The 72,089-nt window shown below is 33.8% G+C and overlaps 2 protein-coding genes across 2 annotated transcripts; one reads left to right on the top strand and one right to left on the bottom strand.

Moving 5' to 3' along the window:
- The first annotated feature begins 23,184 nt into the window (after positions 1 to 23,184).
- Positions 23,185 to 44,733, top strand: LOC132734071 (kinetochore protein NDC80 homolog). Its single transcript, XM_060720782.1, has 17 exons — positions 23,185 to 23,233; positions 28,392 to 28,494; positions 29,071 to 29,248; positions 29,846 to 29,954; positions 30,997 to 31,083; positions 32,015 to 32,200; positions 32,972 to 33,061; positions 35,021 to 35,114; positions 35,603 to 35,694; positions 36,595 to 36,739; positions 37,789 to 37,994; positions 38,504 to 38,653; positions 39,395 to 39,484; positions 40,120 to 40,212; positions 41,301 to 41,431; positions 43,617 to 43,719; positions 44,328 to 44,733. The coding sequence occupies exons 2-17, from the start codon at positions 28,395 to 28,397 to the stop codon at positions 44,409 to 44,411; spliced, it is 1,938 nt and encodes a 645-aa protein (XP_060576765.1). The 5' UTR covers positions 23,185 to 23,233; positions 28,392 to 28,394; the 3' UTR covers positions 44,412 to 44,733.
- Positions 44,734 to 54,873: 10,140 nt separating this feature from the next.
- Positions 54,874 to 58,048, bottom strand: LOC132734070 (uncharacterized). The gene is made up of 3 exons (XM_060720781.1): positions 58,022 to 58,048; positions 57,339 to 57,440; positions 54,874 to 55,248 (listed from the first exon to the last, which is right to left on the bottom strand). Exons 1-3 carry the CDS (start codon positions 58,046 to 58,048, stop codon positions 54,874 to 54,876), a joined length of 504 nt encoding a protein of 167 aa, XP_060576764.1.
- Positions 58,049 to 72,089: the final 14,041 nt, after the last annotated feature.

The following is a 72,089-nucleotide window of genomic DNA, read 5'->3' as shown; positions in this document are numbered from 1 at the left end:
AAGAGGGCCATGATCGCTCACCTGACCCATCAAACTCATCCAAACAATTACCTAGACAAGCATTCTGACAAAGTCTCATGACAGGTGAGTCAAAAATGTGACCACTACAGTGTTAACAAGGATTATCCATATTTGAGCAGTGTGACCTAGTTTTTTACCCAGTTGACCCATATTCAAACTTGACCTAGAAATCATCAAAACAAACTTTCAGACCAATTTCCAGGATACTTGGATCAAAACAGTAGCAACTAATGTGTTAACAAGATTTTTCTATTTTTAGCTCCGGTGACCTAGTTTCACATGCGATTTCGAACTCATCCGAGCAATTACCTAGACAAGTTTCCTGACCAAGTTTGATGATAATTGAGTCGAAAATGTGACCACTATAATGTTAACAAGGTTTTTCCATATTTGGGCGGTGTGACCTAGTATTTCATCCAAGATGACCCATGTTCGAACTTGACTTAGAAATCATCAAAACAAACTTTCAGACCAATTTACAGGATATTTGGATCACAACAGTAGCCACTAGAGTGTTAACAAGATTTTTCTATTTTTAGCTCCTGTGACCTAGTTTTTCATCCGAGATGACCCATGTTCGAACTCATCCGAGCAAGTACCTAGACAAGCATCCTGATCAAGTTTGATGACACTTGTGTCAAAAATGTGACCGCTAGAGTGTTAACAAGGTTTTTCTATTTTTAGCTCCTATGACCTAGTTTTTCATCTGAGATGACCCATGTTCGAACTTATCCGAGCTATCACCTAGACAAGTATTCTGACCAAGTTTGATGATGATTGAGGCAAAAATTTGACCGCTAAAGTGTTAACAAGGTTTTTCTATTTTTAGCTCCGGTGACCTACTTTTTCATCCGAGATGACCCATGTTCGAACTCATCCGAGCTATCACCTAGACAAGCATCCTGACCAAGTTTGATGATGATTGAGGCAAAAATGTGACCGCTAGAGTGTTAATAAGGTTTTTCTATTTTTAGCTCCGGTGACCTAGTTTTTCATCCAGGATGACCCATGTTCGAACTCATCCAAGCTATCACCTAGACAAGCATCTTGACCAAGTTTGATGATGATTGATGCAAAAATGTGACCGCTAGGGTGTTAACAAGGTTTTTCTATTTTAAGCTCCGGTGACCTACTTTTTCATCCGAGATGACCCATGTTCGAACTCATCCGAGCTATCACCTAGACAAACATGATGATGATTGAGGTAGAGTGTTAACAAGGATTTTCTATTTTAGCTCTTGTGACCTAGTTTTTCATCCGAGATGACCCATGTTCGAACTCATCCGAGCTATCAACTAGATAAGCATCCTGACCAAGTTTGATGATGATTGAGGCAAAAATGCAACCGCTAGAGTGTTAACAACTAAATGTTAACGGACGACGGACGACTCCTAAAAACTCACCCTGAGCATGCTAATAGACCCTTCTTAATATTACCTCATACATATTCATAGATTTCTCAGAACGAGGCTAACAGGGCAAGCTTCGGTATCTGCTGTATGTAAACATATCACCAATATGTGGCCGAAAGATTTTTCTACAGTGTCAGAGATCTTGATAATGTTCTGTTTGCTACATACTTGTTGAGAACTATATTTAATATTACAAAAATATCTTCTGGAGATAGATAAATCAACAAAGGGTTTTATTTACACTATATACAGTGAAGGACATACAAGACCTGATAAGTCAATTAAAGTTTATGATAACCCCAAGTAATTTCTAATATTCTTTGTCAGTATAAATATCAGTTTAATTAACTCTTTGCAACTTAAATTGATATTATCTGCGTTATCAGTATTTTATTGCAAACCTAAACACATGTTGGTCAAGAGTGTATAAAGCAATTAACTGATAATAGATGTAAACAGCTGGATGCTGAATTCTGTACCATACTTCCTCTATATTTAGCTATTGAAATAAAAAAGTTTAAAAAAGTTTTATTCACTTTGTATTTAAAAGTAAAAATTTCTGGATGACTCTGTAGAAACTGGTTAATTTTACAGACAGCCTTATCAAATCAAAATAATATTTTGTTTAAACATGACACCCCAGTCTTATACATTTCAATGGATTTTCAGTATCATAACACATATGTTGTTTACAGCAATGTAAAAATACATTTCATGCTAAGTAAGGAACGTAAAATTTATATATTATCAACTATTTAATTAATTACAGTATAAAATACTTAGTATATAACGATTGAAATACAATCATTTGATTGCAAATATCAGTCAAATCTTAAGACGAAGCTGAAGTATCATTAGATTATTGCACTTGTCCAGTTGGTCCGACTTGATTATGTGGTCATATTGTTGGAACCCTCTACTGGCTGGTATATAACAAACCATTGGGGAACACGGCACTTCCGGAAGATGTTGCCTGGACTTACCAACCCCAAATATTCCATGTACTTTGGGGACTGAACATTCGCAGAAAACCTGTGCAATACCTTGCAGTTGGAGGGTATTAGGAAAGGCACCATCGAGTTTTAGCACTTCTTTAAACATTCCAAGACATATATATATCTTTTATATTTTATATCTTTAAACATTTTTATGGAATGTAATTAATGTATCATCATATTAAAGTTGCATGCCTTCAGATGAGAAAAATGATTTCAAGGAAATCAAAATATGAAAATTCACGGTCAATTGACTGCTTTGAAGCATAATCACAGAATAAAATTACAGGAAATTAAGATCCTTTCTAATACATAGACCTTTTTACGACGCGGTCCGTTGCTATGAAAAATCGACCGGAATGAGAATTTTCTCGCGCATGCGCAATCTACGTAGGGCAAGAAATGCTTCGCCCTACATAGAAATATAGTAGAAGTACATAGACAATTCCGAGTTAGTTCAAGGTAAACGGTAGAAAATTGTATAAAATAGCTTTCAACAAATATAGAAAATATGATTTTATAGCTTTGTGGCGAAGAATGCCATAAAAAAGGCATGGAATTCAAAAGATACTTAATTGTTTAAGAATTTACGATCACGGAACTGACACTGAGATCATTTTATTTAAAGAAGATGTGGAAATATATCTATTAGCAAATGAAAAATCAACTTATTTGCTGTTGAAATAGTTAATTTAAAAACAAAAGAGATTATATAACATGAAGGGAGATTAATTATCATTCAGAAAAAATATCAGGACAGGTGATAATACATTTTTAGTGTTCAATATACCTGATTATATCCTTTATCCGATTTGCCTGTGATGCAAACAGAAAAATTTAAGTCACATAAATAGATTTTAAATAATTATTTTTTTTTCTTGAAAATCTTGAGAAGTTTGGAAAAGATATAAGTAATAGATATACCATTGCTGCGTTGACGATTTCTGGGTTTGCGTAAATTATACCATAATCACGTGACCTTATGCCTTAACCTCACGAGACGAAGTCGAGTGAGGTTGCATAAGAAAGGTCACGTGATCATGGTATAATTTACGCAAACCCAGAAATCGCCAACGCACCAATGGTGTATCTGTTTTAACCTATAGCTCCGCCCAGAAACACTTACTCCTTCGATCTTCAAAACTGAAAATTATACTATAGTCTGGGTATGGTATAATTTACGGTTATTGGAAATTATACTTGGAAGTATTTTACATAAGAAGCGCTGAAGAGCTATATGTTAACACACATTTTATCCGCTTCTTCGTAATACATGTTATTTTTAATAATGCACGTCACGCAATTTTTCTCTTCTCAAAATCCATAAACATTGATCAGTATATTTAAAAGTTACATAATTACCATTTTAATAAGCGTAACTGATTAACTATATAATGATATTTATTAAACGTACCGGTTGAATGAACAAACGATCGCGTGCAAATCTGTTTGACACTTGCCGCCTGACCAATCCAGTTATTCAAAGGAAGTGTACAATACAAATTGTGTAATATTATGTATAAGTCACGTGATTAAGGCAGGTAACATGGATTTTAGCTCGTGCATTTAACCTGAATTTTACATACTTTTTGGATATATTGGATATTATTTTTTGTGATAGTAATTGGATTTATATACGGGGCAGATGTCTAAAAGACCAAATAGTGAAAAAAATGACCTAAAATGTGAAAATAAGAGAAAAAAACAAACGTGAAGCAAGCTCGCCATTGTATGGATATCTCGGGATTATCGTCAATTGAATCTCAACAATGAGATCACAATACACACTGTTTTACACACGATACAATAACAGATAACTCTAGGTTAAAGAAGAGTAAACAAGGCAGTCCATATTTTGTTTCTGAATTTAATGCCGAAATATTTGCCGCGGAGATGTCTTACTCACAACCGCCATTCAATATGATGCAGTCGCCCTACCCCGGTAGCCCGCCACCAATGGCAGCAAGCTTTGGGTTCGTACCTCCCTGGGCAACTGAGTTACTACAAGATGTCAAACATATCAAAGAACAAATGAAAACTGTGGATAAAATAGAAAAAACGGTAAATACGATAAACTCTTAAGGTTGTTGATCTTGAAACAAAAATGAAATCAATGAATACTCGATTAAGTGACAACGAAAAGTTCTGTGATTTTCTCACAAAAGATAACGACTCAATTAAATCGGAAATCAAGGAGGCGCGAAACGAAATGAAAAATTTACGATCATCATGTAAAACTATTCAACAACAATCAACCGAGTTCCTCGCGCAAAAAAGTGGACTTGAGGAACAAATTACGAACCTCGAAATACAGTCTCTTCAAAACAACCTCCTGTTCTACAGCTTCCCAGAAAATGAGCATGAAAACTGTGAAACCCTAATTAACAGGTCTAGGATTTCATGATATTTATGGACAGTCTGTAAATTTTTGGACGATCTATAATTTTACAGATTTTTTAATCTGTAAATTTACAGACATGAACTAAGAAAATAGTAGAAGTTGCATTAAAATTCAAAACCGCAGGTAAAAATGGATAAGGTTACTTATTATATGAATAAATGTAACAGTATGGTAAGATTCAGAACAATTTGAGGACTTTCAATTTTCACTTTTAACAAAAATTTCAAAATCATCATACAAAGATGAAACTCACCCCATTACCTTTGTAAATATAAACAATCAATAAAACAACTTGTCTTAAGCTGCGGATTTTAGTTTAAAACTAAAAACAGCAAATTTCACATTGAATATCTTTAAATTTATGGATTGAAAAATCTTTAAAATTCTAGACCATCTATGAATGTACGGACAGTCCGTAAATATCATGAAATCCTAGACCTAAGGAATTTTGTGCTGAAACGTTAAAAATCGAAGACACTCATGAATTTATATTTCAAAAGGTTCAGCGGCTTGGCAAAGCCAGTGCAAAAAAATCTCGTCCAATCCTGGTTTCATTTCATTATCGCCATCAGCGTGAAAGGGTGAGAGCAGCTTCATTCGATCATGCCGACGATTTGAAGGAAGCCGGACGCGGGATAGGGGCCCAACTCCCTAAATCCGTTCGTGACGCCAGAGTTCCATTGTATCCCATAATGAATCAAGCAAAAAAGGACGGCAAACATGTCAAATTTGTGGGCAAAAAATTATTCGTTGACAATATTGAAGTTAAACCGGATTCGTATTAGCGGGGTCATGAGGGGTCAATCAAGATACTATCATGGAACGTTCACGGAAGAAATTATACTGCTTCTTTATTGATTACCAACAGTGTTTTGATAAGATTGAAAGATCATTTCTATGGCAAAAACTCATTTCAGAAAACGTAAGTCTCAAATTAGTGAACGCTATAAAATCTATGTACAAGACTGTTAAGTCATGTGTAAGGTATAAAAACTCATATTCAGAATATTTTAGCTCAAATATAGGCCTAAAACAGGGAGACCCCAGTTCATCTCTTCTTTTTATGCTGTTCGTCAACGACATAACACAATATATTAATTCAGACCTTGATGGGATTTTAACTTTAAACGAGCTTAAACTGTTTCTACTTCTGTATGCCGACGACCAGGCACTATTTTCTTCTTCGCCAGTTTCCTTACAGTTAATGTTAAACGATGTTGTTAATTATTATGTAATATTTGGGGATTAAAGATTAATACTTCTAAAACAAAAGCTATGATTTTTGAACGTGGCAGACATACGACATTTGATTTTTACATTGACAACACTCTAATTGAAATAGTTCCCTCTTTTAAATATCTAGGAATAACTTTGTTTAAAAATGGTATAACTGGTTTCGCACCCAAAAAAGTATTTCGCAACATGCTTCATTTTCTTTATTTAATTTATTAAAAATACTTAATTAATTACGCCGAATTTTCAATGTCCCAAAAGCTTTCGTTATTTGATACTCTTGTCGGTTCCGTTCTTAACTTTGGTTCACAAATATGGGGCAGTCATAAAGCACCAGATATCGAAGCTGTACATACAAAATTTTTAAGACGGGTTCTTTGTGTCAAAAAGTCAACCAATTTATATGCACTATATGGTGAAACTGGACGATTACCGAAAAATAAATATGCTTAAGTATTGGGTACACATATTAAAACAAGATCAAAATTCGCTTATTAAACAAACATTTCTCATGCTGAAAAATCATACAGATAATAGAAATAATTTCTCTCAAAGTTGGGCAACTCAAATCAAAATGATATTAGATAGTCACGGTTTCAGTTATATTTGGCATTGTCAGTTTGATATAGACATTCCGTTTGAAGAGATTAAGTTAAGAGTTATTGATACTTACAAACAAAATTGGTACTGTGAAATAAATAATTCTAGTCGCTTACATTTTTATTCAATATACAAACACGATTTTATGTTGGAGAAATATTTTTCAGATGTTTGTGAACAAAAATTTAGAATAGCTTTAACTAAATACAGAATATCAGCACATAATTTACGTATTGAAACTGGAAGATATGACGACACACCCAGGCAAAGTCGACTATGTACCTTTTGCATTTCTAATCAAATTGAGGACGAATATCATTTCTTGTTGGTCTGCCCTTACTATAGAGATATAAGAATAAAATATTTGCCAAGTTATTATTGCCATTGGCCAACAATCACAAAGTTTGAAAGTATCTTATCATCTAATTCTAGCAAAATGACTCAAAATTTATCAAGATATTTATACTCTGCCTTTAAAAGAAGAGGTAATTAACAGTTTTCTCTTAATTTATGTAGTAATCTTTATGTTTTTCATCACAAAAAAAAATCAAATCAAGATTTATATTTTTGTCATATAACAAATATCCCTCCGCTAACACAGATTTCATAACATTTTGTTTTGCATATTGTTGCTAATAACTATGTTACCTGTCTATTCTACTGCACTGGACCACCGAGGGTTAATGAGATGAACATATGATCTTATCAGATGACCAAGCAGAACGCTAATAAAAGTATCCTATCAGAGTGGCCGCAGTTAATTTCTCTTAATTTATGTGTTTATGTGTTATTATTAGAATTCAGAATTATTCAATTATTCTTGTTAAATGGATTACTTAATAACTTTTGTAAAATGGATTAAATACCGGATTTGTTTGTAATTTGATTTAAAGTGAAAATGTTTTGGATATAACAATTGACGTCTGCTTTTGATTTGATTATCCATTTATATTTCCCTCATGGATTAATAATTGCTACAAGAATGGGCAAAGTGTTCAGTTCCAGTAGGGAACTTCACTTTTCAAGAAGCCCAACAGTCGCTATAACCAGTACAGTAGGTACTGAGGCGTACTGCGACGACCCCAGAGTTTGCGGACAGTAGGTCCAACATAACTCTGCAACAAAAATTGGAAAGTCTAGAGTTTGCGGACAGTAGGTCCAATATTAACTCTGCAACAGATTAGGAAAATCTGTTTCGTCATCATGGAATGATGGACAACAGTATGAAGCCTTGGCCATCTGCAACACAGATGATTGACCTACCAAGTTTTATGCTACAACTACTTCTACAACAACAAAGACAATATTGCTTTAACTTGAAGTTAACAAGACATAGAATTAATAATATACTATTTAACAGTTTAATTTCTTGAGCCACGAACATACCAAATTCATGTTTCTTAGGCCAACGAAATGCACATGTCACAGCTTATAATCTATAAGACTCTTATTCTATTGGTGAAAAAGATCTGCAGTATCATACTGTTTTAAATTTAAATAAGAAAATATCGGCTCTTGCTCACAAAATATAATTCTATGATACCAATTGTGTTTAGTTGGGTAACTGTATGATAAGTTATAATACCAATTATTTGATTTAAAGATATAATATGCTCAAATTTTGTATTTTTAAATATTGATAATTGTTGCTAACAGTCTCTTTATAAACATAAAAAAAAACAACAAAAAAACATGTTTTAAGATATCTTATATCTTAAACTCTACACAATTTAGAGGCTGTAAGAATGTATAGTTGCAATAAAAAAACAAACAAAAAACAAAACAAAAAACAGAAAAAATAAACTAATAAGAGGGAAAAAAAATAAATCTAAGTATCATTTGCACTAGTCTTTCACTTTTGGACAAACCTACGAAACCAATGTTTTACCATTCATTACAATAATGATAGTTTATACAAAGCTGTAATGTGCAGTATTTTAGATGGTTTAGATAAGGTTGATATTTGGGATTACATCTTCAGATAAATATCTCACTGGACCCTCTCAGTGAATTGTTTTTGTTAGGGTTTATCATCGGACTTATCCCTGGGAAAACAGCAGGTACTAATAGCCGTGCCTGGTTTGTAGGTCAAACATATGTCTTAATTTGATTTGTTTGTTTGCAAGGAGGGGTTGCTAATTAACCTTCACTATGTTATAATCCATGTCACTATAAATCACTCAGAGGACCTATCAACAAAATCTTGATTGTGCTAGGGCTGTCAATGTGTCATTAAAATTTTGATTAAAAAAGAAAAAGAAAAAAAAAAGGTACTGGTACTGAATGAAACAACAAGTTTCAATAAAAATATTAATTATATCATGAAAACTGCTATTTAGTCTATGAAACATTTCTACGGTTGATGAGCGCATTTATATTTGTAGACTGCATGTTAGTCAAAACTGAAAATGTTATAAAATTTGAAAAAGAAATGGCAGATAAATTAATAATATGTCATTATATGTAGATGTGGTACAGTACTCGTCATTGCCCGGGGAAAGGAAAACACTAAGCAGTTTATCCTACCAAATGGCATGTACACAGTATTACTTGTTTGGGGTTTTGTTTTCAAACAACTGAATAAGTAAGTGGTGATAAGATATGCAGCCATTTGTTTTGGTAGTTGATTGATTCCGAACAAAAATATTATTCTACTGCTACTGGACCACAGGGTTTAATGCCCACCCGGTTACCCCTCCCATATGTATAAGCCATTGTCGCATTTTGCATAATTATGTATGCTCTGAAAGTCTGCTTGGTCATCTGATAAGATCATATGTTCATCTCATTAAACCCTGTGGTCCAGTAGCAGTAGAATAATAATTGAATTTCAACTTCCAGGTAAGTCTCGTTTAATTTATTAATTATAATGCTAGAAACGTTGTTATAATGTTTAAAGCAAATAAACTGTATTGTATTGTACATGTATTGTATTGTATACAGGGGTAATAAAATTTTATCTTTAACACCCGGCTGTTTCAATTTAAATTACTGATGTAAAAGTAGTCTAATGATACCTTAAACAAACAACATGTGTGTGCCCGTTTTGACCATTGAATTATTACTCCCGCACATTTTCGCAGACCTGTTATAAAATAAATTCACGTTTTCAGTATTTACCGCCTTAAGTCATCCCAAAATTAATATTTTTTGGGTAACATAACATGAAATCGCATCTATTAAAGCCTTAAAGTATAATAAACTGTAGACATTGTTATTCCTTTTTGCCCTACGCAGAATGCGCATGCGCGAAATGCAACATTCGTTGCTGTGGAAAATCGAATTGTAAAAAGGTCTTTACACTAAAGGTAGAATTTCATTGTAAGTCATAGATATGATTATTTATTCATATTAACACCATTATTGCTTATATATTGATAAAAAAAAACCTGAAAGACACAGTTTGTAAATATTTATTAAAAAAGTATTTTCCATCCTAATTTAAGCGACGCGCTGAGGTTAGCTATATTTATAATTCCCGCGATAATCGCGGTGGTGCTTGGGATAATCACTTGATACTGTAAATGGCAGCCATTTTACGATACGAAAATGCCTGGCCCTCCTCGGACAGTTTATCCTGCCGGAAAGATATGAAAAAATACTTGCAATTCAAAGTTTGTTTGCTACATAAAGGTTATCGATTTACTCTTTGCAAACTTTTTCTCTGCCTCATTGTAATAATATTGATGTGTTTTCATTGGCTTAAACCATCACGTTATCAATACACATATAAAGGTGTGAACTAATTTGGTGTTCATTAAAATTATTCCGTTAATAGACATACAACAATCTTATTTACAAATGAATTGATAGAACAACAATCCCAGAAGCATTTAAGATAATAACAATCATTGGAAAAAAATAAATGCATATAAATTGTAAATTTGTGTATGACAACTCACCCCCTAAACAAAACATAATAGACTCAACCAAAACAAGCGTCTGCTTCTTTACTTAAGGTATGAGCCCCCTAATGGGCACTATAAGGAACTATAAAATTGACAACATAGGTCAGTTATATACCTTAAAAGACACAAGAATGCAAAATTTAAACAAAGTTTACCGTATGGTTTACGAGTTATGGAGATTTTTCTTAAGTAAAAATTGGCTATTAGAAGGGCTCTTTTTCAGAAATGAGAAACTCTAAATATTCTATTTTATAATCATTATGAAAAAATGTTTTCCTATAAAACATTTTTAAGAAACAAATAATAGCATTCAGCTAACAAATGACCCAGCAAAATTATTGTTTCTACTCAAAATGTTTGAAATATGTATATAAATGTTACCCTACCCCACCCATTTTAAGTAGTTGTTTGATCATTTTTCAACTTGGAGGACCTTATTCAAAATATCCCTTAATTTTACTCAAATCAGGGGCTGTTTTCAAAGTTTGCATAAATTTTCTAAAAAGTATATTGGTTGGGCTTGTCAATTATAAAATACTTTCACCGTCTAGTTTTCATTTTATTAGACTTTGATGAAAATATCAGGTACCATATTTATTAATAAATTTGGCACAATTTAGCCAATAAATACCAATAATACGGACGCCAAAGCGCGGCGCCCTTATGGAATGAAATCAGATTTTGTGAAAGGGCGACAGCAACTTCTCGAGCCTTTTAGTCGGTCATAATAAAAGCCGATCATTCCGATCGGTATGAGGGTGCTTGATTATTAATTAAGAATGAAATGTCGCGATATGTTACAATGAATAGCGAACTGGAGAATTTCGCAATGCAAACATTTTCAAATGAAATAACCTTTTCCGTCAATAAATCGCGCTCTTCGGGGTTTTTTATTTATTATTTTGTAGTACACTGGGTTTTGTTGTACATGTCAGTTGATGACCTAAATATTCCGAAAATCTATTTATAGATATATCTATTTATCACTCCTATCGGTAATTCCCGGTCTCTCTACAATAATTGAGAAAAAGGTACATTTTTATGGTATTAATATGACATTATCAACTTTGAAACATTTTATTTAATTTGTTATCCGTGTTTAGTAAAGATGCCGAGGAATTATTCAAAGTTACAAATTAGATTTTATGAATTATTCAATTGATTGATAATTTAAAAAATGATAAAGAAAAATACAAATGTACATGTACATGGTTTAAGAATAAACAATATTATATATTGAAAGATAAACTATAATTTACTGACTTTTTCCAGTTAAGTTTTGATTTATAATCGTCGGTCAATATGTCAATTGAATTCTTAAAATTTATTTTACAATTTTGATAAAAAAAAGAGTAGTAAAAACTCAGTATTAAAATAGCACATAAAACACAAAAAAAGAAAAGAAAACAATATTCATAAAAATTTGTTATTTTTTATTAAAATATTAATTAGATATTACAATTATTGTATTAATAAACAAAATTATGCTCAACATTGCAGTCAACATGGATAATATAACCCAGTGCTCATAATTTTTACTAAGTGTGAACAATACCTTCAAGGGGTCTTCGCTTAATAGCGATAACATAATAATAAGGCGACAATTTACAAAGTGTTGTGGTTTACGGTGTTCATTCATGCGCTTACTAATAGGTATTTTATAAATGATTGTTAATACTATTGTCATTATCCCGTTTGCTATTAATAACCAATCATAAAGAAAATTAACAAGTAAATTTCTAATCTCTAGTCAGGCCAATCAATAGTTGTCAGTAATTTGAACAATGTCTTTCGTCCGCCATTCATAAAAATTTGAGGATGGATCACAATTCGCCGTAGGTTATAAGAAGCATCTTGTCGAGTGCGATTGATGCTCTACTATGATCATCTTTTACTTGCTGCAATTTCTTGGCTATAAGGACGCCCTCTTTTGATGCTTTGCATCAATGCTTTTCTTGTTTCATAATTAAAATGAAACACTTTTTTCTGCTCAAGAGTGATCTGAGAGACACAAATAATGTTCAAAGAAAAAAAAGAAAGAAAAAAAAAAAGTTGCCTCTTCTGGGGCTTGAACCTGCTCCCTTCAGTTACAATGCAGTTGACAGTAGTTGAATACTCTTCACGTGATTACGAGATTGACCTTTATGAACCCATGTGCCTCCAATATTTTTATAAAATACTTTTTTTAAAGATATTGAAAAAGGTGATTTACTGACTTTTATATTCAATAAAATCATATTTAAGTAGGCCTACTAGAAAATTAATGAAAATAAATAAAAACATTATCTTGAATAAAAATGTCGAAATCATGTCAACAAAATGTTCTAAATATAGTACACGACTCTATTCAAATCTGTTCCCGCGAATGACGTCATACGAGGTCTCGCGTGGCACCTGAATGTCATGGGCTGTGATAGTCTGGATTACCTGCCCTTTGTCTAAACAAAGATAGAATAGAAGCTGGGAACCAGACTAGGGCTGTGACTAAAAAAAGGATTGGAGCACCACACTAAATACCGTATACCGGTATATACCGGACAAGGCGCTTGAATGATAAAATGCTAAAATCTTGTCTTTTTACCCAACGGAATGAACTTTAACAGGTCTAATTCATCTTTTCACACCGAATCAAGTACGATAATCAAGGAAAAATGTAAAATTCGGCGAAAAAAACGATATTTGTCTATTTTGTGATCATGATTTCTGCAAGCGTCAAGAGGAAGTCTACTGCTCCAATCCTGTATTGAGCTAAATCCAATGTTCATGGCCGACTGTAGTCGGCGTAAATTGATGTTTTACAGTTATATAGGCAATTTTAATGACGGTATTAATATTTTGATACTTTAATTGGTATAGAACGTTATTAAAATAATTGTTTTATCGTAAAATGCACGACGATTTCCCGTGTTCAACATTGTTTGGCAAATGAACATATAGTACAGTAGGCTTTCACCTTTCTATACTGGTTTTGTATTTGTTACCTTATAGTCTCAAGCCTTAGAGTGTTTAATTATTTTTTTTTCAGGTTGTAGTAGGGGGTCCAGGGGCAGATAGGGTGGGGTGTCCAAACACTGATGTCAGGATATACGTGACGTTTCTCACTCGGACAATAGAGGATAGGGGCGTGTCAAAGAGGAACCTGTAAATATATTGTTTGGCACACAATAAAATATAAATACGGAGTCAATGAAAACAACAGCTCTCGCTAAAAGTTCTTCATTTCTTGTGCTATTGATAATTCCAAGCGAAATTTACATACACATATCATAGTAATTCATGTTTACAACGTTTTATAACCTCAAATATACCTGTAAATATATTGTTGGCACACAATAAAATATAAATACGGAAGTCAATGAAAAACAACAGCTCTCGCTAAAAGTTCTCATTTCTTGTGCGCATGCGTAAAGGTTAGCGTGACCGAATTCAAAAAATGAAGTGAATGAGGCCCGTCAACGTGTTACAGGTCAAATGAAGTTATTAGTATGAAGTTGAATAATGATATGAATGATTGAAAAAGAGACGATAGGGGAATGATATAGAGTATGGGTATGAATTACAGAGTATTCTAGCAAGGACAAAATGACCCGTGACATACTTCCCCGCCAAGGATAAAATGGCGTCCCGACATTTTTCAACTCATAAACAAAAATTACTGATACCTGCATATATATCAAAAACCATACTGTCTAACTACAGTAGAACTTATACTAAGGACATGGGACTCGTTAAAAGTACTCTCTGTCCTAACAGTGAAATTACCCATAAAGGTAATGTATACTGCTTGAAAATTGCTGTAAGGCATTAACAACCAGAAAAGTGCCCGAAGCACTGTTTGGGAATGGTGAACGCGTTCTTTGGGATTGTGAACCATGCACGTTAGTACACTGACTCATCTACAAAAACTGTAGAACTTGTGTTATGTTTTCACATTACACAATATTCAAAGTAACTCTTTCAGAGTAAATAGAATTTGTCAAAATCTCTTTGTAGAAATTTTACAAATCGGTTAAATACAAACCATACATACAAATATATATGACGAAACCCTACATTCATATGATAACACATATGAATAAACACTAATCTCAAACATCAGTAAACCAACACTGACAATTTTGAAATTAAGATTATACAAAACTCAACTGAAACAATTTATTGTTCTCATCTTTTATAAAAAATTAAAAACAATTTAAAAAAAATTGAAAAATAAAATTTTGACATCTGTCTAAAGAATCTTACTATCTTTTCCTACTCAAATCCAATCTTTCTTTAAAAACCCAGCGGGGTTTCCCTCTCTTACTTAGGGTTCTTCGGGGAAAGTAAAAAGGGGGAGCTTCCGGTCTTAAAAAAAACTATTACCCGCCGTTTGCGGGAAACACATATTATGGGGGATTCGGGGGATACGACAAAGGTTTTAAAAAATTTAAGATTTTTTAAGGGAAAACCCTCAAGAACTCAAAAGGTTTAGGTGCGCTGTGCTAAAAGGGAAAAAAACTGACAGGAAATTTTCGTTTAAAACCCTCCATTACGGGAGAAGGGGTGTGACATCGTTTGGGTTCCTTAGTGGGAGACCAATGAAGGGGAAAATTAGCATTTACGGTCGAAGTTAAACTTTGGTGCACCATCACTAAATCTTCCGGCCCTTAAACCTGAAATATAGGTTAAGTCTAGGTTTAGGCTGATCAACTACAATGTAGATAGTTTTTACTCCAACGATCAGCTAACTTACACTTACCTTTTTTTAAAACCAACGTTCCTTTTCACCAATACACGGGTCACCTGGAATAAGCGTACTTCCCGAACACGAAGATTGTAGCGCTTCTTATGTCGCTTTTTGCTTGACGTCTCGCCTCACGACTAGCAACTCTGTAAGCGAAATTTAAGCGCTTCCTTTAAAACCTCCTTCAACAAAATTCAGCTGGCTTCTATTGGGGTGAAAAGAAGATGTCTGGGTCCGATTCCCGAGGAAAGCGTCTAATGCAAGGCCAGGATGGCGCCCAAAACAAATAAGAAAATGTTGGTGTCAGACCTGTCCGTCTCATGCCGTGATGTTTTGAGTTGTAACATCTACAAGCTGCTGGTACATGAGCTTTCCAATTTCAGCTTCTTCTTATCCGTCCAAAGTACCTAGCATATTCAGAAGTTGTCTGGTTGAACCTTTCAGGCATTCCGTGTACCCTGGGATGATGCCATAAGGCGGTAGTCCGTAGACTTAGCGATGTTAGCAAGCTGACATAACTCCTTTATAACTGCCTCCATCAAAATTCCTGCCTTGATCACTATGTAGGCGACTAGGGAAACCATAATGACAGATGAAAATTATCAAAAAGTGCTTTCGCCGTGGTGCGTGCCGTTTGGTTCCTAGTCCGGTATGGCTTGTGCATAATGGGTGAAGTGATCAGGTGATTACTAACACGTTCTCATATTCCTACCTGCTGACATTCTCTAAGGTCAAAAAGTCCATGCAGACAAGCTCTAGAGGATTAAGAAGAATGGATTGGAATAAGTCCTGCCAGAAGTTGACAAAGGTTGTTTTCCGCCGAATACAACGAGGACACTTCCGTACTCTGAGTTTCAACAAAAACCATCCAAACCTGGCCAAAAGAAACGAGATTTAATGAGGGAATTGGTTCTGTCAATACCCTATGTCCCGGCATTGTCATGGAGACCGGTGAAAAACCATATCCTTAAATGAGTCTGCAGAACAAGCTGATCTACGGGATGATTACATACCTGACCATGACGATAAAGTATACCATCCTTTGATAAAAAAGACTGGGCCACTCTCGAAGGTATTGACGTACAGATTTCAGTTTCCCTTGAAGAAAGTCTTCTAGTTGGTTTATGACCAGTGGAAAAGATCTGAATAAACTTGAAATTGTAGGATCTTTTTGACTGTTCCAGCTTCCAATCAACATCACTAAGGTAGTCTGATGAAAACATTCAGTATTTGAATCAACAACCCTTTCTGACTCAAGAAATTTACATTCAAACAACAGGCGATTCCTTAATATACATAGCAACCTTGTATAATAGCCTTGACAGCGTCATTGAAAACCACAGTTTCAGCATTGAATTAGGAACTCTTTGAAAGAAAGTCTGCATCTATGTTTGAAACGGTCCAGCACGATACTGTTAAGGGTGAAGTTTTGAAAGAATGCTAACCGCAGCTAACCATTCTATGTGAAGTTGCATCTAGTTTGGCGGAAGAAAGCACATACGTTAATGGGTTATCTGTACGAACTTTGAAAGCGAGTTACCATACAAATAATCGTTAAATTTGTCAAAAAAACAGCCCATTTCAACGCCAAGAAAGCTCTAATTGTATGCAGCCAGGATAATTTTTCGCCTTCAATTAATTTACGTAACCCTTCTGCTGGGTAGGCGATTTACGCGTTCTTGGCCGTCCTGCTCTGATGAGGAATCGCTCCTAAACCGGAAGTCACTCTGCATCGAAATGTTCAAGCATAAGCGGCCTTGTAAAATCGGCATAGCCAAGAATAGGAGGGTAGGATCAAACTTCTCAATTTGAGCTGTTCATATGCCTCTTGTTGATCTGAATTCCAAGTCCAAGTAAGCCTGCATCCTTCTTACTCTTACCTTAGTGTTTTTCGGGTTGTCCAGCAAGAGGTCATTCAAAGGCTTGGCTATACTAGCATTTTAACCTTTGGAACAAAACGACGATAGTAGCCGGGTAAAACCTAAAAAGCTACGAAGCATCCTTAAGACACTTCGGAACGGGCCACTTTCCTTAAAACTTCTGGGTCTTCTCTGGTTCAGGTCTCTACTCCGTCAGCACTAACAACAGACCAGATATGTGACACGAGGGAGGAAAAAAAACTCACCCCACTTTGTCTGACCTTTAAGCTCCTTCAAAACCAGCTTCCTTACAGGCGTTTGGAAAAACAGCATCAATCATTTAAAGTGTCATCTAACGTCTTGGAATAAAAACGATGACGTCATCCAAAAATAATCAAAACACTCCTTTAGATAAAGTTCCCCCATACAAATTTTCCATCAAGCGCTGGAAGGGCCGGAGCGTTGGTTAGTCCGAATGCCATCCTTTCACACTCATAGAAACCAAGGTGGGCCGACGAAAAAGCAGTCTTTTTGGCTTGTCAGACTCCTTCATTACCCTGCCCAACTTCTTCTAGTACTTACCTCTGATCGTAGGTCTACACAACTTTGCTGAAGATTTTTAAAACCTGCAAGGGAATCAATGGTCTCAAGTTCTAATATTCCTTGGCAAAAGAGTAGCCATCATAACTGTCCGACTATTTTAACTTTCTGAAGTCTATTGAGAGAACCTGAGCGAATTTTTTTCTTGCGAACAGGCGACGTTTTGAGAAAGGGCTTTGGATTCCCTAAATGGCTCCTGCAGCAAGCAATATCCTTGGAGATTTCCTCTTCAACCTTCTTCATACATACCAGGAGGCTCGACTTAGGGGTCCTTGAAAAGGCTGTGGAATCAGTTCAAAAAGTTGATCTCATGCTCCCAACAAGATTTAGGCAGCCAAGGTTCTGTAATTACCAGTAGAAAATATACCTTTCCATTTCTCGAGGAATTGCTGTTTAGCGTTCCTCTAAGGATGATCTTTGTAATAAAGTGCTCTTGGGATTAAGTTTCTACTCCTAAATCTGCCAAAGACATATCTTTAGTATGATAAATTAACCGATGTGGCTTCCAAAGGGTCAACCTGATCGAACAACGTTCACATCTTAAGAAGGGCAGATTGAACTTTTAGGCATGAACGAACAGGTTCTGACACTCATGTTACAAATTCGAACCGGAACTTTAGAGAAGCGAACGACTTAGGGTCAACTTCAACAAGGCGAGGCAAACATTGAAGAGAGTGCAAGCTTCTCATCATCCTCTGTAACACCATGTCTAATGGAATGACTTCCACGAAACAATACCTGGAAACAGTACAAACCTGAAAAAGGCTGAATATACATAGGTCTGGTTGATCAAAGCCTTCACCTGAACTGCAGTGTTATTCCGGAATAGAAGAAAAGACTTCACCCCATGGAGATGGAAACTGATTCTGGTGTGGTAATACACTCTTGTAGTGGCTTAGTAACATTAGTACCAATAATAAGAGCTATAGACTTGGAATAAGAAGTAGTCCAGGCACTATCAAAACAGAGGGAACAGAAACCAAACAGAAGTCTGAAGAACAGACTGGGAAAAGAAATTTCCCCGATAGAATAACCCAAAAAAAAAGGGAAAGATTTAATTCATTTGCCTTTTACACAGAAATCAAAAATACTCCAAACAGCTCTAAAGATCCAAAGATAAAAGGAAAAAAGGGGCCAAAAAAGTTGTGACCCTAAACCGATCTAAAAAATCTGTGCGGGATCATTTAACCAAAAAAACATTGGTTTTTTGAATGCCAAACCCAAAAGGGGTACTTTGGGGGGGCCTTTTCTGACTGGGCGGGCTCCTTAAATGGCCCCCTTTTTGGAGGGGCCCGCTTTGGGTTTTAAAAAGGTTATCTGTCTTGAATGAAATAGGTTTGAGTTAAAATTTGGGGAAAGGGTTTTGGGGTTCTCCCTTTAATTCGATGTCATTACTTCTACCTCGCCATCTGTTTCCCATCTGACCTATACCTTTTTTCTTGACATCTCAAGGTCTTCTTTCGAATGCGAGTGACTCTGCTGTTCAAAGTCTTTCAACTGATTCTGTAACATCCTGTAACTCCTGTTTAAAATTTTGGATCTCATTAACAGCAGGGCTTACACTTCTCTTTACATCCTGCAATTTGGACTGTTCGGAAGAGAATTAGAAGGAAAAGAGAAAAGAGGAAGAAATCTATCCCTGGTAAAGGTACCTGGATTATTTCACTCCCTTGTTGAGCCAACTTCATCTCCTCTTCAACAAGTCGCAAACTCTCGCCCTGAACCTTGTTATAATCAAGTTCCGCCTCAAAACTTCTGTACCTAGTGGCCGTTCTTCAAATCCTTTGGTTCCTTAGTCCAGACCACAATCTGTGGTGTCCTCAACTGTTTCACCCGTGTTTTCTATCAAGTTGATTGGCGAATCAACAAGAAGTGATGCTCCAATCGAAGGAATTATATCAAACAATTGATTCACCCTCCGTTGACTTGCAGAGTGAATTGCTCTTTCAGCCTTCTCTGTTGATGCCACGTTACCCATAAGGGTTGCATCCAAATTTCCGAACGATTTCATCCACAGTCCCCATCCCCAAGATGTAACCACAAACTGATCTGGGCCTTCCCACGGCAGACTCCCAATCGACCCCCAAAATGGAAGTTCAGAATACATACCGCTTTTGAGGGATACAGTTGACTTCAATACTTCCCAAACGACCAAATTTTCCACATCTTCTTCTTCCAAATTCCCTGAAAACTGCAGGTAATTTAGGAAAGTCTCTGTGGTGGGGAAAATTGTTAAAGGGCTCTAAAGAATCATTGGGGGGGAGAGAAGCAGACTGGAAAAGGGCTGTTATAATCCCCTTTAAACCCCGGGCCTAAAAATTTAAACAGATTTTCTGGGGAAGCTTTTTGCCAAAAAGGGGGAAACGAAATCAGGAAAAAAAAACACGACTCTGAACTTTTCAACAAAGGGGGCGAAAACTTTCCCTGAATTAGAAAGCCCAAACCAAAAAAGGGGTAAAACCCGGAGGGGAACCCAAACACGATTCTTTTTCCCGGTACTCCCTAAAAGGGGTTTTTGTGATCAGGGTCAGCATCAGTGGAAAATTGAACGTCTATCAGTTTAGTTTTCACTTTATCAAAAAAGTTTAACCAGAACTCAAAAAACGTTTTCAAACAATATTTTAAAACTAATCTCACGACTATTTTTTCCCCTAGGTGTGGGAAAACGTCAATTTTTCCAAATTTATAATAACTGACATAACGTGTCAACAAATCCACAACAACAACTTAGACTGATCAAAATAAATAAAATGAAGGGCACTTTTTACTTGAAATATTATTCCAAATAAAAAAACTTTCAAATGAAAATAAGATAAACTCAAAGTAATACACAAAAATAAAATTTTTGTTCACAAGATGGCACACATTGTACAACCATACACAAATATGGCAACTGAAATTTGTAATGGTAATATGTATATCTAGCAGAAGTTACACACCAGCTGAATTTTATTTACAAAAGACAATTCAGGCCTTCAGTAAATGAATAATTAAAACACACAAAATGATGTCCCATATTGTACACCAAATAGAAAATTTTTTTACAAACAAAATAAATAACACATAAATAAACTTTCAAATTTGCAGCTTTTATGTGCACCAATCAAATGTCTGTAAATGCAATCACTATATTCAATGGCTACGGTAATTTCTTTTACACTGTACTAACTTCTAAGTAGTTTTCCAATGTGAGAATGTGTGCATATATATAATATTCAAGTCCAGTACTGTATTCAAACTTGTTTAAGAAAATTGAAAATTGATTTTCCGCTACCAAAACAATTTTACAAGGGGGAAATTCAAATAACAATGAAGAACAATATAAGCACACACATTCCATATTGACTGCTATTCCCAAATGTCTTCAATTGAATCACTTGATTTTAATTTTAACTAGAGCACAATTTTCATGTTACTTTCCTGGCTAAACCAGTACTGTAAAAATTCACAACAAAAAATAGTTCAAAATTGTACCAACCTTATAATACCTGGTCCAAATTAGTTCGGAAAATTACTTCAATATTCCAATCTTCTCCAAAACTGATTTCGAATACCCCCAAAAAAGTTCTAAACAAAATACAATTGTCACTGCAATACACCGCAATTGTAAAATGTTTTGTTTTTATTTTCAAAAACAGTTCAATTTTAAATAAATGGAACAATTTTTTTAACGGACTAGAATATTTAAGTAATATAAGAGATTTTATCAAAAGGAGTATCTAATCCCTGTGATAAAATGTCAATTATTTTATAGTATTTCTTGTATTTTGATATTTATTAGGCTTTCACTGTTATGACAGAAGTACCAACAAGTTTGAACTAAACTATCATTACACTACAAGACTACATTACTGACTTTTTCATACTCAGGCACCTAATACAAAACATTTTCCAAAGACACATAAATTTTATGAAGTGTATGTGAGCCGCCAAAAGATTAATTAATTAATAAAAGCTTCCAAAATTAAATTTCTTCAAAGATGAATTTTTTTTTTTTTTTTTTTTTTTTTAATCAGGTAATAGTACAAAAGTATGTCACAAGCTTTTCAATAAAGTGGACTGTTAAAGTGGGGATGTCTTACAGGAGTATAGTAAGAATAAGACAATACAGATGGTAAAATGGAAAGAAATGGCTTCTAAAGTATAGTATCAGGGACCAGAAGAAAGATATGAAAGGGTTATCTCACCAATCACCAGTTACCAAAATGAAAATGTATTTATGCAATGATATCTGTTAAACTGTTAATGTAGTGCTCAGTGCCATGGTTGACTTCCACACAATATACACAACTTCAATGCCAAACAACCTGTCAAATATAAACAATAACTGTAAGAAATCTATGACAGTGAAGAAAAATATACAAATGAACAATACTTTTAAGATTGGTAACTACAAAGGATTTTTAAGAAATGTTATATAAATAAATCTATCTAAAGGTTAAATCACTAATTAATGTCATTCAAGTCAATGTTTATCACTGTAATCTCCTTCCAATAAAAATGTAAACAAAATGTCCAGAGGTAGAATTCAACGTTGAAAAATAAAGAAAATCCTGCGTCTGTTGAGTTTATGGCACTATGTGTGTTTCAATGTAGGTTACTGTATATTAAATAAAGAGGCCTATAATTACTTTAGAAAGCTTTCATTTGATTGTTAAAACAAATATAAAAATTTTCGATACAACATGCATGGACGGAATTCCTTGTTGACATTCACTATTGTGACGTAAGAAGGGTTTCCCAATTCTCATTGGCTGATACAAGGCGGGGAGACAATCCACCCGGAACTGAGTTCGTCCTCAAACTGTTTTCGCACCAAAACGTCCCAAATGTAACACTGGCCACGCAAATGTTTCACGAATATACGTGAGTTCTCACTCCTGGGAGGATAGGGCGTTCAAAGAGGAACCTGTAAATATATTGTTGGCACACAATAAAATATAAATACGGAGTCAATGAAAAACAACAGCTCTCGCTAAAAGTTTCTCATTTCTTGTGCTATTGATAATTCCAAGCGAAATACATACACATATCATAGTAATTCATGTTTACAACGTTTTATAACCTCAAATATACCTGTAAATATATTGTTGGCACACAATAAAATATAAATACGGAGTCAATGAAAAACAACAGCTCTCGCTAAAAGTTCTCATTTCTTGTGCGCATGCGTAAAGGTTAGCGTGACCGAATTCAAAAATGAAGTGAATGAGGCCCGTCAACGTGTTACAGGTCAAATGAAGTTATTAGTATGAAGTTGAATAATGATATGAATGATTGAAAAAGAGACGATAGGGGAATGATATAGAGTATGGGTATGAATTACAGAGTATTCTAGCAAGGACAAAATGACCCTGTGACACTGATACTGCCGCCTGTGCAAATAACCGCTTCTAGATACCGGCACCTAGTGTACTTAGTTCGTTCGATTAAACTTGTGTACAGTGAATTTAGAGTATAGAAAATCAAGTGTAGAAAGCGGTAAGTTCAAAACATTATTTGTTATTTTTGTTTTTTAAGTGACATCACGATGATATGTTGTTGAAAGACTAAATATAAGGTATAAAAAATCTAACTTCTCTATGTTTCTAGTAATTTCAGCATGATCCTTCATTGATAGGAGGCGAGGATTCGCTTTTAAATGTTACTAATAATTTAATTTGGATTCGTGCACAAAATGTTCGTGACCAAGTATCGTACTTATTGTAAGTGGGCAGGGGACCTAAAAATGAACAATTTTGTATTTCAGTGTGACCAGAAACCCAATTCTAAATATTTCAAAATCTGTTTCACAGGCAGATAACCAGTTGCACAGCATTATTCAATGATATATGACATACATTGAAGACAATAATAGTTTGCATGCATTGCTCCTTAAAAAAATGACTGACAGCAATTTATATTTACCCAGCCAAAATCACACCTAAAATATACCAATATGGGCAATCTTCATGAAGGTGCAGCATACTCCAGAATCCGCCCGATTCCTTTAAAAATATCACTAACACGCAGTGCAAGCTATGGCATTTTCAAAAATGACCAATAAAGTGTCTGTCATACATTTAGATATTTCACACAATTTATTCGAAATTTCGTAGTTGTATGGCGCCAACTGTCAAAGCTTGATTTTTAACTTTTTCACCTCCATTCGGAGAGTCAGATTCAGAAATACATATAAAGCTACCAAAATGCTTAGTTTCGGGTAAAAACCCCAAAATACTTCTCATTTCCTACTCACAAACAAGAAAGAATTACAATGACAGAGAAATGTAAGAAGTTTCCAGTACCTTCAAAACACCATGTCGTAAGTTATTAAAAATTTGAATACGTCCCCTGCCCCCTCATTAAAACGAAGCCATAATATAATCGATATTAGTTTATGCCCAAAGTTTTCAAAATTAACAAAAAAAAAACATTTGGAAATGCAAATATAAAATTTTATTTTATTGCAAAATTTCATCATCATCATCAAAGTTTTTAGTTCTGGCTCCAGTGATTTTCATACTTATATAGCAGATTCCGAAAAAAGGCCTTTTTCCCAATTGAAATTTTCTTTAAAATTTTGCAGTTTTCCCAAAAATCTGAACTTAAACCAGCTTTTTTACTTCCCAAATCAGCAGTTTTAGCAACAATTTTTCCCAAAATCAAGAGGCTAAGGCCTCTTCCCAATTAAGTGAGAAAAATCATATAAAGTTATGGAAGCCATCCATAACTTTATATGTCGCTTTTATTTGTGCAACAGTAAAGTTGTGGGTCAAGCCTATTTGCAAAGGCTACCAGAATTTTGGCAGTTCGTGAGCAGTACATAAAAACCTATTAAAATCAAGTTTGGGTCAAATAAAAATACCATTTGATAAACAAATCAATTTTGAATCAATTCATGTTTTGTTTTTAAATGAAACTTCAATGACATTGTGTACCCAACTATTTGTTAGGGAAATATGTAGAGAATGTTTACCAATATGGAGTCTGCTTTTTAATGAAATCTCGCGGGATTACAAGTTTTGGGAATTCTAGCATCTATTTTAAGTAACGGACAAACACTATTTTTAGTGAGGGTACGATTTTTAATAAAGACAAACAAATAATTCATGAATCACCACTCAAGACAATATAAATTCAACATGTTTTAGATACAATGTCTGTTATTGAATAAATATACTGTTATTCATAATTGCAAAGCCATGTTTTCAAATAACAAGAGCCACCGCCGGGCGGGGGCAACGCTCAACTTTTTACTTTCTCTAAAAGCAAACAAAGAAATGTTTGAACAAAATCTTAACGTTTCCTTTTTATAAAATTAATCGGTCTGTCTTGTCACATAAGTTTTGTCTATATTTTTTGTATATATAAATATACTAACTTATATATATATATATATATATAAATAGAAACACGCAATTCTATGAAAAGAAAATTCTATAAATAGAAACATGCAATTCTATAAATAGAAACACGCAATTCTATAAATAGAAAATTCTATAAATAGATACACGTGGGGGAGTCACGTGGTGACACATGGTGGTGTCACATGGTTGACATGTGGTGGTGTCATGTGGTGGAGTCACGTTGGTGGAATCACGTGGTTGTGGCACGTGGTGGTGTCTTGTGGTGGTGTCACGTGGTAAAATCATGTGGGGGTGTCACGTGGCCAAGTCACGTGGTGGAGTCACGTGGTTGAGACAGGTGGTGGTGTCATGTGGTGGTGTCACATGGGTGATGTCACATGGTGGTGTCACATGGAGTCACGTGTTGAAGTCAGGTGGTGGTGTCATGTGGTGGAGTCACGTGGTGGTGTCACATGGTGAAGTCACGATAAACAACAAGGTCTTGTCCTTAAGTATGTTCTGTTATGATATGAAGTTGATCCCTTCAATAATAGCAAAGTTACAGCCAGTTACAACAAAAACAATGAAAATTTCAATAATTTGAACTTCAAAGTCAAGGTCATTAATGAGTGAAGGTTAAGGTCTGTCTGGTTTTTTTTAAGGGTTATCCTTGAAGATTATTATGTTCAAGTTTGAAGACAATCCATTCAAAAAGAACAAAGTTACAGCCAATAATAGCCAAAAAAATGAAAATTTCAATAATTTGACCTTCAAAGTCAAGGTCATTTATGAGTGAAGGTCAACATCTGTCTGGTTATTTTTAAGGGATATCCTTGAAGATTATTATGTTCAAGTTTAAAGACAATCCATTCAAAAATAACAAAGTTACAGCCAATAACAGCATGAACAAGCAAAATTTGGATATTTAACCTTGAAGGTCAAGGTCATTTATGGATGAAGGTCAAGGTTAGTGTGGTCTACTGAAAGGTCTTGTCCCAAGGGTTGTTGTGGCCAAGTATGAAGACAATACACCAAGAAATGAAAAAGTTATGATCCAGGAACAAGTTTGCGGACGGGAACGGCAACGCCGCCGCGACTATAGCAATACCTCTACTTTTTTTTTTTTTAAAAAAAGTCGAGCTAAAAATAGCATTTGGGTCATGCAAAGGTATCCAAACCTAAATTCTCATTAGTCATGTGATAATTAGGGCAGCAATGGCGGCGAATTTTATGAAATGTGAACCCACTGATAAACTTTGAGGCAATATTTCATCAATTATTTTTTCAAAAAATTTTAGACTGAAGTTCCCAAAAATATTCTAACTACCTGTTTTAAAAATATTTTTTGCCTGACCAAAAATATGCAAATTTTTATTGAATTACAGCATGACATAACTATGTCACAGTTCTGGTTGACTTTCGATACAGGATTGGCTTCAGCGTGTATCAGATTGTGAGTGGTCCAACTTAATGTATTAAGTAACATTATTTATTAAATTTAAGTGATTTTGACCCGTACTCGGCTGGCAAACATGTATAAGTCTATGTTTACGTACCAAATTGTTGTGCCACAATTTTGTCTACCAAGGATTTTTAGCATGAATGCGCTCGTTTGCTGATAGATATTTCATGAACAGGAAGGACTAGAGACTTGTGGTTGGTCTCATTTGGAAGCTTAATACAAGCATGAAATAGTGATAAAAGTTTTTTTTTAATTGTCTGGACAATTGTTTTCAGAACGGCCCGGGCAATGAACCCCTTGCTTGTAGACTCGAGTTTCCGGCCTTTTAACTTACACTACAGTAGAGTTTTTTTTTGGTTTTTGACACATTTAAGATGAACACAAAATTACGATGAACACAGAGGTTTTTTTATCAATGTGGTCATATTTTCTTCCCAGGTCCGATACTCGTGCCTGTGGTTTCACTGTTTGGAGTTCGTCTGGAGTTTGGATGCGAGGAATTATGTCAGTGATGTAATTATGCACATCTGAATGACAAACATGGATCTTATCAAGCGATAAAATCACAGTTTGGATATATTATTTCGATTCTAACACATCCTCAAATAAATGCTGTCTTACTTGATATAGAGCTAAATTGTGATTTGTTTCCGTACTTATTTTCAGCGCGTCACATTTTTAGTGGTTGCGTCACGTGTATAATGATTACGTCATGAGTCTAAATATAGAACGTCAAACAGTGATTTTATTGCATAATAACACACACTGTCAGTTCTTCTATGTTCAATAAGGAAAAATGCGGGTCGTGTTAGAATGCTTGATTGATTACAAAAACATGTTTGACACTTTAAATCTTAAATTAATAATTCATTATCTTTTGATCTCTTGAACTTTTAATATTAAGATATATGTTAATGTCTGTAATGGTGTAACAAACAATTAAGGCACTTTAGTGTTTGAATTTATTTTTTGTCCAATAGAATTGCAGTATTTCAAGTGAATCGTAACTCATTTAACTTGTTTACAGTTACTTTGGTAAATCAGCTAACTGTTAATTAGTCTAATAAATGGACTGTTTATAAAATTAATTTAAAACACTAAGCTTGTTAAATGTTATTAGTACGTATTTACAGAATTAAATTGGTCGCGCGGCTGTGTTGGTGCCAAGTTGGTATAGACACAGATATATAAACAACGGATAGAAAACTCTGAAAATAGACGAGATTCCAATTCAGACCCAAAATCCTTTGCGCGCGTCGGTGATAATCGGGCTTTCCCGCTAGTCTCCGATTTTCACGCTATCGTTAAACTTCGGCAATATCCGTGAATTATGGCTTACATTGCCAACATGGATTTTCTTTGGAGAAATAATTGTGTGGAAAAGAGTGTTTTGTACGTTTTAGAATAAATAACTATTGCTTCTTATATAAGTAAAAAATGTTTAGCCTTTTTTGTTGATGTACCTCCGGGAATTCAGTATGGCTGTGTTTTGGCTACTTTTACCCAGGATGCATCGAATCTCGCAAAATCTAACAACATATGATAACTTGCGGGAACACAACTCCGCCGAAACTGATTTTCACTGTGTGACGTCACAGTTTCTCTCCATCTTATATTTAGTTCCTTGGTATAGGGGCATGATGACTCGGAGCCAAGTTAGTTTTGGCCGAGTTGACCCGGCTTCGTCATCTTGGCCCTATACCAACTTGGCCAATATTTTATATTACTCAATATCCTGGTAATGATAAATGTTATAAATAAAGTCTACAGAACAAAAATCATAAGGAATAATTTCTCTCACTGGCATAAAGTACTAGTGTACTGTATTTTTATACATAATTTGTTTCAGACCATGAAGCGTTCATCTTCATCAGATAGGTCTTCTTTGGGGCCGTTGAGGATACGAAATCAAGAAAGTTCGAGAAACAGTAGAAATTCAGTATCAAGTTCAGGTATGAGAAAGAGATCTCAATAAAACACTACTGTAACAAGCATTCATATATAATGGTGATTTTACACCAGTAACTCAGATTAAAGTACTTATGTAATATAGGAGGAACAAGCAAGAAATCTTTCTATATTTTTTTATGCAGCGGCAAGGCTGAGTGGTTCATATGTTAAGACTATAGATATAGGATGTTTAGCTGTGTGGGTTCAAACCCTATTTGGGGGCAAGATGTTTTTTGCTTCAGAAACTTTACACTTATTGCTCAGCACTGGTTGGTTCCAGGAACAGATTAAAGAGTGTGCCTTTAAGCTTAAAATAAAAAGCTTCTTACACAATCAAACTAAAATAAATTCTGTGTAAATGAAATTGATTTTTGTTGTTTTTTTTCTAATGTAAGATATTAAATGTATTTTGATATTTGTAGATTTAGTTGTAGTTTATTTTATAAATTAGATAAAATCATGGATTTATTACAAAAATGCATGAAGTCAAGTTCATAGTTAACATTCATTTCAATACATGATTAATATGTTTTGAAAACTTTAAAGATAATTAATGTTATTCCGGGGGTATTTTGCAGCTCGACCATCTAAAAGTGGCAGATCATTATCTGGTAACAGAATGTCCACTGGTGGACGACCTTCAATAGGACCAGGAGGCGGCCCATCAATTTCAAACAGTCGACCATCTATGTCTGGTAGTAGAAAGTCTATGTTACAGATTCCTAGGTTTGGTCACGCACAAAAAATTGATAGGACGTTTGAATGAAGTCTATACATGAATTTGAATTAAAATTTGAATTCCTAAAAAATGTCTTTCGCATTGTCATGTTGATAAATTAGAAAATATTGTATGTGAATCAAACTTTTTAAATCTTTATTCTTACAGTTAAGTCCATTGATAAAGAAAGTCCAGAAAACTTTATCTTCGTCACAATATTGTTACTATATTGTATAGAGTTATGCCCCCTTTTCACGTGGAAAATATTTTTAATTAATTATATAAATACCAATATCTTGAACATTCAAAATCCCAAACATTGAAAGTTACAGGGCTTAAGTTAATGGAAGTTTGGGAGTCATTTAAATTTTGGCTTGTGACTTCCAAAATCTAATACTTTTCCTTCTTTACCTATATAATGTGACTTCCAATATCAAACATTGTGCAGTCTCTGACTTCCAAATTTTGAAACTTAATGGAAGCCCTGAAGTTACTCATATTGTTGAGAAATTAAGTGCATAACAACCATAATACCACAACACTCTTGAATTTATTTTTCATTGTTGCCTTTAAGCAACAGTGAAGCATTGGTATTTGCAATATTTGTGCATTGTGTTTAATATTTGTCATGTTAGGTTGTCTAGAGGAAGTGGTATAGGAATGAGAAGTAATGGTGTCCCAAAAGATCCAAGACCAGTGTCAGACAAGTCTTATCAGCAAAAATCTATAAAGATAGTATTAGAGGTTAGTTTTGATAATCATATAACTATGTAATATATCATACTTTTCTCTAATTCTCAAACAAGATATTAAGAATTTGATGAAATAAAGTACACTCAAAGCCAAACAAAGGACAGCTCAACCTACACTGTAGAATATCTTAAATTTGTGTTGTTTAAAATTTTGCACTTTATGTCCAAAAAGTGTATTTATCTTTGTTAGCATGTTCCTATATTTGTGTCATCATCCTACTTGAAATGAAAAGTGTTGCTGAATAAAATAAGATATTCGCAGTTTGAGGCTATCTTATTTATTTATGTTAACTATTAATAAGAGGTCTGTTTGAGAATATTAACGTAAACTAATCTAACATGAATAAAACCTGTTCTACAGTATGCTGTCAGTATTAAGGAGTGGCATTTACGTTTATATTGATTTATAATTTGGTAAATATAAATCTCCCTTTTCCAAAGGACTGGATACCATTCAGCAAAACTATAACTTCAGCAAATAATACAAGGTGTAAATGGTAGTGTAACACATGATGAAAGTCTGTCTGGATTACAGTAAGCACTGGACAGAAAAAGAGTCAAGATAAATGTTTTTTAAAAAATATCTATATTCATGATTATTATATGAATTTGATTACAGTATGACTCTTATAACAGAATTTTTAACGCTTGTCTTCATGAAAAATAAAAAGATGTTTGAATTATTTTCAGAACTGCTTAAAAATGATACTTTCTAAAAATAAACAAAAGGCTGATTATGTCTATAGATTTGGATTTCCAGAAAAATGAATAAGTCAGCAGAAAAAAGTTGAATGATTGTAACACATTGTAAAGATGATTATCATTTGTTAGCATTTTAGTTTGAAATCTGTCAAAAATCAATCAAACCAAGTCTGCAATTTTCATGTAATTTTGTTGTGATTAATGCTCCTGAAGGATGACTTCCTCCAGATCTTTGACAGATTATATAAGTTGATTAGCTCTTACAAATGAGCTTTAGTAGTTTAAGGGGAACACATGTCAATCAAACATTGTCATTTCTTTTCTGTCTTCAGTTTTTAACTGAGCGAGGATATCCACACAACATTACATTAAAAACTTTGCAGTCCCCAACATCAAAAGATTTCTTCAAAATATATGAGGTGAACAATTTATTCTTTCATTACTTCCTTTGTTTCTAATGTATCATGTACATATATACATGTATGTAAGTATAGAATATTGTGCATCAAGAAAGAAGCATGAATATATATTTTCCTTACATTTACATATCATATATTAAGATAAAATCATAAATAGATCAAAACCTACACAATTTATCAAAACATGTTTCGCTTTAAAATCAGTTGATCATCATTCTAAACTTTCACATAAGTAATTGTTATTTTCACACTTGTTGAATTTATTTAATATCATATGTTACTAATTGCTATTGAAAAAAGATCATTCTTACTTGATTTAAATGAAAACACATTCAATTGTACCTGGTACATGTATTATTTTTTATGTAATTACCTATTAGTGTAAATGTTTGATATTAATGATACTTTCTCAGTGTTGCATCTAGAATTTCAAAATTATGGGGGATTGTCCCCCACTCAATTGAAAAATGTGGGGGATTTGAAAAAGATGTGGGGGACATACATTGACCTTACAATATGACATACCGAATAGAGTTCATTTATTTTACATTCAGGCATTTTTGACAGCTATCGTTCGCTCAAAAACGGAAGTAAGAAAAATAAAATATTGACGAATACTACAAAACACACGCGAGATGACTTAGTCGGCTGCTACACGCGATTTAGTACGTATGTTAGTCATAACCACGAGTGAAAACAAACATGGCTGAAGCGTTTAAGATACGATGAAGATAAACTGAATTAAGTTGAAAAGATTGTCAGATGCGGGACTTGGCGCGCACTGACTTCAATAAAATGCGCGATCTGCATAAAAAATGCGCAAATCGCGCAATCGCGCGGCCTAGATGCAACACTGCTTTCTATAATTATATATTTATGAAGAGTTATTATGCAAAGTTTACATGTTATTGCTCTCTGTTCTATTACACAGTTTATCTATGGATTCATCTCGCCTAAGTACAAGCTCTCGCCTAAACCTGAAGAAGAGATTCCGCGAATCTTGAAGTCAATCGGCTATCCATTTCTGATATCTCGAACATCTATGTTTGCTATTGGTAGTCTCCATACATGGCCTCACATTCTGGTAGCCTTGACCTTTCTCATTGAACTTATTAATGTAAGTATTGTTTATATTTTGATACTATATATGTGGATATTTCCATGTGTCTAAAAGTTAACAAATTTAAAATTCCATTTCACATGAGGAAATATTAGCGAATCATGCAATGGTAGAATTTGATGACGGGTTGGTTGATATTCACACTACAGGAAATTTTTGCAAATTTTGTCAATTTGCAAAATTCGCCAACTTAAACACTTATACAGTATTTTATTTTGCAGAGGAAACACTAAAAGAGCCTTTAGAGGTAGAAAATATATCTCCTGTTTTAACAGTTTCACATTTTAAGATGTTTAAAGTATTGTAAAAAAAGAACTTTTGAATTAGAAATATATGTTATTTGCAATGTATATGTAGTCAATGTGTAAACAAGAGTGACTGGAGAGAATTGTATTGCTCCTGGAAAAAAATAGGGGGTACTACCAGTATCTAGTTTTTTGTTTGTCCCGTCCTTTGATTATACATGCTTCTTTTTAATAGCATGTTCTTATATTGAGGATACATTTCAAAATTTGATTAATGAATATTTCTTTGTTAAGCCAACTAATTGTTGATTATGAAAAGAAAGAAAGAAAAATAGTGATCCTGTATCGTGTTAGTTTTTTAGCATTAAATGAAAAAAATTGCTGTGTAAGGAACAGAAAAGTAACATGTATCAAAACAGAAAACTGTTGTTTCAGCCAGAATAGTTCAAAGTTTGATATTAGAACTGATATATAGTTGTATGGCATTTTGTTTTATAGTATGGTATGGCATTTTGTTTTACAGTATGGTATGGCTATAGGGGAGCATATGGAGAATATGATGTTTCCACCAGATGATGATGGTTTTGATAGTGACACTATGTCAGAGGCTCAGGTAAACAGGCTTCTCTCTTGTCCAGGTTTTCTGTGTCACTGACATTGGTTTTTGTCACAACAAATTGAGAGTCTTGCATTGAGCAATTAAAAAAAAAAATCTAAATTTACTTTATTTATGACCATAATTATGAACATGTCATTTATTATTTATTTTATATAAAATAAAGCACAGTCTGATTTTATCCAGTCCTTGATATGTATTATATTTTAAATGGAAGATGAAATGACACCAGTTCTATACCAACTTTTCATTATGTTAATAATTTTTACTGCTGAAAAATTTAAATAAGTTAAATTTTTTACTGACAGTCACAATTAATGATTATGTAAAATTCATGAAATCTTGTGTTTTGAACCAAAACTCATAAAACTCAGTAAAACACAGCAGTAAAAAATAACCCATTTGATGTTTTGCCTGAAATTGGAACATTTTCATTATAAGTTCAGTTGTTCCAATATCAAAACACTAACATAGAGTGGCTAGCGGTATTGATTCTAGTATAATTTTACAACATTGCAGACTGACCCTACTCCAAACAGGTAGTAGGTAGGTAATGATCGCTGGTAGCTGTTGTATTCACCACTGTGTCAACATTGGCATCACACTTTGGTTAAGTTCTTGTGTGCAAGTTAGTATTGCCAAAACTATAAAAGGGAATAAGTTGAAACTTCACAAACCTCTTTGACAGCATAATAGGAGGTCTCTATCAAAGGCCCATAACTCTCACATGGATTTTGACAGAATTATTATTTTTTAAAATAGATAATTTTACATTATCCTGGCTTTCACTATCAAGCACTTAGAATAGTTGAACACACTGCCCTTTTTGTGCTTCAAAACTACTTAAAGGAATTAGTTAAAATTTCAAACACTTGTTCCTTGTGATTATGATGGGCAGAAATCATACCTTTTAACAGAGCTATGCCCCTTTTCTTACTGTCGACCACTGAGAATAGTAAAGCTCAGCTTTTGTTGTTTGTAGAAATATTCTACATTATCTTTGTTTAATTATCAAGAAATAAGATTATTTACACATGATGTTTGTGTTTATTGTTTTGTCTCTAACTAAAGAGATATTTGTTGCTATATTTTTCAGATATTTTACCAGTATGTATGTAGTACATACCACTCGTTCATGTTGTTGTGATATTTTTCAGATATTTTACCAGTATGTATGTAGTACATACCACTTGTTCATGTTGTTGCTATTTTTTTCAGATATTTTACCAGTATGTATGTAGTACATACCACTCGTTCATGTTGTTGCTATTTTTTTCAGATATTTTACCAGTATGTATGTAGTACATACCACATATTTTACAGATATTTTACCAGTATGTATGTAGTACATACCACATATATTTCAGATATTTTACCAGTATGTATGTAGTACATACCACATATTTTTCAGATATTTTACCAGTATGTATGTAGTACATACCACATATTTTACAGATATTTTACCAGTATGTATGTAGTACATACCACATATTTTTCAGATATTTTACCAGTATGTATGTAGAACATACCACATATTTTTCAGATATTTTACCAGTATGTATGTAGTACATACCACTCATTCTGCTATATTTTACAGATATTTTACCAGTATGTATGTAGCACTCGTTCATGTTGCTAAATTTTTCAGATATTTTACCAGTATGTATGTAGTACATACCACATATTTTTCAGATATTTTACCAGTATGTATGTAGTACATACCACATATTTTTCAGATATTTTACCAGTATGTATGTAGTACATACCACATATTTTTCAGATATTTTACCAGTATGTATGTAGTACATACCACATATTTTTCAGATATTTTACCAGTATGTATGTAGTACATACCACATATTTTTCAGATATTTTACCAGTATGTATGTAGTACATACCACATATTTTTCAGATATTTTACCAGTATGTATGTAGTACATACCACATATTTTTCAGATATTTTACCAGTATGTATGTAGTACATACCACTCGTTCATGGATGGCAATGATGAATATTTGGAGGAAGACAATCTTCTCAGAACATCATTAAGTAAGTTACATTTTCAGTTTTTCTGTACATGGGTAAAACTGTTTAAATATTATAAAACAGGCTCAAACTTTAACTATGATACATGTTTCATTGCCAGTAGGTAACTTTAATGGTTTTGAGGCCATTAAAGTCATGGTCATAGTATATCTTTGTGTAAAATCCTTATCCAATTAATAATGTCAGAAGGAATTTTTAGGAGTTTTTTTAAACTCTACATATGTCTCTACAAATTTAATGCTGTATCAGACTCTAGAGAGTCAAATTTCCATAAGTTATTACAAAAGGAGATACTTGAACGGTAGGAGCACCTAATGTCCTCATATTCCAGTAAAGCAGGAAAGTCACTATATGACTTTTACAGTGTTGGTGCGACATGAAACCCAACCAAAACAACAACAACAAATTTAATTGTAGAATATTGTTGCATTTGAATATTTAGATTTGCTATCAAAATTTAAGATAAAAATTAATGTTTGTTTTGTTATCAGGACACAAGTTTTTAGGGGCAGGTGGCATTGATGGTCTAATAGAAGAAAACAATGCACTAGAACAACAGTTAGAACTCCTCGAGAAAGATCCTGTAAGTTATATTTTATGGCTAGTCAAAATATTTTAAGAACTGTCAGAAGGGGATTTTATAATTTCTATATTTTTTTTAGTTTGCACTATAACAACCATTTTTAGGGAAGAAATAAGTCAGTGTGAAGTCATTTTATAAAGTCTTTTGTTTCTACAATTTTGTTTCAAGGTCTCAAGGTAATTATACCATATGACACTACTAATCTGATCAGTAAAAATTTTCTGCTGTGGACAGTTTATATTCTAAATATACAAAGGATATGTACACGTATGAAACAAGTATAATGGGTATTGTACTCTCCCATAAAACACTTAAAAATGTGTTTTTGTAGTTCTTTGATACAGCATTCAAGAAGTTGATAACTGTATACAATGAAAGATTTCTGTTCTGGTGTATTAATCTATATTGTTATGTCCATGCATGGATTTTGTGGTTGTTATTCAGTTGGAAATGATGACATATGAATATATATATATATATATATATATGCTGAGGCATGATATAAAACTATTGAGAATTTACTTTACCTTAGGTGATAATGTAACTATTCTTTTTCTTTTGAGAAATATTTAACATTTCTTGTCTGGAAAATATGTTTTACAACACTTCTCATAAAATGATGTCAGCTTGCCAGCTTTGATTTGAATCTTGGTATGCCAAAGTCCCTTCAATTTCAATGTATCAAAGTTTAACTGTACACGTATACTAAAACATGTGCTTTTGCAAGGAAAATGATGATACAAATCTTTCTGCAATTTTTAGATGCTCACAAAAATTTGCAGCTTGGTCAGGGCTCTTTAGGCATGTGATTTGGCATAACTTACTCCAATAATAAGATAAGTAAATAAATAAGTAAAAAGAGAAATACATTTAAGCAAAGATTTCTGCTGTTTGTTGTAGGACCATTTAAAGGCAGCCAATCAGAGATTACAATTGTTACAACATGATGATGAAAGACTTGTCAGTTACCTCAATGAGTTAGAGACACATAAACGACAACAGGAACAACAACTGACCGAGGTCGAGGAACTTTGTGCTAATCTGGGTATGTAACACTTTAAAACATAATGTTATCAGTCAGCAAGTTCATTTTAGCATACAGTTACAACAGTATGACATTTGCAAATGTTAATTAAAGATTGGGACAAGCTATTTTTGGCATTTAAAATGATATAGAAATGTTTGTTTATTTTAAACATAGTGATTCATGTGTTGAAACTAGCTAGCTTTCAGATGACTGGTATTTCTACCCAGACTAGAAAAATAATGTTTTATACTTTCTTTTCCAGTAATGCTGGATAGCAGATATCATATCTTATCATCAACTGTTAGATTTTAGACTCACTGGCAACTGATATTAAATTTGAAAAACCCTTTCCTTTCTTTTTCTGTTGTGTGCCTTCTCAGATTTTAATTCCTAAGACATAAGTTTCTGCAGAGCAATATTGATTTTGCCTTTGCCACTAGTTGCAAGTCAGGTTAAAGTTAGTCAGGTTAGGCTGCTTATATGTGTAATCTGCCTTTAGGTTGAATTGTCCTAAAACTGTCCTAATTAATAACGGACAGTTTTATAATCAAGCATTTGTTTGTAAAAGTTCAAGTGACCATCAGCTTTTATTTTCTGTTGGAAAAAATTTCTGAGTTGTTTCAAACTAAGTATTTTATTAATTTTATCTTGGAAAGTGCATCATAACTGTTAAGCCCAATAAGCCGTCTTCAAAAACGTGTTATGTTCATTTCTAAAAACAGAAGATTAGGAGACAAAACATCTGTTTTACTAATTTAAATATAGAGAGCAGACTGGTAGATAAGAAGTATCGAGGGGTTTCCTTATTGTTTATGTATTCTATTGTCTGCAACTTTATTTTCCACCTTAATCCTTCTAATTTGGCAATTATACGAAACGATCGGCAATTATAAGAAACAATTTATCTAAAAAAAACATATTTTACCTTTAGAAAAGCTGAAGGCCCCTTTTAAAAATGTAAGATTGTTAATCTGTAATTAAAGTTTTAATCATTATATATTTCTGCAGAAATTAACTTTAAGTGTCTAAGTAATACTCACAAATATTTCTTGAAACTAAAAATGTAGCAATAGAACTGGAATCAGAGAATGCGAAGGTATTAAAAATGCAGTTAATGTACGAGAACCAGGAGTTTACCCAGGAAGATGTGGAACGTATTAACATGAGAACACGAGAGCTAGAGCGACAGAAAGCCGACATTGAGAAAAATATACAGGCTGTAGATGAAGATATCTGGAAAGAGGAGATAGGACTCTCAAAAGAAGTTGAACAGGTGATTCTTTATTTTAGTTGCCATTTAATCTGTTGTGTTTAGATTGTTTGTGCTTTAATTTGTGAAAAATTATTTCTTTGTGCTTTAATTCTTGAAAAATTATTTGATTGTGCTTTAATTCTTGAAAAAATATTTGTTTGTGTTTCAATTCTTGAAAAATTATTTGTTTGTGCTTTAATTCTTGAAAAAATATTTGTTTGTGTTTCAATTCTTGAAAAATTGTTTCTTTGTGCTTTAATTCTTGAAAAATTAGTTGGAAATAGAATTGTCTGTATTCTCATCCAAATGCTATTTAATTTCTCTTTTGGGATGAATTGACGAAAAGGAAAGATAGATAATAAACTGGACATTAAGATGAGTAGTACTAACAACTCTAAGATATTTTGTTTGCCATTTAAACTCATTGAAAAAAATATTTTGCATTCTATGTTTATATGATGCAACAATCAACTTAATAGAACAATATTATATTATATATAATTACTTATTAGCTTTCGTGTTATTTTCAGATCCAGTCCAAGTGTCAAGCATATAATAAACTAGCTCACAGTTTGAAGCTTATCCCTATTACAGCTGAAAACTCTTCTGGTATTGACTATGAACTGAAGAAAACTGCCTACACTGATGGCACTTTGTCCAACTTCCAAGATATTATAAAGGTTTGATATATACATCTGTGCATTTTCAAATGAACATGGTAGGCTATTGCCTTTAAAAATGCCTTTACTAAGATGGTGAAGATTGACATTGTGTTTAAAGTACAGAAAATAGGTTTTATTTAACTTTAGAAAATGTTTTCTGTTTATTATTTATAAGTATTGCTGGACATTGAATGACTTTTTGCAGTATCTAATATAATTATATGTTATTTGATATATGCTTATATGTCTGAATTGCTTGTCATTATGGCAAGTAACCTTGATGTTATATACATTTGTGCCCATCCTTTATTCTACCTGCCACATATCAAAAATCATGCGAGGGATAGTAGATGGTCACTTGCGCAGAAATTGGTAATCACTGGTCAGTTATCCAGGAAAGCCATTTAGGTGGACCTTTCATAGATATGTAACCAAAAATTTGTAGAAATTTTTGTAAAGCTGAATAAAACATCATAATATTGCTTGTGTTGCATAGACTTAAACAATGTGACAGCAGGAAAATTCAGATTACCTGCCTGTATTATTAAAGAGTATGATATTGCTGGTTTAACGATACTATGTTTCTGATATATAATATATAATTGGCAACACAAATAGTCATACCATTGTAGGGTCATTACAAATATAACTTGATCAAGGACTTTCAGTCCAGACCAGACAATTTTGATTTCTATGTAGGTAAGTCAATGTTTCGTAAGGAATGCATCAGTTATGATATATGTTATTTTATTGTTACAGCCTGCATTGATAACCCTGAAACAACAGTGTGCAGACACTGCCAATCGTCAGAACTCTGAAAAGATCAAAGTAAAGGAGCAATTAGAACAGGTAAAGTTTACCAACTAAATAACAAGGTTTGAAATAGTTGTTAAGGGTTTCAAAATAAGGACCATTGTTCTTATCAGAGGATGCAAAGATCCCTTAGCAATAAGATACTCACATGTTAACATACTTAAAATTTGTATGAAATGTGGTTTTACCCAGGTACATGATTGTGTCTGAAATAAAGCACAGAGAGGCATCCAAGGTGTCACTACACCAGTGTAAGCTCAGCTTGGGGACAAGTTTCAATATATGTAATGGTGTGTTGTGACAAAGTGAAAATAAAAACATGCACAGAAGAAACAGATAAGGGGATAAATCTGAATGAGACGGCTATTGCAACATTAGTTTGATTGCTGTTAGTAATAAGTAACTTGTCAGTGCCGCCCGCATAAAGTACATCAATGTAATTTGACTTTTTTTTTTTACCATTTCTTGCTATTTTTAGCAATGGCATTTAAACTTTTTACATGTATTACAATAATGAACATTTCCATATCCATAGCATGTCAATTCCATTATATGAATTGAGGTGTGTTAATTTAAGTGAGCATTTTAATGTAAATATATGTAAATCCGCATTGTATTTGTTTATTTTCTCTCTATATTGTTATAGATGATGTATATAAAATGTATTGCAGGCATCAGAGTATGTGAGTGATCTACAGAACGAGGTTGGTTTATTGGAGAGTAAATATAAGAGAGCAGAGGATGAGGTGGACGCTAAGAAACAGGTGTTGTATTTGACATGTAACATACATGTCTCATCATTATATTACTCAAAGACAAATTATGCTGTTTTTATGATCTCAGTTTTTAGTGTAACATAATAATTGTTTCATCTTGTTGTAGTTGTAACTTCCAGTAACATTTGCTTAAGTTGATTGGGTCAAGATTAATGCCAAAAGGCTAAAGACCAAAATTTTCTAGTTCAGACTCGGATCTCCATATTTGATCGGCCAGAAACCAGGGCAACATTTACACTGACCAACTAAAATCCTGAGATTTGAGACAAAGCTCAAAAAGAAAAAAATTTATAAGTTTTCATACTTCAGTTTAAAAATATGATTTTAGTATTATTGAAATGACATCTGGAGATTTCAACAGGACTAATCATTATTCTTATATGTTTTTATTATGTATATGAAGATGTCAGTGCTACTTTGTATATTGTATTCAATATAGATAATTCTTTTCGTAATTATGATATTATAAAGGGGGGGAGGGCATTTTATAGCATTAACATAAACATTAATCTTCATCTTAAAAGCTGCAGTTATCCAATGGAATTGAGTCCATCATAAATTTACGAAAAAGATATCAAATCAATTTTGAGTGCTCGAAGAATAATTCATGGTTCGAGTTCAAATTCGAAGGAATATAGTGATGTCGGCCTATCAGCCTGAGTGAATAATAACAAAGCATTTGAACAATAAACTGTGCATTATTTAGAAAATAAAAGCATTTTTTTTTTATTGAAGTCATGTCAGCATTTGTTTTTTATTCTGTACATATATTGTGTAATAATGCACTTGATTGCCCTATCTGTTTGTTAGGAGACTAGTGTCAAGCATGTTAGAATTTAATGTTTTATCCTAAGGAAGTTCATTTTGTACTGTTATCACTGCTATGGGTAGATACTGTGCATAAATAACTTTATGATTTTTAGGAAGATGTAAAAAAAAGTTAATGCAGATTGTATTCTAAGATAAAGTTGTCTTTATCAACATTATAACTGCGTATTCTGTTACGTTACAACATGTGTTTGTCAGGTCATCACATTTAAGATATATAATCAGCTGTTATTCATTTGTATGTACAGATGTATTTGAAGGAGATACATAGAATGCAGGAGTGTGTAGAAGAGCTTCAGAATGAAATGGTACATTTAGAAAGTGTCATGTTCCTATCCCAACAAGATGCTTCAACCGAGAAGAAAAAACTAGACTCTTGGTTTGTTCTGAAAACTTTTATATTTGCATTATTTAATTGGAAATTTATTAAATTAATTTAATGATTGATCAGTTCCTTAAATTTTAAAAATTTTAACATAATTTCCAAAGTAAGAAGAAAATGGAGAAGTACAACACATCAACACCAGAGCTAGTTTAGGTTATTCATTTTCTACCGGTTTCGTTTCTGTTGAACCTTTATCATAATTTGCTTAAATTGCTTATGTAAAAGCCTCTGATGTAAACTTGCTTAGTTGTGCAGCTATAGTTAGTCATACATAGAGGATATTAAATGAGTGTAAGTTCAATACTGAATTTATTGCACAAGTTGAATAAAATTATACTATGCGAGCCTCTGGCGAGCATAATATTGTTATATTCAACAAGTTCAATAAATTCAGTAATGAACTTGCACGAATTTAATATTCTATCTATCACATACCCAAAATAAAGACTGTTGAAAGTGTAAAAAGAATCATTTTTCCTTGACGCGCCTAAAGTATAACGCTAACATTTAGCACTTCTTTACACTATTTTTGTATAACACTAATGACGTCACGTCAAAATATATGCATGGTCGTGCAATACCATATTTACGGAGTCTCAAAATCGGCACGAGTGTGTAATAAAAATGTATACGGTTTCATCTCAAAATTTTATCAAATTTTTAAATTGACTTATTTCACAAATATCCTACTGTAATTTTGAACAGAATATCATCTCCATATTATCCTTAAGGACAGTCATGTAAACTTTCAAGTGAACTTTCAAAATACAAATGTGTTGGGTTTGTTTGATAATAAAAGTTGTTTCCCTTTAGTCATTTATTTGATATAAATTAGGTTACTTTTTTGGTATTACTTAAAAACAAACTCATACACTCAATGTTTACGATAGTGAATAAGCTTAAATATCTTTCTACAAAGAAAAATATGGCAGCATGGTGGAGTTATTAACTCGTCTGACTAATAATGTAAGGATATCTAGTCACTTTCTTAAAACCCTGTCAGGTTGCAAGCCATTGTTCCCGTAAGCAAGAAAATTGACCCTCATTGCTCAGTACTGATTGGTTCTAGGAACAGATTTGAGAGTGTGTCTGTAAACTTAGTGGTAGTTAAACCTTCCTACACACACAAACAAATAAATTGTGTATAAACCAAAAGAAAACTGTTTTTACTGCAATTTACAAATATTTATCTTTACATGAAAGTATTGTTCCTGTTCATCTTAAAATAAATACATCATGTCTTTGTTCACACAAAATGACCATGAATGTTATATTGGATGTTTATTTGCTTTGCTGGCTTTTAAGTCATACCAACACTTTAAACACATGTTGAAAGGTCATTCAGGAATTTCCTAGCTTTACTGATGCAGGAAGACCGTGTACGACCCTCCGTGCATTATGTCTTGTACGATCCTCCGTGCATTATGTCTTGTACGACCCTCCGTGCAATGTCTTGTACGACCCTCCGTGCATTATGTCTTGTACGACCCTCCGTGCATTATGTCTTGTACGACCCTCCGTGCATTATGTCTTGTACGACCTCCGTGCATTATGTCTTGTACGACCTCCGTGCATTATGTCTTGTACGACCCTCCGTGCATTATGTCTTGTACGACCCTCCGTGCATTATGTCTTGTACGACCCTCCGTGCATTATGTCTTGTATGACCGTCCGTACATTATGTCTTGTATGACCCTCCGTGCATTATGTCTTGTTCGACTCTCTGTGCATTATGTCTTGTATTACCGTCCCAACGTTATGTCTTGTACGACCCTCCGTACATTATGTCTTGTACGACCCTCTGTGCATTATGTCAGACACATTTAACATCTTTATAGAACCACCTTGTGTAAGCTGGGCAGATAGCATATTTATTCACTTGATAGATTCAGGTCTGTAGTGAAGAGAGGCATGCAGTTCAAAGTCTGTGACCTTTATCATTGGGTCATGGAAGCCCAGTTTAAGTGTGTATTTTCTAAGCAAGCTTGTTAACTAGGCACCTTTTATATAAAAAAAGATATTCAAATGAATCTGTAACAATAATTAAAACATCATTTCTATAAAGTATCAGTAAGCTAGTTGAATTTGACCATAGTCTATAGAATTAATGAAAACAATTATAGGCTTGGATTGTACATGGATTGTACATTAATCGGTGTGTTTAATTGTTCACACATAGGTCATTACAAGAAAGAGAGAAGGCAAGGAGAAAATTGGAACAGCATAAAAATTTCTTGCAGGAAGCTCTACAAACCTTTATGGAACATATGGAGAACATGCAGGTAGAGTATCTATTCAATATAATCATCATCATTGTAAATGGAACTTTATCCTCATAATTTACTGCAGTCCTGTGGAAGTAACACATTTTCCGAACTGAAATGGACTGCATCGGAAAATTACTATTATTTTTTAATTTATATAATGTTCCTTTTTTAACCAAGAAATAATGAAATTACGGACAAGATTTTGGTTTGTAGAAATTCAAGTCATGTATAATTCTGCTAAATAGACTGCAGTTATCTTTATGAAATTATGGAATTGTAATTCAAAGTATAAAAAATGTAACAAATATCATCATAATTGATTTGTTTGCTTGTCTGATCCATTAGCTAAATAGGGAGAGCATTGGATTTATAATCCAGGTTAACACCAAGGTTATACAGAACCTATGCTCATACTCCTATCTCAGGCATTTGATAGGTCAAAAACCAGCATAGAATTTATATTGACCAATGAAAATCCTGAGATTCGAGACCGATCTCACAAAAAAGTTTTATTATCTACCGACCTGGGGTGGCTGGTTTGATTCTTGGGAGGCAAAATTACTCGATGTCAAATGGTCGCAGACAAAAAGTTTTATATCCATTTGTCGCTCTTGAAATTTTAGGCAAAGTTAGCAGAAGCTCACGAAGATTCTGAAGCCTTGAAAGAGAAAGTTAGACAGGAGGCTTCTGCAAAGGGCATCGAGTGACTGAAGACAGGGTGACATGTGGAACTGTTTGTGTCTACATATCCAAAAAAAACTCACCATGAACTGTGTAGTAGATCAACTCTAGTGCTTGTTTAACTTGTATTATTTGATGAATCAAATAAACGAGACATTGATTAGCTTGGATGTAATTCAGTAGTCTTGTTATGTTAATTCACAAAGACATAGCTGCAGGCATTAGTGTTCCATTAAGATGTTGCTATTACATTCAGTTGTCGCAAAAAAAATAACACATGTAGTTATGGTAGACTGTTTTGCAAGCTGTAAGAAGAGAAATGCAGTTTACCATTATTTTGTCGTTCCTCTGTAGCTTACTATAAGAGAGATATTTAGCTCTTTTTTTTTTTTTTTAAAAATAGAGCTATTGTTATAGTCCTGGCAGCGTTGCAGTTGTCGTTGCTGTCCGCAAACTTTACCTGGATCATAATTTATTTACTTCTTGGTGTATTGCAGGGAATTCCCTAGGATTTTTTTTAAGCGCTACATTTTTTTAGACGGGGTGGGTGCGGGAGGGGGTCTTGACCCCATACCGCGTGTCGAAAAATTTTGCCGTTTTTGGTGTCAAGATACTGCTGTGGGCTGTTTTAAAACAAATAATGAAAGCCCTTCACTTGATAAACATTTTCTTAATTTTTATTATTTATTTTTTCCATATCCATTGATTCAAATAAATAAACAATTATATATAAACACAAGTTCACAACATGTGATTTATCAACATTTATATGTATGTGTGTGTCATTTAAATGAGTATATTTCAGTTGTTTTTTCTTCATTAACATCATTAAAAGTGGGCCTGTCTTCTACCATGCCTTGACTGCCTTCTCAAAGTTGAAAGATTCTAATGGGGGTCCTTGAAGGGAGACGGCAAGAAGATAGTTTAGAACTTTAACAGAGAGACAATTCCTGTTTTCAGTCTTAACTCTCTTCAGGCAGCTGAATCCTCGCTCATAATCTGAAATTAATAAATGAAAGTAATCATTTATGTTAACCTCATGTCTTTTGTTTATTTTGTTTGTTTGCTATGAATTTTTGAAAATTTATTACTTCTAGCCTGTTTAAACTTAACTAAGTAAAAAAAATTATATTTGAAATGTTGAAAAACTTCTAGCAAAGTGTTACACATCTGCAACTGTCATTGGAATTTCATTAATGTCCAAGAATGAATCAATTTAATAACAATTACCTGCAGTAGAGGTTAGGAGGACATCTTCTAGTGAATGTCAGACATAATCCCCTTCGGACAAAATCCCCTTCGCTAACCCGGACAAAATCCCCTTCATGGGTGGACATAATCCCCTTCATGTTTTTGAAAGGCTGGACAAAATCCCCTTCATAACCCGGACAAAATCCCCTTGTTTCATAGGTTTCTAATGTATGATTATGCTCCATAAAAATTGATGAATAATGAACTTTTGTTTTTTTTATTTATTTATAATTATGTACCAATAGTTCATCTTTATTTAGTTTAGAAGTTTTTATTAAAATTATGGTAAATTATCAACTGCATAACACATATTTGATTAGGAAATTTCTTAAATTGTTTTAAATTGATTAGTATGAAAAACATTTTTATTAACCAATAATTGTTTCATTGATAGTATAAGTTGATAATTCTTAATGATATATACTATCAATTGTTACAATTTCTATTGATGAAAGAGTGATAATTTAATCAAACCAAGATCACTGCACTGCTTGATTGATTGTTATGAATGCTTTAACAAAGCAATTTTAATGTGATTAAAATGTGCTAATTGAATGTGCTTTTCTGCTGAAATAATTTCTACTTATTTATACATTAAGATATTTACCACACAGCATAATGCAGTATGTCGCTCTCATACCCACTTTATAAACCGAAAATTCCTCTGAGGGGGATTTTGTCCTAGGTAGCAATTTTATGAAGGGGATTTTGTCCACTTCAAAATTTCACACATGAAGGGGATTATGTCCACCCATGAAGGGGATTATGTCCAGATATACAAAAATACATGAAGGGGATTTTGTCCGAAGGGGATTATGTCCGTACACCGAGGAGGAGACCCACAGCAGCAATTCTGTAAAGATCGAGCTGGATGACTGGTAGAAAGGTTGCCGGTTATCAAGGTCATGGTCTGATCAGTCCCCTCTAGACTGGCATGTACCTGGTGCCAGTGACTGCGGCACTGCTCCATATCTACACCAAAGTGCCTGGCCAGCTCCTGTATGTCCTGACAAACCAATGCTAAGGGGCATGGACAGTAGATTGCACTTCACAAAGCTGTCCATGAACAGGCTCGATTAAAGAGGGCCTGCAAAATTAATATTTTTTTCATTTTGGGGATTCAGTTAACAGAAACAGTTTACAAGATATTTTTACTCATTTTTTTTTTCAATTAAAAAAGAAAATGACCAATGGGCTGTCACTAAGTGGGATTGTTGATGTAAAGTTTTTGTTGTTGTTTTCACTCAGTTGCAAGTTGATAATGAACAGTCGATAAATGTTTTCAATGTTAAAGTAGCCTTTCAATGTTAAAGTAGCCATCAACCAAATTTATTTCTGAATATCTGTGCAGTTTAATCCAAGTAAAATACGATTATCATGTATATATTAAAAAGCAAAATGATCCTGAGACAGTCTCAACGACATTGCTCACAAAAAACCTAGTTCTGGCTTCCATAAATTTATATGTCGCTTTTATTTTGACGTCGTGCGACAGGTCTAGCAGTACTATAAAACTGTTCGCTGAAGTATCTTTAGCTAAAAAAAATCCTTAATTGATAGTGAACTAGGCGCTGGCCTCTTTCTTCATCAGGTTAGCCATATTATTTTTTGAAATCTTAATACCACAGTACTGCTTAGACGTAACGATCGTAAGAAAGTGAAAGATGAAATTGAACATTACACTTATATCAAGATAAATAACCCATTCATCCCTAAATATCAAACTGTTATATCGCATGTCAATTAATGCCAATTATAGTATCAAAACAATAAAAGTTATTACACCTACCTGAAACATGTAAATATCACACATGCCGAGGTTAAATTGCACTAATCTCAATACACGGTAATTGACAACACCTGAAAGTGCACCAACAGTCGTTTGCAGACATCGATGACAGGTGTCTGTGACGTCACACAGTCTCAAGGCAATCAGTGTATCGGGTTGTTTATACGCCTCGGGTAATTATCTACACAGGACATGTATATTGGCTTGTATATTTGGCTAAGTGGGGTTAACTTAAAGACACAAAAGAAAGGAATATCGGTCATTTTTTATAGCGCTATGATAATTTTAAGCGCATCGGGATTTTTTGTTCTGAAATTTTAGCGCATCGGTGCCGATGCGCTAAAAGCGTCTGGGGAATTCCCTGGTGTATTGTCTTCATACATGGCCACAACAACCCTTGGGACAAAACCTTTCAGTAGACCACACTAACCTTGATCTTCATGCATAAATGACCTTGACCTTCAAATTCCAAAGTCCAAATTTTGCTTGTTCTTGCTATTATTGGCTGTAACTTTGTTATTATGCCCCCACAATGTGGGAGCATATAGCGTTGCCCTTGTCCGTCCGTCCATCTGTCCGTCCGTCCGTCTGTCAACTCCTCTTAAACCGGATGGCAGATTTTGATTAAACTTCCAGGGATGAACAACCTTAATGTGTAGATGGTAGTAAAGGAAGGAATTTTTGCTGCGACCAAATTTAACAGAATTATGGCCCTTTGTTGATTTTTTCACTATACTATGTAGAAATTTTGTGAACGCAACTCCTCTTAAACCGGATGGCAGATTTTGATTAAACTTCCAGGGATGAACAACCTTAATGTGAGGATGGTAGTAAAGGAAGGAATTTTTGCTGCGACCAAATTTAATAGAATTATGGCCCTTTGTTGATTTTTTCACTATATACCATATAGAAATTTTGTGAATGCAACTCCTCTTAAACTTGTTGGCAGATTTTGCTTAAACTTCCTGGGATAAACAACCTTAATGTGTAGATGGTAGTAAAGGAAGGAATTTTTGCTGCGACCAAATTTAACAGAATTATGGCCCTTTGTTGATTTTTTCACTATATACCATATATATGTTGTCAGTTCAAATAAAAGCCCTGGGGGTCAAAATTGGCCCCGAACCAGGGGGGTCATTGATTTTCCTTATATGTGTATAGCAAAAACTTAAAAAACCTTCATTGAAAAAATCCCAAAAAGCTAGAGTTTAGATATTTAGCATGAAACATGTTCTAATGGGTGTCCCAAGTTTGTTCAAATAAAAGCCCTGGGGTCAAAATTGGCCCCACCCCGGGGGGTCATTGATTTTCCCTATATGCATATAGTAAAAACTTAAAAAATCTTCTTTTAAAGAACCAAAAGAGTTAGAGCTAAGATATTTAGCATGAAACATGTTCTAATAAGTGTCTACCAAGTTTGTTCAAATAAAAGCCCTGGGGTCAAAATTGGCCCCGCCCTGGGGGGTCATTGATTTTCCTTATATGTGTATAGCAAAAACTTAAAAAATCTTCTTTGAAAAAACCCAAATAGCTAGAGTTAAGATATTAAGCATGAAACAACTTATAGTGAGTGTCTACAAAGTTTGTTCAAATAAAAGACCTGGGGTCAAAATTGGCCCGGCCCCGGGGGTCATTGATTTTCTTTATATGTGTATAGCAAAAACTTAAAATCTTCTTTGAAAAAACCCAAATAGCTAGAGTTTAGATATTAAGCATGAAACATCTTCTAGTAAGTGTCTACAAAGTTTGTTCAAATAAAAGCCCTGGGGTCAAAACTGGCCCGGCCCCAGGGGTGTCATTGTTTTTAACTATATGTGTATAGTCTTTATACAGGTGAGCGACCTCAGGGCCATCATGGCCCTCTTGTTTTTTTATTTTTTTTTTTTCTCATGCTCAAAGTCCCTTTTTTGTACACTGATTAATACAAACCTTATTAGTTTTCTTTATAGATATGTTTTTATGCCCCCGGGCATATAGTAATTGAACCGTTAGTCTGTCTGTCCGTCCGTCTGTCCGTACGAGGTTAACCTAGAACGGCAAGTTGGATTTTTCTTAAGTTGTACCTGTACCAATGGCTTCTTAGTTTACACACTTACTAATCAATACAAAGTACATGATCTGGGCAAGTTACATAACTCTGGCTTTCATATTTACCAAGTTATTGCCCTTTTCACCACTTAGAAAATGAATAATGGTTAACCTAAAACGGCAAGTTGGAAATATCTTAAGTTCTATCTATACTAATGGCTTTATAATTTCCACACTTACTTATCAATACAAAGCACATGATATTGCCAAGTAATATAACTGTGTCATCCATATTTCCCAGTTATTTCCCTTTTTTCACTTTGAAAATAGGGCCTTGTCTGGTTAACCTATTTCGGCAAGTTGGATTTATCTTAAATTTCTCCTAATTGCTTAATTTCTTTACTGATATCTTTCATATTTTGTAGGTGGATACCTTTGATGGTCCTCTAATTTTTTTGGGGGTAAGAGGTCTCTAGGGTCAAGGTCAAGGTCACTGGTTTAAAAAATAAATATAAACCTTTTTGCTCATACAGCCTTTATTTTTAGCTCACCTGTCACAAAGTGACAGGGTGAGCTTTTGTGATCGCTTTTCGTCCGGCCGTCGTCCGTCCGTCCGTAAACTTGCTTTAAATGACATCTCCTCATAAACCACTGAGCCAATTTCATCCAAACTTCACAGGAATGTTCCTTTGGTGGTCACCTTTGAAAATTGTTCAAAGAATTTAATTCCATGCAGAACTCTGGTTGCCATGGCAACCAAAAGAAAAAACTTTAAATATCTTCTTTTAAAAAACCATAAGAGCTAGAGCTTAGATATTTGGCATGAAACATCTTCTAGTGAGTGTCTACCAAGTTTGTTCAAATTAAAGCCCTGGGGTCAAAATTGGCCCCACCCCGGGGGTCATTGATTTTCCCTATATGCATATAGTAAAAACTTAAAAAATCTTCTTTTAAAGAACCGTAAGAGCTAGAGCTTAGATATTTGGCATGAAACATCTTCTAGTGAATGTCTACCAAGTTTGTTCAAATAAAAGCCCTGGGGTCAAAATTGGCCCCGACCCAGGGGGTCATTGATTTTCCCTATATGCACATGGTAAAAACTTAAAAAATCTTCTTTTAAAGAACCCAAAGAGCTAGAGCTAAGATATTAAGCATGAAACATCTTCTAGTGAGTGTCTACCAAATTTGTTCAAATTAAAGCCCTGGGGTCAAAATTGGCCCCGCCCCGGGGGTCATTGATTTTCCCTATATGCATATAGTAAAAACTTAAAAAATCTTCTTTTAAAGAACCATAAGAGCTAGAGCTTAGATATTTGGCATGAAACATCTTCTAGTGAATGTCTACCAAGTTTGTTCAAATAAAAGCCCTGGGGTTGAAATTGACCCCGCCACAGGGGGTCATAAATTTTCCCTATATGCATATAGTAAAAACTTAAAAAATTTTCTTTTAAAGAACCCAAAGAGCTAGAGCTAAGATATTAAGCATGAAACATCTTCTAGTGAGTGTCTACCAAGTTTGTTCAAATTAAAGCCCTGGGGTCAAAATTGGCCCCGCCCCGGGGGTCATTGATTTTCCCTATATGCATATGGTAAAAACTTAAAAAATCTTCTTTTAAAGAACCATAAGAGCTAGAGCTTAGATATTTGGCATGAAACATCTTCTAGTGAATGTCTACCAATTTTGTTCAAATAAAAGCCCTGGGGTCAAAATTGACCCTGCCCCAGGGGGTCATAGATTTTCCCTATATGCATATAGAAAAAACTTAAAAAATCTTCTTTTAAAGAACCCAAAGAGCTAGAGCTAAGATATTTAGCATGAAACATCTTCTAATGAGTGTCTACCAAGTTTGTTCAAATAAAAACTCTGGGGTCAAAATTGGCCCAGCCCCAGGGGGTCATTGATTTTCCCTATATGCATATAGTAAAAACTTAAAAAATCAAAGAACTCAAAGAGCTAGAGCTAAGATATTTAGCATGAAACATGTTCTAATGGGTGTCTACCAAGTATGTTCAAATAAAAAGCCCTGGGGTCAAAACTGGCCCCGCCCGGGGGGGGGGGGGGGGTCGGGTCATTGATTTTCCTTTTATGTGTATAGTAAAAACTTAAAAATTTTCTGTGGAAAAACCCAAATAGCTAGAGTTTAGATATTAAGCATGAAACATCTTTAAGTAAATATCTACAAAGTTTGTTAAAATAAACGCCCGGGGGTCAAAACTGGCCCTGCCCCAGGGGTGACATTGTTTTTAACCATATGTGTATAGTAAAAACTTTAAAAATCTTCTTTTAAAAATGCCAATGAGCTAGAACTTAGATGTTTAGCATGAAACATCTTCTTATGGGTGTCTACCAAGTCTGTTCAAATAAACAAATAAAAGCCCTTGGGTAAAAATTGGCCCGGGGGTGGGGGGCCTATATACAGGTGAGCGACCTCAGGGCCATCATGGCCCTCTTGTTTAGTTGATGTTTTAGTTTAGTACAAACACCTCCTTCTTTGGGTGTAGTATGGGGTCATTTGGGTCAAGGTCAATGTCACCAATGTCAAGGTCACCAATGTTAAAAATAGATTTTTACATTTTTACAGGTGTATTGACCTTATTCTATAGACAGATGTTATTTATAATTGATAGAAACATAAACTTTGATGGAGTTAGTGGTCAGTTGGGTCAAGGTCACCAGTGCTGAAATAGATTTTTACACATTTGCTCATACAGCCTTTATTAAGTGACAGATATATTTTATATTTGGTAGGAAGATAACTTGCATGGTATTCATCCTTTTGATTGGGGTAGGGATCAGTGGGTCAAGGTCACTTGTGCTCAAAATAGATTTTTCCACTTTTGCCCATACAGCTTTTATTTATTGATAGTTGTATTTCATATTTGGTAGGAAGTAACTTGGTATTCTTCCTTTGGATGGAGTAAGGGGTCGGTTGGGTCAAGGTCACAAGTGCTAAAAATAGATTTTTTTACACTTTTGCCCATACAGCCTTTATTTAATGACAGATGTATTTCATATTTGGTAGGAAGATAACTTACATGGTATTCTCCTTTTGGATAGAGTTAGGGGTCAGTTTGGTCAAGGTCACCAGTGCTCAAAATATATTTTTACACTTTTGCCCATACAGCCTTTATTTAATGACAGATGTATTTCATATTTGGTAGGAAGATAACTTGCATGAAGTTGAATATTTTTCAACTTCACAAATCAGAGCAATGACTTGGCAACTTATATTTTTCACAATTACAATATGCCATGACTTTGTCAAGCTATAAAACTTGTGTTTACAATTTTTTGGCGATTTTTCTGTCCATAACTGAGTGAATGGGTAAACATTTTTTGAAGTATTGCTACTGACAAGAATCTGAGCGGGGGGCATTTGTGTTTAACAAACATGTTCTTGTTTTTTTCTGAGGCCCCATACTGGGTAACCCCGTTTACTGGGTAATCCCCCTGACACTTTACTAGATATCTACTTAATATTACAATAATCTAAAATAACACAAGAAACATGGCAATGCCACGAAACCAGGTTTTCAATTATCACCATTGTAGATAAATATGTTGTATTTGAAATACAAATACAAGTAACAAACAATGTAACTATGTGCAATGTAAAACATGAATAATGTAGGAGGAATTGCCACAGAAGAAGTGTTCACTATATATTCTGTATAAGAAAAAAAAAAACAAAGGGCCATAATCAGGTAAAAAATTATCCAATCACAAAACTCCGACAATATGCGCCAGGGCACTGGATGACAAAGCTTCTGTGACAGTTTGAACAAAATCCGTTAAGAACTGTAGGAGATCTGCACAGAAGAATTTTTTAACTATATATTCTGTATAAGGAAAAAAAAAAAAGGGCCATAATTAGGTAAAAAATTATCCAATCACAAAATCCCGACAATATGCGCCAGGGCACTGGATGACAAAGCTTCTGTGACAGTTTGAACAAAATCCGTTAAGAAATGTAGGAGATCAGCACAGAAGAATTTTTTAACTATATATTCTGTATAAGGAAAAAAAAAACAAAGGGCCATAATTAGGTCAAATATTATCCAATCACAAAACCCCGATAATGTGCGCCATGGCACTTAATAACAAAGCTTCTGTGAAAGTTTGGTCAAAATCCGTTGAGAAATGTTGGAGAAATTGCGCATGGTAAAAATTTTTCACTATATATTCTGTATAAGGAAAAAAAACAAAGGGCCATAATTAGGTAAAAAATTATCCAATCACAAAACTCCGACAATATGCGCCAGGGCACTGGATGACAAAGCTTCTGTGACAGTTTGAACAAAATCCGTTAAGAAATGTAGGAGATCAGCACAGAAGAATTTTTTAACTATATATTCTGTATAAGGAAAAAAAACAAAGGGCCATAATTAGGTCAAATATTACACAATCACAAAACCCTGACAAAAAGCCCCAAGGCACTTGATGGCAAAGCCTCTGTAAAAGTTTGGTCAAATTCCGTTGAGAAATGTAGGAGGAGTTGCGCACAGAAGAAATTGTTCACTAAATATTCTATATAAGGAAAAAAAACAAAGGGCCATAATTAGGTCAAATATTATCCAATCACAAAACCCCGACAATATGCGCCAGGGCACTTGATGACAAAGCTTCTGTGAAAGTTTGGTCAACATCCGTTGAGAAATGTAGGAGGAGTTGCGCACAGAAGAAATTGTTTACGCCCACCCGTCCGCCCATCCGCCTGCCCGCCGACATACCTCAATCTAATAACCAGTTTTTTCCTTCGGAAAACCTGGTTAATAATTACAATATACATTATATTCAGATAATATTCAATTAATTTTCATATAACAATTATGTATGATTATGTATTATGCAAAAAAAATCAAACAAAGAATATTTGTTTGGGATAAATTAATTTAGTGTAGCCCATTTAGTTTATTAAAGTTCTTACAATTTGCCATCCTTCATTTACATGTTTGGTCAAATTTGTATATTTGTAAATATTCCACGCCAATTTAAGACTATTTCTAAATCCAGGTAATGTAGGTAACATGTTTTTTCTTTTTGACAAATAAATGTATCTTTTCAATTCTAAAAATAAAATATCATATTTAAAATCATTAACTTCAGAACCTTAAATAAATGATTTACAATTAAAATTATCATCAAAATTATCTACATTTTCTTTCAGATATTGAAATAAAGAACCAACAATTATATTGATACAATGTGAACATCTATTTTGTAAACATTGGCTTGATTAAAATGTGGGATCAAGTTAAGCACTTCTCATAAGATAATCTTGAATATTTTTAGGTTGTCTATAAGCTAAAATAGGTTTGAACTTGGTTTGTATATTTTTAAAAGTTTTTTTTATCAGACAAAAATATTGGTGAAATCTTAAATAAATATTGGGATCTATTACTTAGATCCCAATTGTTGTCTAACATATGGTACATTGCCATGTACAACCAACATTGTCAAATCCTCCCTCGGCATTGTCACATCCTCCCTTGGCATTGTCACATCCTGCCCCGGCATTGTCATATCCTCCCTCGGCATTGTCAAATCCTCCCTCGGCATTGTCAAATCCTCCCTCGGCATTGTCATATCCTCCCTCGGCATTGTCAAATCCTCCCTCGGCATTGTCAAATCCTCCCTCGGCATTGTCATATCCTCCCTCGGCATTGTCAAATCCTCCCTCGGCAATGTCAAATCCTCCCTCGGCATTGTCAAATCCTCCCTCGGCATTGTCAAATCCTCCCTCGGCATTGTCATATCCTCCCTCAGCATTGTCACATCCTCCTTCTGTGTGTAACTGAAATATATGTATTCAAAAACAATTTTAACAGATACAAATAAAGCAACACATTTGGGATAAATTAAAAGTACTATGGATTTACTTTTTAAATGCATGTAATGAAGGATAACTGGAGCTGTTATCATGATCCACTTGTTAATCTTCTGCATAGCGGGAAGGGGACATAGGTATGACCTCTATCTGTCTGTAACATTTTCATTGCCCACTCCACAACTTAAAGTTGCAAAAATCCATGGTATGGAGAATTTTTTAGGCATGTTTATCAGATAAACTAACCATCACTCATGCAGGGGACAATTGAACCTGTGCTAAATTTAGCTGATGTGAACAAACACTTTAGCAGACAATAACATTTGTTATTACTGATAAGCTCGCTTTCCAAACAGATGCCTAGATTAATATTTCAAGCTTCTACAGGAGATTAAACCCTGCAATGTTTATTTTTTTACAATTACTCCGCCCCGGGATTTTCAAATTTTTGACAGTTAACTGATATTTTTCTCACAATGTACATTTAAGTGATTTTTCTCACAATGTACATTGAAGTGAATTTTCATGAAATTTTCTCAGCCATTTTATTTCAAATGTTGCAAAGAAGTTATACAAAAAGTTTTTAGGCAAAATACTTCTTGATTAATTCACTATTTCAAAAAAGGGCTGTTAGATGTGAAGCATGTCAAAAATACCATGGAAATCTGCCCCAGCGCCATCTAGTGGCTTAAATTGTCAAGTTGCAGGTTTAAATCCATTATATGATGATGTGGAGAACCAGGTGGTCAGTCACTGTGAAAGGGGAAATAACTGTACATCAGTGCCAGTTGTTGCTGGTTGTTTTTGTTAATTTATGCTCATTTATCTAAATAGGTACAAAGCTGTTACATTGAAACTTGTCATATGAATGAAACTTGATGAATTTTGCATGTGACACCTATAACAAGGTCACTGTAATATATTAAGATATATTTTCTCAGAAACTGTCAAAGTTATTCACTTCAAAGTTGGTATACTTATTTTAAATCAAAATATGCCATTTCTTATTTATATTTTGCAAAGTTATGCCCCTTTAGCGATTCACTTGTGTGTGTGTGTTATGTAGATTATATTAGTGAACTTAAAACTCTTCTCGTTAAAAACCACAAGTCCAATTTCAACCAAACTTGGCAGGATTGTTCCTTGGGTAAAGGGCTTCCAAATTTGTTCAAAGAATTTGATTCCATGCAGAAATCTGGTTGCCATTGCAACCAAAAGGAATTATAGGGAAATAAAAATCTTGTAAAGACCCACAAGGCCTAGATATTATGCATAAGACATTGTCTGGTGGACCTCTACCAAGATTAGTAAGTACAGGGATATTTTGTTTCTCTAAAGGGGAACAGCAGGGTTAATGCAATCAACCGTGCAAATGTAAATAAACATTTGTGTGCACACCTACATTTAATTTTAGGAAGAGTAATTAATATACTAAAAATTTGGGGGAAACCGATGTGGAAGTAACTTATTAAAATTAAAAGTTAAAAAATATTTACACAAATTGCCTTTTTTATCATTGAAATTATGGTTTCAATCAAATGAATCATTTTTAAATGCCTTGGATGAAATTTATGTTTTTGCTTATTTATCTTACATAATTTTTAAACATGTCACTTTAAGCGGCTTACGCTCCTTCTCTGACAGCTCTTGCAAATGTTTTTATTTTAATATTAAAAGTGAACTCCTAATGGAAAGTTAATGAATATGCAATGATTGGTTGGTTATTGTCATGAGCTCTCTTTCTCTTTCAAATCATTAGTAGTTTAATTAAATTTCTCACAAATATTCTTTCATTTTGTAATTTTTTGGTTTAGAACTAGACAAGAATGCTTACAATACAACTATTAACAAAAGTATTACGAAAACAAATTGTGGTTTTGTATAAATTTTAAAAAATCATTTTATACTTCAGATTGTCTATTAAGTTGAAGTCTGTATGTATAAAACTTGCATCTTATTAAATTTTCAAGTAGAGGGTGTTTTCTTTATTACTTTAGTTGTAATAGAAACTTAAAACATAATAATAGATTTCAAAATGAAATGATTTAAAATGTTACCCTCTTTATTTCTGCAAATGGACCAACATGTTTACAGGTGTCACATTTGACATTTTCTTGGGCCATGTCCCTCATCGCAGCTTTATCCGGTACATTTTTATGCTGAAAAATATTAAATAACAGTTTTGTTGTTTAATATAGGTCACAGTTTTCTGCAAATTAATGCAAGTTCCATTAAAACGTCCATCAGAATATTCAAAGAAAAATACCGGGATCATACATATTACCGGACAAAATATGTTGTTTTGTGGCTGTAACTTTTTTTTAAAACCATGAAAAACAATGAAATTTTACCTAATTGATTCTGGGTTCCTAATTCATATGAACCGATATTATCAAACACAAAATTAACATTTTGACCATAAAAATGTGTCTTCAAAGAGGGGCATTATTAGAGAAAAAAAATGTGTAAACATCTCAATTTACCGGAGAAAATTTTTTGAAGTTGTGAATTGAAATCAATCTTTAAATAATCAATAAGGTCAATGGCAAGGTTTAAGATAATGGAAAAACCCAGTATGCCACTGAAAATAGACACGGCAGCCATGCTTGTTACGAAGAGGCCAATATATAGGATGTGATTGAAATGAACACTATTATCTCAATTAACGTATTGATTCGTCATGATCCTTAAACGTATGAAAAATTTTGATATTCAAGTGGAATTCTGTTCTTTGCCATACTGTTTCCTTTTGATCATCACGTAGCATGTTACAAAAGCCATAAAATCTATTTTATTTACATTTCATCCCATGGGCTTAACCCGTTTCCTAAAATGTTTTTTAATTTGCATTTCTTTGTAAAAGACAACAACAAGATTATGTTTGGACTAAATTTAAAATCTACTTTTTATCATTAAAATATGTTATGATTGTGTCCTGAGATAACGTCAAGAACAATTAAAAGTAAAACCTATTTGAAATAACCCATTACGGGCCTCAATATTCGGGCATGCACAGTACAGATTATTCCCCCGCATGACCAGGTCTTGAAATAACTAGTAAACAAAGGGGCATGTTGGTAAATAAAGAACTGAATCAACAATATTTACCTGAGAGTGGTTTTGTTGTTATTTACTTTGAAATAGAAAGTGTGTGTACAATTCAGACCGGATGATTTTTTAATTAGCAATATTCGACAGGAATAGATTTTGTCTGGTAAACTGATTGTCCGGTAAATATGTAGGATCCCAGTATGGCATATTTTTCCACCACTCTATGAACATGTATCTTATTATAGATCAAACAAGTATAGATATGGCATGAGTAACATATCAACTTGTCATCAATCCCTTCTTCCTCCCCCTACCACCACACACATTTTTTCATAAAATGCCATATATGCTTGAAAAATTAAACTGTGTGGGGAAAATCTGCACTATTTTGGGGAATATATTCAAGGTTACATTGGCAAATATCAACGGCTTTGTGAATTGGGAAAAGGCCCATTTACAGCTTCTGTTTTATGCGAAAAAATCAATGTTGGATCAATAAGATGCATTTATTTAAGAATTGTGATGGACACACAGTAGACAGCAATCTAAGACTAACAATGCTTAGTTTTGTTACCATATTGCTAAAGTCTGTTTGGAGTCTTATTGTATCTTATCATAGCATTATTTTGTTTTAAATCAAGAAAGTTAAAATATGAATATTATCACCTTCAATTTGAAGCAGTCACATTCAGGTGGGATGTTGTCCTCAATGCATAAAGGACATCTTTTGCCAGAGCTAAAATAAAATACATGTATACATTTATGCTGTGAAAAATGGCAGTGTAGATGTATATACAAAACTATAGGAAATTAAAGTTGTCAAATAAAATAACATTTCATCAAACATGTTAAAAAAACATAGTCTGTTATAGGTATATTTTGTGTCCGATCTATAACTTCTTTATAGTTCAAGGGATTTTGAAAATACTTGGCACAAATAGTTACAATAATAAGATGATATGTCATGCACAACACCTGCACCCCTACCTCCAAGGTCAAGGTCACACTTAGAGGTCAAAGCTGAACGTAGTCTGTTATATGGTATATTTTGTATCTGATTTATAACTTCTTAATAATTCAAGGGATTTTGAAAATACTTGGCACAAATAGTCACAATAATAAGATGATATGTCATGCACAACACCTGCACCCCTACCTCCAAGGTCAAGGTCACACTTAGAGGTCAAAGCTTGACATGATAGATTTTTTAAGTCCGTGTTTCATTTTATTTCTTTAATAAATTTATTGTTGCATTTGCAGATCTAGCATTGATCATAATTTTGGACTGAAAGTCCTGAGATCCATACCTCAATCTTTTGAAATAGCACAATTTTATGCTTCATATAAAACTTTCCCGAGGCAGGGGACGTTGGTAATTCTGTTACAAATTCTTGTAGAGAATAATAGCAGGTCACTTTGCAAGGCCCATTACTCACATGGACTGTGACATAATTAAGGCCTTTTTTGAACTGATGAAAAATCTACCTTATCCAGAGTCTCTTTTTTTTTTACTATCAAGCACTGAGAAAAGTGGAGCAGGCTATCCTACCGACAGCTCTTGATATCATATTAACTGTGTTCGCTTAAATGGTACAACATAAGAGTGGCAGCGTGACAGAGTTGTTAATGTTTCAGAAAAGTAATCTAAGGATTGCTGACCGTGTGGGTTTAAACCCTGTCAGGGGCAAACATTTGTTTCCTTGAGCAAGAAACTTTACATTTATTGCTTAGTACTGGTTGGTTCCAGGAACTAATGCGAGAGTGTTTCAATAAGCTTACAGCTTCCAACACAATCAAACTAAAATAAATTTGTATATAAACTAAATGGTACAACAACTTCAAACTATACATTAGCTTTCTAGACAAGAATGTAATTGTTATCCACATATTTACATATTATTGTAGTCACCAAGTTGACAGGAAATTTGTTGGAAAAAGCAAACATAGTATTGTACTTTATCTTATCAGAATGTTTCTGTAGCACTGCACATTACATATTAACCATATCAATAGAAAGTTGGTCTCCAAAATAATGACACATTTTTGGCCGGTTGCACTGGTGCAAACCCGGGTTATAGTTTGGTGAGTGGCGGGTGGGCGGGGAAAAACTTTCGTAACAGTTTTCTCAGCAACTACTTATCACAGCCCCTTGATATTTGGCATACAGCATTGACCCGTTAAATTTTCAACATTAATGGTCAATGGTAGGAAATTTTCGTAACAGTTTTCTCAGCAACTACTTATCACAGCCTCTTGATATTTGGTATACAGAAGCAACACATGATCCCATACCGTGGGATTTGATTTCAGGTCTGTCGCTCAGCCTCTTGATATTTGGCATACAGCATTGACACATGGTCCCATACTGTGGGATTTGGTTTCAGGTCTGTCGCTCATCCACTTCCTGTTTAACAACTTAGTTAAATTTTTGACATTAATGGTCAGTGGTAGGAAATTTTCGTAACAGTTTTGTCAGCAACTACTCATCACAGCCTCTGGATATTTGGCAAACAGCATTGACACAGGTTTGCATACGGTGGGATTAGATTTCAAGTCTGTTGCTCATCCGTTTCCTGTTTATCGACTTAGCTAAATTTTCAACATTAATGGTCAATGGTAGGAAATTTTGTAACAGTTTTCTCAGTAAGTACTTATTACAGCCTCTTGATATTTGGCATACAGCATTGACACATGGTCCCATACTGTGGGATTTGGTTTCAGGTCTGTCGCTCATCCACTTCCTGTTTAACAACTTAGTTAAATTTCCAACATTAATGGACAAATTGATGTTAGGAGGAAATTTTTGTTACAGTTTTCGCAGCAACTACTTATCACAGCTTCTTGATATTTAGCATACAGCATTGCGTTATGGTCCCATACTGTGGGATTCAATTTCAGGTCTGTCGCTCATCCACTTCCTGTTTACCGACTTAGTTAAATTTTTGACATTAATGGTCAATGGTAAACATTTTTTGTAACATCACAGCCTCATGATATTTGGTATACAAATGCAACCCGGCCTTTTCTGTCTTGGACTCATTTTTATAAGAAAATATCGATGATCAATAAAAGTAGTTTATCATGAAATGATTTTATAAATAAGAAGTATGAAGGATGCCTTTAAGTGAAGGAAGCATAAACAAGATCTTCCTATATACTAAAAAATTCCATTAAAATGGATGTGTAGAAATATTTTTGTGCCCCCACTTGGGGGGGGGGGGGGGCATTTAGATTTACCCTTGTCCGTCCATCCCTTCTCTTTTGTGTGACAGTGTCGCATGTAACTCAAAAAGTATTTGATCTAGAGTCATGAAACTTTACAGGAATGCTGATCAGCATGTGCAGTTGTGCACCTGGGTATTTTCGTGTGGATTTATTTAGTATTTTTAGAGTTATTACCCTTGACTTAGTAAAAATTTGCAATTTTCAACTTGTGTCGCACATAACTCAAAAAGTATTTGACCTAGAGTCATGAAACTTTACAGGATTGTTGATCAGCATGTGTAGTTGTGCACCTTGGTATTTTCGTATGGATTTATATAGCATTTTTTAGAGTTATCCTTGACTTAGTAAAAATTTGCAATTTTCAACTTGTGTCGCATGTAACTCAAAAAGTATTTGACCTAGTCATGAAACCTTACGGGAACGTTGCCCAGCATGTGAAGTTGCGCACCTGGAGTTTCACTTGTGGATTTATTTTGTTTATATACCATGTAGAATTATTGCTCTTGACTTAGTAAAAATTTGCAATTTTCAACTTGTGTCGCATGTAGCTCAAAAAGTATTTAACCTAGGGTCATAAAACTTTACAGGAATGTTAATCAGCATGTGTAAATGTGCACCTTTGTTTTCCTTGTGGATTTATCCAGTTTTTGTACCGTTATTGCCCTTGACTTAGTAAAAACTGTTTCGTTATGTTGTGTTATTTGTTCTTTAAGTGCTTGAGTTAGAATCAACCAACTTTACAGGAATAATAATCAACATCACTGCAAAGCTATGCACATGGGTATTTGCATGTGGATTTTTTCAGTTTTGTTAGAGTTTTTGCCCTTGACTTACAGTTGTATAGATTTGCAATCTTCAACTTGTTCATGCATAGCTCAAAAAGTATTTGACTTGTAGGCCTGAAAGTTTACAAGAATGTTGGTCAGCATGTGAACTTATGCACCTTGGGGTTTGCTTGTGGATTTATTCAGTATTTGTAAAGTTCTTGCCCTTTACTTATTAAAAGATTTTTAGTTTTCAACATGTGGCATATGTAGTCCGAAAAATATTTACCTAGAGTCATAAGATTGACAGAACAGTGGAGTGTGGGGGCACTCGTTTCCTATGGACACATTTCTAGTTTTCTTCTATGTCAATCAAACAAAAATGCCCATCTGATTTTAATACTTCAGATTACAATATTGTTATGATAGTAATGTAAAAGCAATAATGATGAGAAGGAAACATACCTTTGCATTTTATAGAGACAGTCCCTATGAAACTTGTGTCCATTGTCTTCTGTCTGGCATACATTCTTTTCTAGCCATTCTACACATACAGGACATTTTCCCTGCATGTGTTTATTCTTGCATATAAACCTGTCTTTGCCACCTTCTTTCTTTATATTTAATTGATTCATATTTTCATATTTTGCCATTTTGTGACCTGTTTCGAATTGCTGATGTACCACGTGACTTTGTCTGGTTTCCCGTATGTTAAGAATGCGGGCACTAGATTTCCTATATTTACTTTATTCTGCGTCATAAGTTTAACTAAGTTTGTTATTCATATCTTTTGGAATCGAGAATCAATGGTTGAAAATTTAAAATGTTTGAATGTCAATAGTGCTTTGTTATTCCTGTAAAGAGTATTGAACGCGTATATATAATGAACAAATTACAAATTTCGGTGCAGAAGGTTGTCAGATAATTAAGCATACACTTTTTACTGGTTGTAAAGTACTGATCATATCGAACCAATGCTTGAAGATCTATGATTTTATAGAAATTTATGTAAAATGAATCAAAATTTAACTTTAACTATTTTAACCAATTAAGGTAATCTTTGTACAGTTGTCATGTGCATTGTAAAAACTTTATTCAATCTACTCTTTTGTTTTAGTTCTTTGAAATTAGCCGGACAAAACATGCTCCTGTTTATAACGAAATGGATAAGTACATCCAATGTTTACTTGATCTGGTGCAATTTACTCGAATTAGTACATCTCAGTATTCACTTTCTTATATTCATCTGGTCTCATAGAAAAAACAAGAAAAGACTCGAAGAACCTCTCACTGAGAGGCTATATTTGTTTGATTTCATATTCATTTGTTCAGATATTGCAATCTGATCTTGTCTTTAACCCCATCATTCAGAATGCTGTTCTTTCTGTCTGTTCCTGGCATGCAAATGTTGCCATTCTGAAAATATGCCTTTGGTTTCAACATTACTACCTGATACCAGGTAATGTTGGATTCTGAAATAGAAAAATAAGTGTTAATATAACATGTACTATTTATCTTTAAGGTAAGTTGCATTCTGTTATGTATGAAGGGCAAATGAACTAGTATACCCTTACTTTAAGTTCTATATCAGTAACCAGATACTTTGTTCTAATCCCATCTTTTTTTATGAGTGATATTTCAGTTACATTAACTTCCATTACAACACTAAGCACCAGTGATACTTTAAAAGATGTGCTGGTGATACATAACCTGGCAACTCTGTACCAGTGATACATCAACTGGAAACACTGTACCAGTGATACATCAACTGGAAACACTGTGCCAGTGATACATCAACTGGAAACACTGTGCCAGTGATACATCAACTGGAAACACTGTACCAGTGATACATCAACTGGAAACACTGTGTCAGTGATACATTAACTGGAAACACTGTACCAGTGATACATCAATTGGAAACACTGTGCCAGTGATACATCAACTGGAAACACTGCCAGTGATACATCAACTTGAAACACTGTACCTGTGATACATGAACTGGAAACACTGTACCAGTGATACATCAACTTGAAACACTGTACCAGTGATACATTAACTGGAAACACTGTAACGGTGATACATGAACTGCAAACACTGTACCTGTGATACATAAACTGGAAACACTGTACCTGTGATACATGAACTGGAAACACTGTACCAGTGATACATCAACTTGAAACACTGTGCCAGTGATACATTAACTGGAAACACTGTAACGGTGATACATCAACTGCAAACACTGTACCAGTGATACATCAACTGGAAACACTGCCAGTGATACATCAACTGGAAACACTGTACCAGTGATACATTTACTGGAAACACTGCACCAGTGATATATCAACTGGAAACACTGTACCAGTGATACGTACATAACCTGGAAACACTGTACCAGTTATATATAACCTGGAAACTCTGTACCAGTGATACATAACCTGGAAACTCTGTACCAGTGATACATAACCTGGAAACACTACCAGTGTTACATAACCTGGAATTACTGTACCAGTGATACATCAACTGGAAATACTGTACCAGTGATACATAAACTGGAAACACTGTACCAGTGATACATCAACTGGAAACACTGTACTAGTGATACATCAACTGGAAACACTGTACCAGTGATACATCAACTGGAAACACTGTACCAGTGATACATCAACTGGAAACACTGTACCAGTGATACATCAACTGGAAACACTGTTGTACCAGTGATACATCTGACTGAAAACAACTGTACCAGTGATACATCAACTGGAAACACTGTACCAATGATACATTTTCAAAGGAAACACTGTACAGTGATGCATCACAGGGAAACACTGTACCAGTGATACATCAATGGGAAACACTGTTACCATTGATACATCAACTCGAAACACTGTACCAGTGATACATCAAAGGGAAACACTGTACCAGTGATACATCAACTGGAAACACTGTACCATTGATACAATACAACTCGAAACACTGTACCAGTGATACATCAAAGGGAAACACTGTACCAGTGATACATCAACGGGAATTACTGTACCAGTGATACATCAACTTGAAATACTGTACCAGTGATACATCAACTTGAAACACTGTACCAGTGATACATCAACTTGAAACACTGTACCAGTGATACATCAACTGGAAACACTGTACCAGTGATACATCAACTGGAAACACTGTACCAGTGATACATCAACTGGAAACACTGTACCAGTGATACAACTGTTTCCCATAAACTCATTGACCAGTATATTACTGTGACAGACATGATCCTAAAGCTGAAAAGAAATTATTTTGATTTGCTACTGTGTAGAAAAGATTTATAAGAAACTGTTCTAAATTTGTTTATTCATTTCCTATTTAATTAATACTAAATAAGTTAAAACTGAAAATTTAGTTCAGTTATTCTTTATGTTTTAACACAATTTTTTATTATACATACCATTATGATTCTTTTGGTTTCTTTATTTACTTAATTAATATCCATGTCATTTTTAAACATATTTTTAACATGTATTGCTGTCTCAATATTTTTCACATACTGGAATGAATAATTTGGACAGCCACTCTTTAAATGATCAATAATACAATTGGAATCTTGGCAAATTTACAATATAACTATTTATAAAACATTGTTCATTCATTGTAAACCAATATTCAATAAATCTTCAGTAGGACTAAACCCAAACCAAAAGGAAAGCTAATGCGGCAAGCTTGCGACAAGCTTGCTGCAAGCTTGTCGCAAGCTTACATTGGCTATTTATGCTTGCTGTAAGCTTGCTGCAAGCTTGCGCAAGCTCGCCAGTAAGTTTCATACAGAATTCTGCAAGCTTGTGCAAGCTTACAGAACAATTTTTATTGCAAGCTTCTTCGAAAGTTTGGACTTAGAAAATTCTGTGAAAGCAGGAAAATACGGTGTCCTTATCGTGCCATTTAGAATGTCGTCCGTCGCGTCTAAGGGTAGACACACGACAATGCGAAGTGACATCGCGACAATGCGAAGCGACGCTCGACAACGCGAAGCGATATGCGACAATGCGAAGCGACGCTCGACAGTGTCAAACGATATGTCGCACTGTCGCCTAGAAATGTCGCGGTAAAAAAGTGCGACATTTAAGAAATGTCGCTTCGCGTTGTCGAGTGTCGCTTCGCATTGTCGAGCGTCGCTTCGCGTTGTCGCGATGTCACTTCGCGTTGTCGCGATGTCACTTCGCGTTGTCGCATTGTCACTTCGCATTGTCGAGTGTCGAGGTTGGTAGAAGTGCATACCACGACACTCGACAATGCGAAACGACAACGCGACAATGCGATACGACGCTCGACAATGCGAAGTGACACTCGACATCGGCGAAGCGACATTTTTAAAATGTCGAGTAAATGTCGCGTTATTTTTATGATTTTTACACCGCGACGCTCACACATTGCGAAGCGACACTCAACAATGCGAAGCGACACTCGACAACGCGAAGCGATACTCGACAACGCGAAGCGACACTCGACAATGCGAAGCGACATTTGGAATAATATCGTATCGCATTGTCGTGCGTCTACCGGTGCTTGGTCAGAATTTACTAACTCACCGACAAACGGTGCCCGATCATGGAAGGGGTCGCACTAAACTGCTGACGAATTAGCTGACGATATAGAATATATAGGAAACCGCTGACCAGTTAAACAAAGAAGGATTATCGAAAAACTGCTGACCAGTTAGATAAAGAAGGGAAAACAATGAAGGTGTCAAATTGCCGTTGGTGATATTACAAGGCGAGGTCGAGAAATACTTGATAAAATGTTTTTTCAAGATGTCAATATTACAAATGATACATATTAATTATAAAAAATTCAATTGATATATACTGTATATTTCTCAATTTCTTTTGATATAATATTTTATTTAAGTACCTTAATGAATTTTCTTCTATGTGTTATATATTGGTTAAAATTTTAAAAATGTAGTCAAAATATGATGTACGAAAAATCATAATTTGTTTCAAGTATGTATAAAACTATGCATCATAGGTTAAAATATATACATGTACATATACGTAATGTATATTTTAACAAAATATAATTATTATGTCGTATTTAGTGCAAATATGAAATAAAGTGATTTCTGTTTCCTTATTTGTTTAACCTGTACGAAATGTTACGCCCGGAATTGGGGCGGAATTTCGGCACGGATTACGCCCAGAAAGTTAAAATTCCTTTAAAAATTTTTAGTATATGATAAGGGTTCATTTTACGGGCGGATTCTGGGCGGAAATGGCACGGAATTTGGCACGAAATATGTAAATGAGCAGGAAAAAATTCCGTGCGGAATTTTGAACGGAATTTTAGGCACGGAACTCTTGGCACGGATTCTGGGTGGAAATGGCACGGAATTTGGCACGAAATATGTAAATGAGCAGGAAAAATGTCCGTGCGGAAAACTGGCACGGAATCTGGGCACGGAATCTTAGCACGGAATTTTGGCACGGAATTTTGGCATGGAATAATCAGAGCAAAATTCAATAAACAGTTGTTTTTTTTATTGTATTTAATTTAATTAATGATGACCATTTTGTCATGTACTTTGGACCATTGATAATTAAATAACTGGCTAAACAATTGTATTTAGACTATCTTAATTAAAGATATGCATCTAAAACTATAGTTTATATGTAATAATTAATTCAATATTCATGTAGTAAACTTCTCTATAAGCTTATGAGTAAACACACATGTATTTTTAGCTCGACTATTCGAAGAATATGAGAGCTATTGTAGTCGCCCCGGCGTCCGCGTCCGCGTCCGCGTCGGCGTCTGCGTTGGTTAAAGTTTTTTGTAAAGTCAAATATCTCAATAATTACTTGAGATATTCAATTGAAACTTACAATACTTATTTATAGTAACAAGGTACATCAAGATTGACAAGTTGGATAACTCTGCCTACAATATTGACAGAATTATGCCCCTTTTTAACTTAGAAATTTTGGTTAAAGTTTTTTGTAAAGTCAAATATCTCAATAATTACTTGAGATATTCAATTGAAACTTACGATACTTATTTATAGTAACAAGGTACATCAGATTGACAAGTGAGATAACTCTGTCTACAATATTGACAGAATTATGCCCCTTTTTAACTTAGAAATTTTGGTTAAAGTTTTTTGTAAAGTCAAATATCTCAACTATTGCTTGAGATATTCAATTGAAACTTACAATACTTATTTATAGTAACAAGGTACATCAGATTGACAAGTTGGATAACTCTGCCTACAATATTGACAGAATTATGCCCCTTTGGAACTTAGAAATTTTGGTTAAGTTCTTTTGTAAAGTCAAATATCTCAATTATTGCTTGAGATATTCAATTGAAATTTAAAATACTTTTTTATAGTAACAATGTACATCAGTTTGCAAAATTGCATAACTCTGCCTGCAAAATTTGAAGAATTATTTGCCCCTTTGAAACTTAGAAAATTTTGGTTAAAGGTTAAAGGTCTTCAAAGATATTTACTTGAATGTTTACACATGCACTTAGGGTCATAATTGGAGGGTCATAATTGTATTCACTGACCAAGTTTCATAACTCTATCTTGCATTAAGGCTGATTCATATCCCCTTTTCTACTTAGTCTCTTGGTTAATGTTAACATGCAAGTTTTACTATCTCAATAACTATTAAAGATATTTATTTAAAAAACTTCACATATGCATTTAGGGTCATAATTGTAGGTCACTGACTGACAAAGATCCATAATTCTATCTTGCATTTAGGCTGATTTTTCTCCCCTTTTTCAACTTAGAAATTCATGGTAAAGTTTTGCTTGTAAGCTGTTATCTCAATTACTTCTGAAGGGTTTGTGCCTTTTTTGGGACAATTTTATGCATTCATAATAATAAAGCAGTGATTTACTTGATAAAACATCTTAATTAGAATCCCTTTGTACCTTTTCTGTCAAATTTTTGTATTCATAGGTAATTAGTATTATTATACTCAATAAAACAACCTTGTGACATTACCTTCCGAATAGTCAAGCCAATACTGTATAATTAGACTCTCTCTAAGGCCTATAACATGAATTTATTAAAAAAAAATTAGACCTTTTGTGATCTTAAAAAATTTAACATTATCAAGGCTCTTTTACTATCAAGCACTTAGAATAGTCGAGCGTGCTGTCCTTCCGACAGCTCTTGTTATATGATTATTCTCTTAAAATCACATCTAATTGTATTTCAATAATCCAAGTTAAGATATGAAAATTATCACAGTTTGTTTTTCTTCACAAATAAAAGATATCCTTTTTGTCTACATACAGAATACATCCTACATTAACTTCAAGTGTCACAAACAGCTTTTTTATTGTGCAAGTATCTGTACATGACTTTTGTAGGTACTGCTGCTTTCTTTGATCACTTGATTTCAACTATTAATATAATTATGTTGTCTGTCACAAACCAAAACTTTTCTTTCAAACTGATTATCAAAACCACAATGTTTCCTCATTATTGTCAGATAACTCCTGTGCAAATGTTTCCTATAGGCACATCTTGTAGTTGCGTTCACCTTTAAGGACAAAAATTACAATTGATTTTAAAAAGAATGGAAAAAAATCTTTGTTCTATGGCAAAAATTACAATTTTGTTCCATTATAATATTTCATCTGGGGTTGTTAAAACACTGTACTCAAAAAAAATTTTGCATTTCAAAATACTATAGGCAACTTCATTTTCCAAATTAAAGCAAATGATGTAAAAAAATTGCCCCATTATGAGTACTTTTAGTAAATTACACTTTTTGATGTCAAAAATTGATAATTTTTTTACATTATCTGGGAAACAATTTTGTAACTCTCTAAAAATGGTTTTTGTTCAGATATTTAAAAATTTAACATTATTTACCTTTTCAGACTCCAAGGTAGTTGAAATATTGCTTGATACATAAACAACTAAGTTGGCAAATTTTTTCCACAGTCTGCAAATGGGCCAGTCTGCAATATATATTCTCATAATTTAAATTGTATGTATATTATAACATGTGAGATCTTATTAGAAATTTAAGCACCTGTTAAAACATAAGCTTGACAGAGGCCAGTCTATGCACCATGACCTTTTTAAACAAATAATTTTGGTAATACATGCATGTACATCTAGATTTAATAATCAGATAATTATTCCACAGCATGTAAATGTAGTTTGAATAATAGTTTATTCAACATTACTTTATAATTATCAACTTTTAATTTTATAGAAAACAATTTTTGCTTTACTGCGAACTACAATATATTTTGATTGTTTATAATAAACCTTTTTTTTGCATAAATGTATCTAAAAGTTGTTTACCTGAAACTTTTTACTATGATTCTTTTGTATAATCTTCCTCCTCAGTTCACTCTTAGTTCATTTACAACAACCAAACATTTCCACAATCTTGTCACATTTAGATAAATGTTTTCTTTGAAAATTCCAAAATATGTACACAAACATTTCAAAAACAAGATGTAATCCCAAAATTTTTGCAAAGATCCTTTGTGGTGGCATTCAATAAGCAGCTGACCCATAATATCTGAGATTTCAAATTGTTCAAACAGTTTTTAACTGGATGGACAGGTCCATCATTATGTGAAACAGGGATTATCCAAAAATATCAAAAAAGTCCCACCATCTTATTTTTACATTTATTGAGTGTAAAAAAACATATCAAAATGATAAGGTAAATGTAGAATTTGAAAATCATAATAAGTTTTTTTGAAAAGGAATCAAAGTGTCAATTACCTTCTTTAACTGATTTTTTGAATGTATACTGCTCAGACTACCTTAATAATCACATGGAACAGTTCTGGTCAGTATACCAGAATTGCCCCATCAAGGAGATTATAGTCATGCATCAGATTAGAGGGAAACACAAGTAAGTTATTTTTTTTTTTTTTTTTGTTTTTTTTTTTTTTTTTCATTAGTCTTATTCTGATCTTAACCTTATTTGTCTGTAGTATTTATTTATCCTGACTGTAAGAAATTATCAAGCACACAGTGGTTATCATATTTAACACATTAATTGTGCATGTATATATGGGCAATAATGTTATATATGTGTTTATTGTACAACAATCATAAACTAAAATTGGCAATAATTGATATACTAGTATATGTGTTTATTGTAACATAATAAAATAAGTGGCAGAGTAAAGTGTAAATAAATCTAGATGTATGTCTACAAATTTCCAAACAAACTTACTAGTAGATTATGTACTATTTTATATGGCATTTAAAACATAAATTAAAGTTTAAAATATCATTCTTAAATTATTTAACAATTAATTGCTTTAATGCTACCAAGAAATTAAAAATCTATAGATACACACTGCAGGGAAGAATTACTCATGTATTAAGATATGTAGTAATTTAATTAAATAGCATACAATTTACATTTTACTTCAGTATCTTTAGTAATGTAATAAGCTATGTGATATAGAAAATTAAATAAAATTTTGCATTAGATTTTAGCTCTTGAAAATTAATAATGTTTGACAAAATCTGTTTAAATAACAGATATAAATAACACTTCGATTATTTCACCAATTTTCTTTTAATTGTTGAATTTCCATTCTTGTGTACTGATTTAATGAAGTATTCAGTGAAAATTTCCAAACAAAAAAATTCTAAGTGTAAAAAAATTCCACCTCAAATGACTAAGATTGAAATTTGGCCCGACAGAAAAATCAAAGTTCTGAATTCCGCCCCATTCTATCTCAAGAAAATGTACAAGTACAAAATTCCGCCCATAATAA

Source organism: Ruditapes philippinarum, unplaced genomic scaffold (genome assembly GCF_026571515.1).
Source record: "Ruditapes philippinarum isolate M1 unplaced genomic scaffold, ASM2657151v2 ctg5060_1_1_1_1, whole genome shotgun sequence".
NCBI classification, from domain to species: Eukaryota; Metazoa; Mollusca; class Bivalvia; order Venerida; family Veneridae; genus Ruditapes; species Ruditapes philippinarum.
Note: the sequence above shows the minus strand (reverse complement) of the source record. Positions and strands in the feature narration are given on the sequence as shown.

Bases quoted from the DNA above. Each gene is read 5' to 3' on its own strand.
- LOC132734071 (XM_060720782.1), top strand. From the start codon at position 28,395: ATGAAGCGTTCATCTTCATCAGATAGGTCTTCTTTGGGGCCGTTGAGG. The intron at 31,084-32,014 runs GTGAACAATTTA...TCTATTACACAG, and splicing joins ATTTCTTCAAAATATATGAG to TTTATCTATGGATTCATCTC. The intron at 43,720-44,327 runs GTAGAGTATCTA...TTGAAATTTTAG, and splicing joins AACATATGGAGAACATGCAG to GCAAAGTTAGCAGAAGCTCA.
- LOC132734070 (XM_060720781.1), bottom strand. From the start codon at position 58,048: ATGCTACGTGATGATCAAAAGGAAACA. The intron at 57,441-58,021 runs GTATGGCAAAGA...AATATTTTTCAG, and splicing joins GTGATGATCAAAAGGAAACA to CATAAAAATGTACCGGATAA. The intron at 55,249-57,338 runs GTAACATTTTAA...CATATATTTCAG, and splicing joins CATTTGCAGAAATAAAGAGG to TTACACACAGAAGGAGGATG.